General features: G+C 39.2%; 1 protein-coding gene across 1 annotated transcript; it reads right to left on the reverse strand.

Annotated features, from left to right (window-relative positions):
- Positions 1-8,764: 8,764 nt before the first annotated feature.
- LOC140244511 (sodium/potassium-transporting ATPase subunit beta-1-like) lies at positions 8,765-51,613 on the reverse strand. The gene is made up of 6 exons (XM_072324141.1): positions 51,415-51,613; positions 17,698-17,826; positions 15,294-15,398; positions 14,424-14,602; positions 11,735-11,827; positions 8,765-10,287 (listed from the first exon to the last, which is right to left on the reverse strand). Exons 1-6 carry the CDS (start codon positions 51,533-51,535, stop codon positions 9,982-9,984), a joined length of 933 nt encoding a protein of 310 aa, XP_072180242.1. The 5' UTR covers positions 51,536-51,613; the 3' UTR covers positions 8,765-9,981.
- Between the last annotated feature and the right edge of the window lie 11,194 nt (positions 51,614-62,807).

The following is a 62,807-nucleotide window of genomic DNA, read 5'->3' on the forward strand; positions in this document are numbered from 1 at the left end:
GACGATGCTAAACGCAGAGATTTGATTTGATTTGATTTGATTTATTCTCTGTATGGCATTATTTAAAATATTCTTTCTTTTGTTAGCAATATAATCAAACATAATATAATTATGCATGATACTCACTATAGCAAGTTTCTACAAATTTAACAAGATAGATTGAGAAACAGACAGAGAGAGAGAGAGAGAAGAGATATGAATCTACGGCCTACAGTGGAAATTCGGTATAGGGTGGTCCTCGTTTTATCGAATACATTGATTTGTCAAAAGCCACAAAAGTCGAAAAGAATTAACATAGGAATTTGTCCCACATGCAGGGGCAAAATAAAAAAGTTTATCATACCTTCTTGTATCACTGTTAGAGTAATACATTGTATCATACAGAATAGATCTTGCCAAAAACGAGTGTTCACTGAACTTTGATGTCGGAGGTTTTACTGTACAGTCTAGTACTACGCTGACATCATGAATAAGATGTGTGTACCTAGTGTGTGATGATTGAACGCTCCAATTCTCTCTTGGACGTTCAAGTAACTTGTTTTTTTCTTCTTCTTCTTGCAGTCCTGTTTCGTTTTGAGTATATTGTATAGTTTAGCTAATTGGTATTTGCATTATGTGTCTCCCATTTTCACAGACTCGCAGAATTCCCTACACTCCGAGAGAGTGACCCGCATGTGAACCGCAAAACGTCGTTAGAAACTAATGAGATAATCATGAATCAGCTTCCTCCTGACACGCATTTGGGTATGAACAGACCTCAGAGCTGTGCGCCTGCCAAAAAAGGTATATACAGATATAGCCCCCCAGAACTGACTGTAACTTCACGTGTTCACAGATCGAGATTCTTTTTGGCATCGAGTCTCAGCAACTTAAAGGGGAAAGAATGAAATCCAAAGTATACAATCATGTGGATTGAGTGAATACAGCAATATTATATATAGACCATGTCAGCTCAGTTTGAGGAAATGAAGTTTTACCGTAGCAAACACTGAATGAGAAGACTACTACAGTTCCTGACATCATTAGGCCTATGTACTACTTTATTAAAGACCACGGAAACGCAAATTAAAAGTCTCTTGCCTTTTTGTTGTCTTGGAGTGGGAATAAAGGAAATATAAAGAAAACTCGACAAAATGTAATTTTTAATGAAAAGTGCACATTCCGTCGACTTGGTACTGACATATGCAAAGGGTTATCATTCCCCCTGCTTTCTGAAAGTGGCATGTCAAGTACTCTTTCATTATGCTATAGAGAAATGAAACGAATTTTGAATTTTCTATATATTTTCTTTATATTCATGTACATACTTGACGTCACATACTGCTGTAGTCTTCTCATCCAGCGGTGACTGCACCAAAACTTTAAACATTCATAACTTTTGAATGGATAATCAGTGTTCATTTTTCCTCAAAATATTGCTGCAACCAATCAATCCGCACGTACAATGTACATTAGAGTTTCATGTCCATTTAAAATATAGGTCTTGGATACTTATTGATTTACACTGTGTATTATATCACCACCTCTTTTAATGGAACAGTCAATAATGTCTCAAGTGTCTAAAACTCAAAAGTGGCTGCAAAATTGGGATATGTAGAACACCATCTTACTGATAAATTGTCAAACTTTTCATCAAATTATCGTGGTTTATGAGTATAACATGTTCATCGGAGAGAGACGGGATAACAGTTCCAAGATGCACAACATGCTCGACTTTGATTTAAAGGAGACCTCCAAATGATTTTAGACTTTTGCACATGAACATCTGTTAATAGGTTTTCACTGTGTACAACGTTTCAGAATTTATAGTGATTGGCATAAGGAATAAGAATATTTTCAAAATTCATAACAAATCACAATGAACGAGGATGATGACATAGCAGCTTCGCATAAGAATGCAAGATTGAGTGCTAAAGGAAGCAGAACAAAAGAAGAAAGCACGCATAAATTCTACACAGGTGAACAGGTTGCTACATTACTGAAACATGAGTGAGCCTCTATGTCATCATCCTCGTTCAGTGTATTATGCTTTGGGGTTTTCAAACAGTGTCAGAGTATATGTTTTATCCTCTCAAGGACCACAATGATTTCCAAAATGGCACTATCGATTTATGTAGGGCTTACTTTACACGACGTGAAATTATATAAATCATCCAGAATCCCCCTTCAATGCATGTAAGTATAAAGTCAGACAAATAGAGTGGTAGAGGTTACAGTGTGGTTGGAACTACGTAATTTTTTTTTTTCACCTCTTATACAGTGATATTAGGAGATTATCAAAATGATGTGGACTCGAAGACGATGCTGTAATCGATCACCTCTCAAGTCTCTCCCTTTATCTTTGCACAAACCTTCTTGGACGAGTGTGTTCTCACTCGGAGCATGATTAAAATATCATTTGCAAGCCGAACATGTTGGTAGATTATAGGCAAAAAGAAAAAAAGAATGGCAGAAAGCAAAAATGATTGTCGCGATGAATCTAAATATAGCTTCCAATTTGAATGGTAAATAAGGGGACATTTATATTTGCGTCACAAATTATTTTAAGCTGATGACGTCATTTGATTTAATTGTAGACGTCATGGCAAACCTAGCTGATATATACAACTCGTATAGCCTCTCCAAATACTGCACTAATCACAGGATGGGAGTTATACTGAAAGACAATTATGTATGTCCTTATACCCTTTGAAGTGAATGAAAGAAAGCGCAAACAGAGCGCTATTAAAACTTCAGTCCCGATGCGTTCAATTTTACATCGGTACATGAAATAATGAAAAATTAACAGCATTATGGTAAATTTCATTAAATTCAGTCAAATAAAAAAAAAAAAATATCAATGAAAATTCAATGCACCACTAGACATCTTGACGCAGCAATATAAGTAGCAATCACGGAGGCTTGTACAGGCCTTCACAATACACGGGTGATCTTAGTCAAGAGTTGCATACAGATATTATGCATATTATGTTGCATACAGATTTTATGTTTACTTAGATGTATGCTTATATTGTTTATACTATTCGTTTGCATACAGGTATTATGTGAATCTCCTGTTATACTGGGTACAAGGAAATAAAATTAACACCGGCCTGTATCAAAATAAATGCATAAAATACATCGGAGTTGTGATGATTCAGTAATGTTGTTTTTGCAAGGATTATAGTGTATCATAGTCTGTATAGTCGATAGTGTATCATTGGCCACATGAGAAAAAAAAGTATTATGATACTTTAATGTTTAAACAAAATATTGTGAGGCGACAACAGCAACGCGCCGTCAAAAGTGCATAGCAGCCGCAGCATGTAACGTTTTGTCATACACGCAACAACAACAAAAGTAACCTCTCCCAATCAAAATGGCGTAACTTTTCAACGAAAAGTTCTTCAGCAAAATAATTTCGAAGGGGGTATTTCTGCACTTGTTGACTATCTTTCGAGTGAAAATAAGAGTGATCTGTCGAGTCATAAATGAGTGAGGACACACAAAAGACAAAATGGTAACTTGTCAAAAATCACAAAAATGATGGAGGAGGGGAGTTTGTGAAACATTCTGCTTCTGGCAGTTGTCTGGTGAATGTTTAAAGCGCTGTTGTTCAAGTTGTTTTATCATCCATTGTTTGACGTCCTTAAGCTTTCATTACTTCTTCATCTTTTAAGTGTGTTCACTCAACCATGTAACAACAACTTCCTTTTAAAATGTTCATACAACACGCGCTGTATGTTGGTAACAGCATCTGGTGTAACTCTTTCAATACACTGCATGGAATTTGCAGTTCTGAGAGGGTTGAACACAGCCATTTTGCTCACCCAACAGTAAAAAAACAAAAACAAAAACAAAAAACAAAAAACAACAAAAAACAAAAAACAAAAAACAAAAACATGAAAGTGTCAGACTAGGTGTTAAAGGGTCAAACAAAGGATGATAAAACAGAAACAGAATGTTTCATAGATGACTTGTGGCTTTCGAAAGGTGGCCATTTTGCGTGTTTTTGTCTTTAATTTGTGCTCACTCGCGCATTAACTCAATAGAAATCATTCTCATGATTCCCGCAGAAAATAGCCAATAGTTTAGGAATATCCCTGCCAAATCATTTCGCTCAAAACTGTTTTTCATTACAAAGTTACGCTGTTTTGATTAAGTGGGAATTATTTTTCTTGTCACATGCTTGTTGCTAATGTGTAGATTAAGGGAGGGAATAAGAGCAAAGAATACTCTTTTTGTCATCTCATCACAAATAGGGTTCGTTTGCCCGTGTCGGGTCCTCCCCGACTGTCTTCTGTATCGCTCGTACTTCGAAATTAAAAGGAACCGTTTACCGAACTTGTATGAACAGGTGCGCGTTTTCCGAAAAGAGTATACGGGGATATCCGATAGTACCCGAATCGTTATCTTTGGTTCCTTTAGACATGTCAGTCTCATCTCCAAATTTAGAGAAATGCTTATTCTGCTTGTTTGCTTTTACTCAACTTTTCCTACACAAGAGGGAGGGAGAAACCACGAGATTGTCAACCAACAAACAGAACGTGATTTCAATTTGTATTATATATATATATATATATATATATATATATATATATATATATATATATATATATATATATATATATATATATACAAAACCTCTTGTCTTTTCATCAAGCGGTTATGACGTATGTGTGGACTATAAAGGAAATCCCACAAAAATTAATTTTTCATGAAAATTACACATTCAACCATGTTGATACTGACATGTTAAGGGTAGCAATTACTCCCCCTGCTTTCTGAAAGTGGTTAGTCAAGTGCTCTTTCATAATGCTAGAAAAGTGAATTTTTGTGGAATTTTCTTTATATTTTTATATTGTTGTCCACACATACGTCATAACCTCTTGTAGTCTCTTCATCCAGCAGTTCCAACACCAAAACTTTAAAAAATTCATGATTTTTTCATTGACTGTCTGATTTTCCTCAAGCTTTCTATGATGTGCTCTACTAATGTTATTGCTTCCACTCAATCCACATTGCTCTTTGGGTTTGGGTTCCTTTAAAGGTTCATCTCGAGGTGCACAAATCCTGTCAGACAGCCAAGCCATACTCAAAGTAGCCTGATAAATACTAAAGCACGGATTAAGTTGCCGTGTAAAGTGTGGTATGAATTTCGTAACACTGACCTATCAACGTACATATTTGAAATCTCGACACAAGTAGGCTAGGAATACAGTGTAATATTTTGCATACTTTCTCCACCTATGCTGTGCAGAAACAAAAGTAGCAAAGTCACCGAGACCTTTTAACTTTGGACCTCACATAGAACTTGTTCTTTGCCAATCCCCTAAACATAGAAACACAAATGACAAGAGACTCGCAATACTTTTGGGGAAAATTCAAACGTTTTTATTAATCTTTCGTATCAGAACACACAGTCGTACAAGTACAATACACTGCCTAGAGCTACTGTTCTACGCAATATGCATTGTCATGTTCACAACACATCTTGTTTTTAAGAAAATGTGTCTTCCAGGCCTGTTCTATACACTTTTCATCTGAATATTACAGTTTTTAAAATGTCAAAGAAGGGTTGCTTAAAATCCAATCACAGATCCAGAGCAATTGCTTGGGTTCACATCAATAAAGAGAAAAATACTATTTGATTTTTTTTTTTCAATCTTAAAAAGACAAACCAACTTCCAACTTTATTATTTAAATCATAAGACAATTATTGTTTCCCATTAATCAGAGACCTACTGTTTTACACAGCACTGAAACGTACAGAGTATAGTAAATTATGTCATATGTATATAGACTGCCACAATCCATATTATAGGACTGCTCCCGACAATTGGTACATTGCATAGTTATACACAAGATAGGTACGGTAAGCATGAAATGAGGATTGGGCAAGCCTGTTATCACTCGCTACACTCCCAGCCGTCAGCCGGATGCGCACGTTGCCGACCAAATCAAATCTGGGTGGAAAGTCCGCCTGGTTTTTTTTGCACTTCCCGCTGTGACGCGGGGCTTGCAGCGAACAAGTCACGGTATCGTCGACGGCTGGTAACGAGCACGTTATCGTTGCCAATAACCACACCAATCTAAAAAATACCAGATCATGGCAGTACGTGGCTGCTCATGATCCTTCAAAGAGTTCCTTTCTTAAAAGAAAAATAATTCTTCAAAGTGATGAATACAGTACCATTCACATAAGATTTTTTTTTCTTTTTTTTTTTCCATGGGCCTTTATCACAACATCCAAATTTCTCTGCACAAAGTCAGATTTCTTGGCCCACTACCTCGGGGCACAGTAGGATTCCATCATGCTGATATTTTTGGGCATTCAAGAAACAAGTGGAATGAACTTTTTTTTTTCTTTTTTTTTTGTGTATAGCATTTTTTTTCCTTTTTCAAATCTATAATACTACAAACACATTAAAACATTGTATCCTGCTACAAGAATAAACTCTTTTAATATAGTTTGCAATGTACCTTTCAAACAAACTGCTGGTGCTACATTATAAGATGGTTCTGACTGCACCAAGAGTGTATGTGCAAAGTAGTCAATCATGTTGAATTGCTGAAGTACAAATAAAAACACATAAAAATACCTAGAATGCACTTACCAAGTTTGTTTCATCAGTATCAAAATGCTAGTTAAATCACAACCCATCACCATTACCTACAAGCCAAAGGCTCTTCTTTTTGACTCTGTGTGTTTTTTTTTTTTTGTGGACAACTGAAAGTAATCAATTTCTAGTTTTCTGTTGTTTTTTCTTCCTTTTTTTTTCTTGATTTCTGCATTCTGGTTATTTGGCACCAAACTCAAGACATGAAAGGCTACGTATTCTACAGAGTCTGTACAAAGCTGTATTGCATAATGCATAAGACATAGATGAAAACGTGTCCAATAAAACTATTCCACCTGAAATGCCGCAAGAGTCGGGGGTGGCATTGAGGTCGAGACCCCTCTGAACGGACAGGTTGCTGCCGCTCCCGCTCTGCGGCTCAGGAAGGTAACATGCACAGACGCGCGCAAGCCCGTGCTCTCGCTGTGCCCCGAACAAGTGTCGAGACCTATTCCAAGCCGAGCCGAGCGCTGGACAGCACAAACCCCCTTTCCTGCCTGTAGTTTGATAAGACTGTTGCCTGACACTCCCAAATGGTCGAAACTGGACGAGACATTTCACCCCATCCGTCCAACCGAAGCAAAGAAAAATTTGGGAAGTTTCCTCAAGTTTTCAAATTCTTGCCTCATTTACAAAACTGGATGAAAGTGACATGTCATATCATTCTGCAAACATCAATCAATATAGACAATATATATAGATATATTCATTATACATATTTATATCTACCTATCACACGAGAGTAGACAATTATTGTACCATATTCTACAATTGAAGTTGCAATAATGACATTCCTCAAAATTTATGATTTTCTTTCACTTTTCTTTTTTTTGGTGAACTTACAAGTTGTGTAAATATATCAATGGAACAAAACAGCAACATCAACACATGTTTTTTTGAAACATACTTTGACATTATAGTGGTGCATTCTTATGGGGAGAGAAAAAAAGGAAAGGCCTTTACTGTTTGTGCGATTTATAACTGAAAAAAGAGCAATAAAAGAAATAACTACAGCAAAGTCATCCACTGATAAATCATAAATTTCACTTATTGTTTACAGTAACACAATCCACACACAAGTATGTTTGTATTTAGTATTGCTACCATTCCCTTTTGTGGACAATAAAACCCTTTTCTGACATCAATGATGTATTATCATGAACACAATGATCCAAATATATGGATAAATGATTAAATAATAATAAAAAAAATTGTCCTAATCACTACAGAATGTGGTCCAAGTACCATGCACTCCGTAGTACTCAAGAAACCACCAACGGTTTGTACACACATGTATAATTATAAATGTGTCAAGTGCGAAAACTGAAGTATTGTTCACAAACACCTGTTATCAGTTACCTGAATAGATTCTGCATTTTATATGTATCTGCTGCAACAACTACCAAAATATGATATAAATAACGAAACCTCGTCATATACTGTCAGAAGAGTGCTACTCACTTGTTGCCAACTAGTAAACAAAAAAAAAAAAAAAAAAAGAACAAGAAAGAAATAAAAACACAAAAACTTCAAAAACGTGAAAATGAAAAGACTTATATAAACACAGCTTTATGAACAAGTCCCCTTCAAGTGAATGAGAGTACAGTATTGTTTCAAGCATACACTCCGTCTATGGACAGGGATACTCAAAAGTCTCCTGAGCTTCACTCACTTCCACACTTTCGTTCTCATTGCATACCCCGCCATGTTTTGCTCAGAGGCGGAATGGGGGCGGGGGCTAGTGTGGAAGCGCAGATAGCCATAGCAATGCTGAAGAAATAAACCAACACAATTCTTGGACAGGGTTGGTCGGCCCAGTTTCAGCCTGCCTCAAAGTGTGCAAGATCAACAGTAGCTTAATTTCCTCATTTGTCTACTTTTTTTTTTTTAAAAACCATTTCTTTCTTTCTTTCTTCTTTTTTTTTCCCAAAGGAGGCACAGCCAGATATGACTGTAATTGAGATATCCATGGATCACACGCACCAAAAACAAACCATATCACAGATGGGATGGGAGCTTACTGAGCAGATGCACACGTAGCCAGATAATCGACTTTGCTGGCAAACTCACCAATTGATACATCTTGAGGGTTTCAGATATCCATTCCCCTAACAACCCTCCTGATCACAAAAAAAAAAAAAAAAAAAAAAAAAGGAGCAGAAATTTTGTAGACGAAACGAACCAACTTCCTGAATATCTCTAACATACTATCAGCAACACTGGACAGTTTGTAGTAACATTTGATGGAAATAACGAGAGAGGAACGATTCTGCTGCTACAGTATCCCCATTATATACAAGGCTACATATACAGAACAGTTACAATCAAGGATTTGCGAATTAGATGTTAAAAATCACGGCTCGAGGTCACACACTCGTGCAACTAGAAAACACTGTCTCTCCGTCTCTCACTCGATCTCTCTCTCTCTCTCGCTCGCTCTCATCTAACTATCTATTTCTACGTTCATCTCTTGCGCCCTATTCGTCCCACTCAAATCACACTGGTTAGAGAGCACCAAGAAAGCTACACGGAGCAAACGATTCTACTAAAACTTGACACGCTTCCACCGGTTTTTGCAGCACAGCGAGGTCTTGGCTAACACTCTTCACCTTGCGCGAGCATCAGCTGCCTTCACTCAAATCGCTTTTAAAAGGCCCTAGCAAGAACCCGGGCACAATACAAGAAGGCCTGCCCTGATGCTGCGGTGTGCCAAAAAAAAAATATCAAAAAATAAAATAAAATGAAAAAAAAAAATATACACACACACATAAAAAAAAAATCCAAACAAAATTCAAACTCCAAGCTAATCTTTGCAACACTTTGAATGACTGGCTTTCCTGAATACGTTTTGTGTTCATCCCATGTCATTGCCACTGCACACATGAGAGAAGAAGCAAGTACTGCTCTCGTACACTCACCCTTCAACGCTTAGGGGGTGGGGGAGGGAGGGGGAAGGGTGCTGGTTTCCATGCGGCAGTACTGGACGCGGGCATCAAGACAGTTTACGTGCCTTTCAGACATAATAATAAGTCGGCCAAATCGGGCAAAGGATACAAAGGGGAACAAAAAAGAACCTTCTAGACTAAAAAGAAAAGTTTACATAGAGGCTTTGGGCTGCAAACTCTGAAAATGGGGGCAAAATTCTGACAAGCTTTGCTCTGTATGCCTACGAAAACCACTCCTAAAACGATTATCAAAACATGCCGACAGTGAAAGGGGTACGTATTTCATGCTTTTTCTTTTCTTTCCTTTTGAGGAAGGGAGGTTCATTGGCAGTGACTTGATTCTTCTCTCATGGCGACCCTTTACCTACAAATGATATCTGGAAAGAAACAAAGACTATGGCTCATATATAGTTGGGGAACTCATGCGTTAGCTTGTGTTACATCTCGTCTTTGGGTGCTTCTGATTTACCCAATTTGAAAATGACTGTAAACTGTGACCTCTCTTTGGTATCGAAGAGGCCACCCCTCGGGTCTAGATTTCCCGCAAACGCCTCGCACTGAACTTTCACGTCCCTGTCCACGGCCTCCTCCTCGTTGAGGGTGACACGCACAGCCACGTAGGGGGTGATGTAGCGCGCCTGGTCTTTCTTGTTGGTGCCGGTCACGTAGGGGAAGTACGCGAAAGGAATTCCAGTGGACGGGTATACCTTGGTGGCATTCACGGCCGCAACATCTTTGTCTTTCTGAAATGTGGTATGTGCAACAGGAGAAAACACGATGGCATGAAAGTCATGATAAACAAGTCTGTACACTCATAACGGTACCCCTAATGAATCCCTGAAAACATACTGTAAACGTGGAAAAATTTTTGTGGGATATTTGATTAGCTGTTTCACGCAACTTTTGGCTGGTGTAACTTATAGAACTCGCAAAAAACTTCTTCCCAATTTTCTCTGCACATTTTGAATGGGTTGACAACAGAGCAGCACGAATTCAAGAACCAGTGTATACATGTGTTTTTGAGCCGCACAGTGAGGGAAAATGAATTGAGCGAAAACAGAATATGACTTTTCTCTTCTCAACACCAGTTAGGTGATTAAATACATGAACATGCACCAGTAAACAACATTGATACTCATTTTAATATGTGAATGAATGGGTCTAAAGAAGCAGAAGTATGGTCAATATCACTGCATGAGTTTACTTGAGCTACAAAAAGGGAATATTCCCGCGGTGGTACTAACCTTTGTCACAATTTGAAGCTATTATCTACACTTTAACAATTCTTAATATTTATCACGACATGCATTTGCTGGGCAATTTCATCTCACTGACCTTCCAACTACAGACTTTGAATGCCCACACATCACAACACAACACTGTCAGCAACAGCACAGCAGGGGCAATGTTACAAGCCAGTCTGCTGGTAAGACTCACCGCTAAACACACCCCGAGTCTAAACTGAGCACAGTACTATAAAACCAAAAATATTAGCGGCATGAAACTATTCCCAATTGCCACTGCCATTTATCTGCATTGAGCAGACACACACTGTTGAGTGCATTCTACTTTTGCGAATCCCGGCTCCTCGTGAAATTTGTGAAAGTTTCATGCTCTTGAAAAATTTCTGGTTTCACAATAACCTCTGCCTTATTTTCATCTCCCATCTTTAGTTCTCAGATTGAAGATCTTACTAAGGGGAAGTACCACTCTCGAGTCTTCCTGATCTAGCAAATAAGCCAGTTCGGAGTTAGCTCATGGGCACATTGGTACGAATGACCTTTCTTTTTTCTCAGTTGGTTGGGGCACGTCACTTGTTTTCAGAGCGACATAATGCATAAGCTTTACGTAACAATTTATGGGATTCATCAATCCCGTTCAAACAAAGAATAAACTTGCGTAGACTAGATGAGCAGAATGATCTGTCAATTCACACTTGGGAAAGCATCCATTTCGTTATTTTGCATTGAATGTATTGACGATCTCTTTCTATTGATATTGCCAAATACCACTTTTGCTGTCAGGTGGATGTGCTGGCAAGCGGCATTTATAAGGATTACATGAATAATCATTACATGACAGATGCTTATCCCAGTAAATTTAAAAACCAACATGCCTGTTGGTCCGAATGACCTTGTTTCTGCTCATGCGCAAAGTGGAACTCCGAACTGGCTTATTGTTAACACTCACGTATGGTTTGCACTTGATCAGAACGTGGCCGTTTACGAATCCCTTCTCAGCGTCATCCCCCTCAGCATAATTTTCAGGGATCCATCCCCACACCTGCAAAGGAGAGAAGACAAACATAAATCTTCACTACGTTTATTTTTGTTCTTTTTTTTTTGGGGGGGGGGGGGTGGGGGTAGGAGCAGGAATTCATGAGGTAGAAACAATATCCTAGCACTGGTGACATTCAATGAAAGTAAGTTAACAGAAGGGGTTGTTAACAAATAAAAAAAAATTTGATACACATCTTTACAAACATATTGTGAATCAATGACATCAATGTAACCAATTTGTCAGTGTACTAAAAAAGATCTCAATGTACATGTAATGGTAATAAACCTGATTTTCTGTTCACACATAACAGAAAGCTTTCACACTACGTTTCATATGAAGCTGTATTTCTTTCACATCTTCAGCAAGTTATAATCCTGCCATGAACAGTTCATATCATACCATAGCCAGAAAACTGCTTCCCGGGTGGCAGATTAAACGGCTGGTACAGTTTTGGTCAACAGATCTGCAATATTTCTTTATGATTTCTTGAATTAATCAGAAACCTCTCATAAAGAATGAAAGATGAAAGAGCATATAATTTTACAAGGAATTTAAAGGTTACTTGATGAAAATTGGTTTTGAAATGAGAGAGATATCCAAAATAATCATATTATCCAAAATTATCCAAAATATCCATGAAAGGTGGGACCCACCTTTTATTAGGATCAGTTTGCTTTACTTTATTTTTGGATATCTCAGCCATTTCAAAAGCGATTTTCATCAAATGAACTTTGGATTCCACTTAGAGCTGGATGCTCTTTGGTATTTTGTACTGTGGTTTTTTAAGTATTTTGCAAAAAGTTAAAGGCTGAATCCTCACCTCCACCAATACTATAATATTCCTTTAAGCTTTGTGAACACAAACCTGTGTGAGCAGACACCCACACAGGCAGAAAGATGCTAAACACTGCGAGGCATTCGTGGACATGGAGGAAGAGCCAGTCATAGGGCGTACTGAAACTGTATTGCCGCCACATTAGGAAGCTGTAGATTTTCGCGACGCGGACGTTCAGAGGAAAAAAACGTGTCCTAAGCATGCGCAGAATCGCGTGTCAAGTCAATGTATTTATAGCTTGCGTCGTCTGAGATTTTCACTACACATTCTAGGCTATTTTTACGTCCGCTCAATTCACAACGTAGAGAGCTTTTTCATGTACCAATCATATGGGGGCGCCATTTTATTTTTTATATGTTGCATCCAAGCATAATCTAAAGCTACTTTTCAACACAACGCATGAGGGAGAGGAGAACGTCCAATGCACTCTTCGTATCAAACGTCCGCGCTCCAAATCTAAAGCTCCCTATTAAAACTGGCTGAGGAAACATAATTTGGCCTGATCGATTACACACAATCCATGCATCATGCTGGAGAATTAAGTTGTGGGCCACCCCTAGCACACGTATGAATACAAAACCAACTTGGCAGCACAACGTTTAAATGTTTTGTGTATCGCCACCACAGCAAGCGTCTCGTTACACGATGTTCTCGCTCAGCCATGAGCCGCCCTAAGCACACTCACATGCCTGCTGGGCTGTGCCACATGAGAGCTGCATGCATGCAGGACGTGAGCGGGTCAACTCTGGGACAGACCTTGGCAGCTGGGCTAAATGAGACCTAAACTTGAGCAGCGACAAGCAGGCAATTAACATAATTGACCTGTAGGGCAATTGCACGATGTGGGTTTCAATCCCTCGTTCAATCCGTTTGGTTGGCATGACAGGACAACAACAAATGAAACTTCTGGGTGGCAGCAGTGCCTGGGACAGATATTATGCATTACGGAACGCTATCTGACACAACTGTGCAGCATATTGCTTGCTATACACCACATTCAACGCCCCACAACCTCACTACTTTGCAGGGCTGCCAACGGGCATGGGACAAAAATCGGGGAGGTTCAAAATGGAAACCGAGGAAGATTTGTGCGTGCTATCATGCATCTCAGTAATTTTCACATCAGGTCGGCTCTTATTTTCTCTTGCCAGGACACGAGGAGAAATTCAAGTTTATATTAACATAGGGTCGTCTTACAGAATCGGGGAGACTTCACAATTTGTGAAAATGTGGCACTTCCCTTGAACCGCATGAGGAGAGATTCCATGGAAATGTAACTTTTATTCTGTTGTTTTTTGTTTTCTTATCTACAACGTGGGGGGGGGGGGGGAACCTTTCTCAGCTCCACACTTGCACGTTGAACTCCATAAACTAGCTTTTGGACAGGCAAGCCTAAGTAATGAATGGAATTGATTCCACTTTGAGGAAGCGGCGCACAACTTGAAAACCAAGAGACCGTATAGACTTCAACTGCACATGCACATGCAGCTATAAAGTTGTTGAGATGATGTAGAAGTTCATAGCCATGCAGGAATACCAGTCTTGCAAACGACATTGCAGTAATTTGAGGGTTGAAAAGGCTCATTTTTGGTAGAACAAATGTATTTTCCATGAAGCCTGCTGTATTTTTGCCCCACCCCCCCAAAAAAAAAAACCACCTAAAAAACAAAGACACACAAAAATCCCAGTAAAGGACAGTGCAAACAAGTCAGTTGGCAGAGATGCTAATGGATATAATTATGATACAAGAGGTTCCTTCCTTACCCTGTTCAGGTTGACCAGCACACACGGCTCTGTGGACGTGTAGCCGAAGTAGTTGTCGGGAGTGCAATAACGTCCGAGATTGGCGAGGTCAAAAGTGCAGTACCTCTGCTCTGACTTGTCTCCAGGTATTGTTGCATTACATGGCCTTGCCTCTTCGTCAAAATTACTTTCGTTAATCTCTGCGGACAGATGGTTTATGGAGAGGAAAGATCACACAATCAGAATGTGGGCAGTGCAGTACCACATAAGCATGTACTCCATTGCAAAAGGCTTTCAAGCACAATTTCATAATTAGTGTCAACTGTGTGTCTTTGTATCTTATTTAAAATCACTCATGAATGTGTATTTCACATAAATCAAACAAAGAATAAACACCTTCCTTTTACCCCCTTTTGCACAGATAGAATCATCTATATATACTGTAAAAGTGGATATTTTTGCGCGACTAATTTTTCGCGCTCGGCCGGGTACGAGGAGTTTCATGTGTTTTTAATTCAGCGGAATCAAGACATCAATTACAGGAACGTATGGCAAGCAAAAATATTCGCGTGCTTTTATCTTCGCGCTAGTCTCTGGTTGCGCGAAATGCGCGAAAATTTCAACACCGCGAAAATTTCCACTTTTACAGGATATAAATGATAAGCCCAGCTTTCATATCTTAGATACTTTAGATTTGGTCCAGTGTATGAAGGAAAACAATCTCTCTATCAAAGCAAATAAAGTCACCATGGTTATTCTATTTACCCCATCCCCTGCCCTCCCCCCCCCCCAAAAAAAAGAAAATATATATATATCATGAACACAAGAAAAGCCACAATCACAAATGAGATTTCTCATCAGCATAATCATTCTATGCTATGCCATACTCACTCTTCCACAGGTCGTTAAGCTTCTTCACTGTTTTACTGAAAGTCGCCTCATTTGTTGGAGTGTAGCTTATCCTTTCTTCAATCTCGCTTGGGGTAACTACTAGACCTGAAGAAACAATGACAAAAGATAGAGAAGTAAAAATAAACAAAATAAACAGAAAGTAAAACAAGAGAAGTCAACAAACACACACCAAAAAAAAAAAAAAAAATGAGACAGCAACGGAAAAACAAATTTAGGACTGATGTATCTTGATACTACTTGTTTATTTTCGTCTTGTTTCGAGTTTAAAGGGGATGGCTAGTTACTAGCCATCCCCTTTTAATACTCATTTTCAGAGCCAATCAGGAATATGTCATCCAAAATCTTTGCAAGTCTTTGCCAAAAATTGTGAAGCGCATCCAAGCAGCATCCATGGCTATGATAATACGCCCAATAAATCCCATTGCTGCCAATTTAATATCTGATTACATGAAACATGTTGTGTTCATGTCATGGTGAAGCCTATGCTATAAGCCAGTTCGTAATTACCTCATATCGATATGCACATTTTCCCATATAATCTTGCCTTTTTTTTTTTTCATCAGTTAGGTACTTCACTCATTTTCTCAGCTTCAGCTTGTCCCAAATTGCAATTTATGGAATTCAGAATCAAACATTTCACTGCCTTGAAAGGTTTCAAAGACAACTTGATCACCTAATCCAAACTTACGTATAATATACCTCACGACAACAAGCAACTGACAGTTTTTACACATTACATTGTTTCTGCTTGTTACTGTATAACTTTGGTTATGATTGCTCACTGCTTTTGAACATATTAGTGATAAGATTTTTTCAACCTTGCATTTAATAATTTCTTACTGCTTTTAACTTTTGTGCATCACTTTTAATCTATATAGATGTCACATCTTGTTTATTTTACTATGATCCTCCTTTTCTGCTTTGTTGCTGTTGTACTGTGATGTTTATTTGCAATATTTGATATTTGAAACAGGGCTCACTTGAAAAGCTGGCCCTAGGGCCCTGAATGTGACTCCCCTTTTCACTTCTCAAATCAAACTGAATAAACAAAAAACAAAGAATTAACCTGCATAGACCAAGTGACCATTATGAAGCAGCCATTTCATTATTGTGCATCAAATACGAGAACAAGCATTATCTATCATTGCTAAATACTTGGCTTTAATGAACTTTTTTTTTTTTTTTGCAGTCAGTTTAATGTGCTGGCAAGCACCATTTTTAAGGATGACATGAACAATCACTACATCGCAGATGCTTATCTCAGTGAATTTAAAAACTAGCATGCCTGTTATCACACATAACGACCTTTTTCTGCTCATGCGCAACACGGAGTTGCAAACTGACTTATACCTTCGCAGCAAGCCATGAAATATATACGGGTCTTGATTAACCTGCCACAGCAAATAGAGTTAAACCACCTGGCTTGTGATAAGTCATCACTGATTTCTGTCACTCGAGTCAGAAAGCTACATTAGAGTAGTTACTGGTGGCGAGCATACAATGTACCTTCCATCCACGTTCTGAATTTAAAAGAAATATTTACCATTTGCAGATGAAACAAAAACCCAGCTTTAAAGGGACTGTACAGTACTGGTTGAGGTGGGGATTCATGTTTTGAACATTCCTAAGTGAGATAATGAAAAGCCTCTTATGAAATATGAAAGAGCATGTCATTTTAAGAAGGATTCAACGTTTCTTTGATGAAAATTGGTTTTCAAATGGCTGAGATATCCAAAAAAGTGCTAATAATATAAGGCGACATGCCACAACTTTATTAGGATCTCTTTGTTTCACCTTGTTTTTGGATATCTCAGCCATTTCAAAACTGAATTTCATCAAATAAACGTTTGATACCCCTTAGAACTGCATGCTCTTTGACATCTCATTGAGTGGTTTCTGAATATCTTGCAAAACGTTACAAGCTAAATCCTCACCTCCACCAGAACTGTACACACCCTTTAATTGTACAGTGAAAGAGTCTTTCTATTGCTTTCTCTCTAACTCTTTCTCATTATCCTCCATTTTCACTATAACTTTCATGTTTATTATTGTTTTGCTTTGTGAAATAGTTTGTTCTTTCATAGTAACTACATTGTAAGTTTATTGAGAGCTTCTTAAAACTATCTGTTTCTCTGTACATCTAGTGAGGCCCCACACTTTTAAAGCTTTGCTTACTGGGGACTGTCCTGCATGGTACTTTGATTTTCTTTGTATATCTCTATATTCTCTCACAATGACTTTTTTTTGGTACATTCATTAAATGCATTAGTCATAACCATGATAGATGAATGTATATGTTTTCTAAGTGGTTTGTTGATTTGCACCATGCAGAAACAATAAATGAAACTTTAAAATGAAAAAAAGAATTCAAATTGGTGCTTACTCGGCGTGCTGACATAGGAGACCCACTTTGGCCGGCTGTAGTCCACAGTTTGCATGAAGATCAGCAACATACAGGCCCAGAATGCAGCAAGGCATGTGTAGAAGCAGAAGTAGAATAGCGAGATTTGACCTGCGAAGTAAACAAGAAAATGCCAAAATTGAATGTTAGATAAAGAACCAGACACAAAATTATATAAAAATCAGGAAAAATTGATACTTCATTGGGTACAATAATAATAATAATAATAATAAACCGTATTGATATAGCGCATATCACAAAAATAGATTAATGTCTCTATGCACATTGAAGGAAAAAACTAACAGAAATTAGAAACCATAGAAACTAACAAGGCATTGTGGCTTCTCTAATCCTTATATACTGTATAAGCTGTAATTTTCGCGAGGGTTTTATTTTTGCGAATTTCGTGATTCACAGTTGGATGGTGAATTTAACACGCGAAAATGTCGCCAGACGCTAGAGTAATAGTACATTTCAACCGAGGTAGGTGTCAATTCACGAAAACAACATCTCGCGAAAAAGCCTGTGACCTCCTCATTCGCGGAAATATCTGTACGCGAAAATAACAGTGTATACAGTAACAGTATGGGCTACCTGATACCTTGCACACAATATCAAACTCTGAACGGTAACTAACAAAAATGCCTAAATTTTCAACAAAACGTGCTTGATGCTCAAACTCACGGTCAATCCTTGTATTGGTACACACTCTCCTGTCATCAAAGAATTATTTGACTTATTTCTGCGCGCGCATAATTCAAAATTTCATGAGAAAGGGTACTTTTGTTCTTATTTCAATAAATGGCCATGCATTCCTACATACCAGGTACATGTTTGACGGCTACAGAATGGCTACATAATATCTGAAATGGATATCGTAAATTATGTGCAAGTGGCACTTTCGGAATGAAGTCATCAATCGCACATCGATCTATAGTGGCACTGCAAATGAACATTGCACAACAGGAACAACCACTTCCCCTTGTCACCCTACAAAGGAGGATGTGGCAAAATGTTTGATACACACACTGGCGTGCAGTAGTACAGTGTGCACTGCTCTGTCAAGCAGCTCTTCACATTATGCCCAACACTGTACGCTACTTGTAAAAAGTAAACACTTAAAAGACCTGGGGAAGAACAGTGCGGACACTGAGTGAAACACAGCTGGCCAGATGTGTGGCCCAAATATGAAAAATCCATACCCTGCCCCCCCCCAAAAAAAAAAAAAAACAACAACCAAAAAAAACAAAAAAACAAATCAAAACAAAAAACACACATAACAAAGCCAACAACACAAAAGTCAAATGAACACTTTTAAGTGTCCACTTGAAACAACCACTCTCCACATACATAAAGCAAAACAGCACCTAATTTGGATTGACGATAAAAGAAACAAAAATCACATGAAGAACAGCGGAAGAAAGACGATCATCGTAGGAAATCTGATGACACAGAATACAATGGAAGAATAGTAATGTATATGCAGCAGGGAACACTTGAACTTCCCAAGCAAGTTGTGCTAGAAAGTCCCCTGTGAGGTTGGTTTCTCTTTCAGAATTCCTTTCAGGAAAACGAGTTGAAAGCTAGGAAAAAGGGCTAAAAGCTAGGAATGCACATAGTTGGGCCTGTAATATGTATTACTGATGTGACTAAAGCAGCTTTTAATCTTGAATATCACATTCCTTTTCAATCTATTTGTCTTGTGTTACCCATACCTCAATTTCATGCTCATGTTTTATGTGCACAAATATATTGTATGGGTTCCCCATGTACACTGTACGTATACTTCCACAAGTTTAACAGCATAATAATACCAAAGTTTTCATAAATCATTGTACATAAGTTTTTCCTTTTTTTTCCCCCTGGAGTATAAGTAATGGACATGATCTCACTTGCAAGGAGCTATCATTCCTTTTTAGCACAACTTTAAGCTGAGGAAATGCTTAATAGGATGACAAGCCCGTGTTAATAGCCGCAATCCTCGGGCAGAAGTCACCCTGCACTTGATCTTGCCTGGTGTACAAAGCGAAGGAGGATATATGGGCTGCTGCAGAGTGGCTGTGGTGATGTAACCACTCATTCAGGGGCAAATTCCAAAGAGAAATCATTGATTTGTAGCGTGTCTAGCAAATAGTGTCATTCAGGGGACAATCTGAGCCATTCATGGCTGGGATCTGTCCATATAGTGTAGTTTATAGTTGACATACAAACATATACTTTTATGCAGTTCTCCCCTCCCTGCTCTTAGCACCCATCTGTCCACAGTGAAGCTATAAATTCATCATTAAGACTATTTAAAGCACCCAAGTACCCCTTGCTGCTACAATACCTTCATAAAATTAGAAACAACTTGTACGTGAGGCAGGTTTTCATGTAGTCCTGTACACTCGTACAATGTAATGGTAGTTTTTATGTCCATTGATGTTTGATATAACACTCTTTAAACACACTGAAAAAAAGATAACATGTATAATGATTCAAAAGATTACAGAAACACAACAATTTGAGATGTCTAAATGTTGGTTTGTGAGGAAAAAGAAAGGAGTGACGTGTTTGGGAGTATTAAAGTTATCTCAACATGTACTTCATCATATTCATCAGATGTCATTACCTAGAAGGCTTTGACTGGTATTGACACTGACAAAGACATATAAACTTGTTTACTGCACACAAACTCGACTTAACAATTGGAATTGTTAATAAAAAAAAAAAAAAAAATCAGGCACAACTGCAAGCAAGTGTCCAAAGTCCAAGAAAAAAAGAGGAGAAAACTAATGAAAGCCTTATTTATATGTTTCTTCCTGCCCTCCCTCCCCCCCCCCCCCCATCATGCTGATATGCACTGCCTATCGGAATCATATGCACTCAGTTTTATGAGATACTCCCCTTTGTACCCATCTTAAATATTCATGAGGATAATTATTTGTAAACTCTTATCAGCACCTACCCTAAACAGGGGAAGTGGGACACTCACTGGCCCTACCAAAAAGAAAGAAAGAAAAAAATGAATGAAGAGTAAACTTTGGGCTGTTTTACATCAAATATTTGCATTCGCTATTAGAGTGCTATACCCCTTTCTGTAACCCTCCTGGCTTGGGCTAGGCCCGAGCCAAGTCGTAAAATTTTGAGTTTATGAATGGGTCCGGCAAAAGTGGCCCGCGCCAGGCATGGACTATTTTGGCACTGCTGCTGCCTAGCACCAGGCAGCAGCAGTTATGGGTGCTCATGGAAGCAGAACAAATGAAGCGAGTATGTACAAATTCTACACAGGTGAAGTTGTTAAGCAAGTATTGTTGTAATGGAATGTTATTGCTTTAATATTGAAAAACGTGAAGCCCCCTATGTCATCATCCTTGCTTAATATATATTTTCTGTTTTCCACGGTACTAATCTGCTCTGGGACTACAATAATCCCACAAATCTATATGTACACATAGCATAATAGACTTATGTACTACATGATTTGAAATTATAAAAATCATCTGGAATGCCCCTTTAAGCATATAATTTGTCAACTGACAAGATTCGAGACGAGGAAAAATTTTACTGTGACACGTCTCTCGATCGACAAACTTGTAGTGAAAGTACATTTATTCAGTAATTTGTTACCTCTCACAATCATTTCATCATTTTGGTGGACAGCATACTGCATCACAGCACTTTAAATCACTGATGAGGCATTACATGCAAAGTTGCAGGTACTACAGCCAGGCGAGTGCTGACAGTAGTTTAAACCACGTTACAATTGAAACTGGGGATATATCATGTGGTGAAAAACTGAAAGTGTCACCTATGTAATGGTCTTTACGATTACCTGACATCAAAGTGTCAGAGCATTTACTGTGGTTCTGAACAGCTCAGTAGTTTTTGATTACACGACGTGCACATGGCGGCACATGCACACTGCCGAGAATGAACCAATTTTCCGCTTGCTGATGTTACTATCACCTCTTCCCCATGCCCTGTGCGGTCATCAACACCAGCAGAAGAGCGGATGGAGTGTAACGAAGAATCTTCTCTAGTACAAAATGATGAAACCTGAAATGTGTGAGTGTGTGTATTGTGCATCTCTAGTGCATGACTTTGTCCGGCTTTTGATTCTAATCATTACAATGATCAATAAGTTTTGTTATGTACATGAACCATGTAGGCCCTACACTTTCAATGCCTACCCCTTTCCCTGAAAAATAATATTTGTTGAAAATGATGTTCAAGGACATGCGACAATGCTGATTTGTATTTCAAAACCACAAGCAAAATGCACACTGAACTTGTACTGGAATTAAGCCTTTTTATATAGTAGGCAGTGGATCAGAGAGTGACCTTGTGTAACAGTGACCTCACCACTGAGCCACACAGGCAGAGGTAACATTTCCCCATATTTTGAGCTGATTTATATCACTTTCCAGTTATGACTGATCTTTGAGGTCAAACACAGCTTTTTTACGCCCTTCTTCCCTACCCCATCCCTCATGATAAATCATGAAATCCCTGCACGCTGCATTACAGAACAAAAGTAAATATTAGCTTTTATCACTAGTAGACCCTTCTGCTGTAGAAAGGGGAGGGGGTGGAACTCAACTATTAAACATTGACATTCTTTAGTCTTTTTTTTTTCTTGAGGTATGAATTCAGGAAAGTTGATAGGGCAGCTATGAAAGAAAGTTACAAAAGAAAAAACAGAAATATGCCCATCCAGGACTGAAAACTGTAGTGGCATCAGACACTGCCTGTTGATAGCCTAACTGCCCTGTTTATTCTTTGCTCCTCAACAGCTGACCCTTGTCTGCCTCACGGACTTCTAAAAAAAAAACGTTCGATAACCTGAAGCCCACCCTCCCCCCCCCCCCCCCGAAGTAAATGCAGTTGCTTTGCTTGAATACCAAACACAAAACATATGACTTTAAAAAAAAATGAATGACATGATACTTCAAAATAAACATGACAATGACACAAACATAAAAGGGAAATGATTTACAGGTGTGAAAACTCTATTTGTGAAGTAACCCTGCTATTCTACAGATTTGGCCAGAGGGATATAGGCCTATACCAGGGAGGTGGCCACCTCCCTGCCTATACCCTACATCCCTAAAATATGCATGCAACTTGCTCAGATGTACAGTGCTGAGTACACACAATCTACTCTGTTGTCACCTAAGCATGTTTATTCAGCAGTACAGCTCAATGCAAGCCCATCTACAATGGAGCTAGCCTATCCTTTCCATAAGCAGGGTATTGAATGATACAGCCCATGAATATTCATGTCCTGCTGACACCTCCATCTTGCCTAAAACTGTAGTAGGTACATTAACATTTGAATTACTGTGGTATAAAATACCACAGTAATTTGTTGGCACCACTCTCAGTGGTGAAATATCAAGGCGGAAGATACTGCAGCATTTTACTTGGTACCACTCTCAATAGGACATACATGTACATGTATCATGGTATTTCTGGTAAGCACTGCATCTGCCAATTTTAATACTACAGGCCTACCTCCGATGGGGAAAAAGACAGGATGTGTGCTGGGTCACATGAGAAATATACTGTTGTACAATTGGTGGTACAGCTTTTCTTGATTCACAGTCAAATCATATTTCGTGCAAAGTTTGAATTACCGCCTAAATGCCATACTATTCCATGATGTATTTGGTGGTGTATTTGCATTCATGTTATGAATAACTGTGCAAAATACAGCAGTATTTTAAGTATCAGGGTGTATTCTAATATTCTGTGAAGAGTACAAGTTCCCCATTACGCAAATGTGATGATGCAGCAACTTGTGTACAAAACACTGGAGCCTGTACGTATTCAGTATAAAGGGACCAACACTACTTACTACAGTTGAACCTCTCTTTAATATCCGGCCTCCCTTTATCTGGATCTCTCTATTATACGGACGCAATCTTGCCGTGATTTTTTTATTTTTTTTTTTTTATAATTACGGGAGGAAAGGGGGATTCCCAACTCCTTGAGAACTCCTACACAAACACACATGAATTACATATTACTTCCAACATTAACATACACCTCTATTTTGGGGTCTGTTACTGAGTGTAACAATGAAAAGGTTGCAGTATACACATTACTACATGTGGTACTACAATGGGCTACATCAGTACATGTGTATATGTGGTAAAGCATCGAGTCTCCCGTATCCGGCCAAATCCCTTATCCGGATGAGCCCCGGTCCCGACTTGTCCGGATACGAGAGGTTCAACTGTACCTCATACTAGGTACTGTACTCTGTTCGAGAGCTTTCATAGGATAGAAATGAAGAAAAATAACCCATATCTAACATATGTCACAGGTAATATCATTCCCCTGCCTTTGAGAGGAGGGAAGTAAACTGGTCTTTCAGTATGCAAGAAAATCAGAATATGTGGAACTCTTTTCATATTCTATCAATATTGTTCCAGTAGAATACACAGAGATATTACAGGGGTGAATTTCAGGTACTATAAGGTTGGGGGGGGGGGGGGGGGTGTGCTTTGGCACACATATGAATGCCTAAACATGAACAAGCAAGTCATTTGTCATTAGATGGCTGGTGTGCCGAATAAACAGCCATTCTTTCACCTATCCGACAAACTAGGCATCAGTCTTCTGGTCCATGTACAGACAGGGACTGAAAACTTATGGCTTAATGGCTTTGTGATGTATGCAATCCCAGTGTCACTGCCATCCCAAGTATCAATGAAATGGTCGGGGCAATTCGGCACTTTGACTGTGGGCCCATGATCGACGCCGTTTGCGTTCAAAGTTCATTGGGTGACACGTTCAGGTTCATTGTAGCGGGGGAGGCAAGCAGTCAGGTCGGTCCCTAGAAAGCCATTGTGGAGGGCAGACTTTGGCCACGGTTCGCAGAGTCGACTGAGCATGAGGAATGAATCTGGATATCTGAGGATTGAAAATTCTGCGGGTGGCAGTGACGACCCCTAATAATCATAAATACAGTTACATGTTGTTCACGTGAAACACACAATCACAAACTCTACGGAGGAACGCATCCAGAAAGAATGAATCCTCTCCACTATAAGGCAATGACACAAATGCACAAGTTCTGTGAAAACATGAGTGCAGTCAGACGCACAAATCTTGTCAATGCCAAGAATTAGACATGTCTTCTTCTAGGCATGTTTCTATGTGATACACATCATCTGCCTATCCCTGTACCATAGACAGACAAAGGAAAACAACAACAAACAAAATAATGAACATGAGTCTCAATGACGAGTGTATCGGACAATATAAAGGTGCTGTACATAGACAAAAGGCACCTTTCTCAGAGAAATGTCAGTGTTGTTTCACAAGGTAAATCTGTGGAAATCAACATCACAGTTACGTCACAATGAAAGCCATTTCACAGTCCAAACACACATCTTAAAAGGCTCGTACAGTTTTGGTTGAAACGTAACTTCAGATTTTTAACATTTTTGAGTGAGATAATGAGAAACCTCCTATGAAATATGAAAGAGCATGTAATTCCAAGAGGAATTCAATGTTTATTTGATGAAAATTGGTCATGAAATGGCTGAGATATCCAAAAAAGAGCGATTTTGATAAATTGTGGGACCCCCACTTTTTCACAATCGCTTTGTTTTACTTTGTTTTTGGATGTCTCAGCAATTCCAAAACCAATTTTCATCAAATAAACTTTAAATTGCTCTTATAATGGCATGCTCTGTACTATTTCATAGGTGGTTTCTTGGTATCTTGCAAAAAGTTAAAAGCCAAATCCTCAGCTCCACCAATACTGTACTATCTCTTTAAGATTGTATTCCAATTTGTCAAAATTTACTTTTGTTTTTTATCTCTTTTTGTTCATTTCTTGATTTTCATCACCATTGGAAAGTACACATTCACTGAGGAAGTGCTGTTGAAATTCTGCCTGTTCGCTGCCACTGGTCTACATACCTACACCACTATTCCCGAGTGAAGTGCACGCACTGAAATTTGAGGGCAGCTCAGGCACAATGGCAATGTTCCCCACATGCCACGCACAGAAAAAGCTTCACGTCAGACAATCCCAGCTATCAGCATGACGAAACATAACAATGGCTCAATGAGGGATCGTGGTTCAGTCATGGGGTATAGGGGCGGAGTTTAAGGAGATGCATGACATAGCGAGGGGGGCTTTAAACTCAAGAAAGTATTCAAACCACGGCTTCTATTCAAGTCTCACATGACCAGTCCAGGCTAGGGCAGTTAGTTGCAGTGATGTAATTGTATGACAAAGGGCTCTGTAGTCTATTATATCACAGCCACACGCAGCGGATGGAATTATACCCCGGCAATCAGACCAACCATAGTAAAAGACGTTCATTGTGTTCAAAAACAGGTATAAGATAGCAAGAGGAAACAAAATTTTGCAGCCTCACAATGTAAGGTTATATGCCTTCATTACAGCGGGTACATACTGATCAAGTTCAGAGCATTCTGTCCACGAAATTCTGCATTATGAATAGATGAGCAATATGAAACCACAAAGGTTATGATAGAAACTGGCACCTCCACATTTTCCCTCCAAATTGCTCAAAGCTGTACTAGGAAATCACTCGAGAGCAGTTCCACTTCAGTCGTGGTGTAGTGTTATATACTTTCATCTAAGAACCGACATCAGAGAAAATTTTTTTGTTGTGACCTTGAACTTTTGACTTCATGACAACTCTATGTTTAACCCGCTGAAGACTAGTCGCAACGTATACTTGGGCAGGCGTCAATGAGAATGTGTGTTATAACAAAATTAGATCATCGTCAACGGGTTACACTGCTGCTTTGTAGTGTATTTAGGATGTATATATTTCTGATTGGTGGATGTTTTTGGCAACTACATGGTTTGTGGCATAGCAGAATTCTACAGGAAAAGTTTTCTCGAAGCAACCCAATCTACAGACAATTGCAAGAAATCTATCTTCACACGTCATAATAGGGACACTTCCATTGGTCATTTAATCACATACTCTTCTGACAACACAGTGCATATTTCAGACGACCAACAACCGGTTTGGAGAAACTAAAATTTCTTATTATAGATTGAATAATGCTTCTTTCAGAAATATCACTTTCAAGACATCAGGTTGAGGTTACTGTGACAACTGAATATGACATCATACCGGCACTGCTACTCTGCCTGCAGCAGCATCGCCAGCCATGGAAAAGTACCCGCAGAGGACAGCTGGCACAGTGAACTAGTGTACACGTGGTGATAGTCACCTCTTTACAAACTTTGGCAAACATCCAATGTACAGTGACTTCAGCCCACACTGGCTGCTAGTCTGTGAACCAGACCCTATTTCCTTCACACTACCCTACCATACATAAACTGAGATTACTGCAAAAAGGGGAATGTTCGCGTGCATTTTAATTTCGTGAATTTCGCGAGAGCCAAGATTCGCCAAACTAAAATGCACGCAAAAGTTCTTCTCTACACTATTATGTATTGAATGTTAAAGGCAACTTGCGAAAATTTCATGCCACAAAAAAGGACATTGGCTCCAATTCGCAAAAATTTCATGCCACAAAAATATCATGTTTTACAGTATCCTGAGCTTTGCCTCCTTGGTACTGTATGGTACATGTAATTCAGTACTTTTCCATGTCGAGTGCACTGGATACTCCACCTTACACTATCAAAAAGCACAGCATAGTTTTGAAACACAGTACCAAGAAAATGCATTTGTTACGATGAAACCAATGTGCGTCTGCTTGTAAACCAGAAGAGCATCTGATTGTTCTGAAGCTGCATGCTTCATTAGAAGCCTAGATCCTATTTTGTACACCCAAGCTATTAGCAAGTAGTTCAAACGATTGCTTTATGTTTACTTTATCACCCTAATGCGACCCTAATCTGCTTTATAGAAAAAAGAGAGATTTTAAAACAAAAATGCACAACAGATCTTTAAATATAACAGCCAATGTAAAATCCTCAGCAACCAACTAAACTATGAAATGAATAGCTATCCTTGTGTCCCTGAGAAATGGTCCCCTCATTTTCATTTGACTACATCTAAAAATGTTTGAGGCTCACTATCCATAATTCTGCCATGGGACGAGGAAACATCTCAAGACAGATGAAAAAAAAAATTGTTTTTGATATTGACTTAAAGATGAAAAGGTCTATGATAAATGAAAACCTAACATTTTCACATGGATATTATGCATTTGTAGCAGCTGCACGTATGTTACAGTTGAATACAGAAATATATCATACCGTTTTTTGTTTTTTTTTGTTCTACGGTTGATTGCCATGTGAAACCACAAAATGATTACGCAAAAATACCACTGCAACTCTGGAACAGGATGTCAGATAGGGGAATTTTACAGCCAAGGCATTATCGCCGTATCGAATGCAGCATTCATTTTTGGTAAACCAACAATTGACATTGCATCACATTAACATGAGGATCTAACAAAATACATGTACTGTAGTTACTTTCACTAGTGATTGTTTTTCCACATGGATACACATTGTCAGAGGAACTACACAGATTTTGGAAGGCATCTACACACGGCACAGAAGGTTAATCTTCATATCAAACAGCCCCTTTACATTGTTCACTTTCTTATGAAACATATTTTCAGGGTATGCAGCAGTTGTTCAGGTTTTCTCTGCAGTTTCACATAGGAGTGACATAAAATCAGGCCAAAAAGCATCCACTAGCACGAAATGTCCCGATTCCTGCAACATTAACCTGAATTCTGTTCTTATATGAAACTCTAAAAACAAGGCAAAATACTTCAGAGTGAGTGAAGTAAACAGAAAAACATGTCACTAAAACTGACAACCCTTCTGCTAGCACAATGATATACTGAACTTTATTTGACAAAAGTTGCCTTTTCACTAGCAGGAAAAAAAAAAAAACATGCAAATTTAAATCTCCCTCACGCTTTCATCTTGCTTTCTTCCTTTTGCACACTTGAGCCAAGGCTAACCTAGAAGCATAGAGGATAACATTCTGACTAGACAGAAAGTTCATGAATGGAATCATCCAGAGACAATGCAGCAGCTAATTGAGGTTGAGGCCATGAACAATGGCATGAGGATAGACAGGGGGGAATGTTCATTGACCCGGTCTGGGTCTGGATTTGGGCTTCAGGGATTAGGACCTGGCCAGACAAGAGGGGTCAAGAGACAGGGGGCAATCAAGGGTGACCAAACTTGGCCTTGTCTGCTGGACTTCATCTCAAGATCCTATTGTAGGTTCTTGTTTTGTTTGTTTTGCTTGATCAATTCAATGGCTACTTCAAACAGATACAGGTAGGCAGAATGGCTACAGACAAGGACTATCAACTAGTGTGTAGAATCATTTCAGTGGGGTTCATATAGGCCCTACATCCTTCTGGCATGAGCCCTGGGGGGCGTTTCATGAAGGAACTTGTCGGATAAAATATCTGACAAGTCAATTATATCCAACAAGTTCAGAGAAATCAGCCAATCAGACTACAGAATTTCTCAAAACTTGTCGGATATAATTGACTTGTCAGACATTTTATCCGACAAGTTCTTTCATGAAATGCCCCCCTGATTTTACATTATTTTTTGTTTTCTTTCCTTTTCTGTTAAACTAATATGAAATGTTTGGTCATGATACAGCTTTTATTACAGATCCTATCCTAGAACCAAACTGTAGTAATATGGAAACATGCTCACACTTTTAGGGGGAATTTTGGGAATATTGCAGTACATGTACTGGAGTACACTGTACTGTTCACACAGAAGACCTATGCACTTCTACAACTTTTCTACCAATAATATTCGAGTGCAAATTTGTAGGACAGTTGTTTAATGTGCAAACTTTGCACATATTGTCAGTGTGGAAAGACAAATAACGTTTCTTGACCTTTGCCGGTATAACGCCTCTAGAATTTACACTTGGACATAGTGCAAAGACATACATGCTTTCATAACAGATGCTTTGCTTTTATAGTATACCTGCAACAGCATCCTTGACTGATCACACTCATACTGTAAACTTTAGAACTTTCAACAACTGCCCACTGCTGCGATGCAAATGCTTTGATGCACATTGAAGAGTTGTTGTGGCCCAGTGGTTAGGACCATGGACCATCAATCTATCGATCACAAAGGTCCCTGGTTCCAGTCCCCTGGCTACAGTGGGTGTGCCGCATGGCAAGGCACCTTCATATCTTCATTGCCTGGTCTTTTGAAGGGGACTTCAAGCCCTTGGGGCCCCTGGTTGCTTGCTTCCATGCCTTTAAAGTTGCTTCCTTAGCAGTCACGTAAAACCAATCACACAACACAGTCTTCTACTCCACGTTTTTCAATAACCCGTTGAAGACTGCAATGTAGTCCCCGACTATACTCCGGCAGGTGTCTATGAATAACATGTGTCACTGGTATAGCAAAACCAGCTCATCTTCAATGCTTTAATACAAGACATACCAGTCATAAAGATCACAAAGTCTCGGCCATTCTCCATGCCAGTGTCTATCTGATTAGCTTGCTTAACTTCAATTATACCAGCATAAAAGGCAATGAGAAAATCTTGGGCTGCTTGTTCAGCTGAAAAGCTGTACTCTGTTGGAGTTCTACTGCAATATTCATCATCATTTCTAAAATACCATAGATCGTATCGACTGCTACCTGGAGTAGATATGTCAGTTGCTGTTACTGCTTCAGTTCCCTTGACTTATCTTCGCTCTCAATTCACTTGATGGGGGATGCATTTGTTTACTGAGCTAAAACGGCAGTTGCCATGGCGACCGGCTGCTCCATGCACAGGAGCAGCTGACTCATGTCACTTTGATGAAGGAGCTGCGCATAACATCTTGCACCACATCAAATGCCCTTGTGTATGGATGTTGAGAAATTGTTCATCCTCGGCACACAACTCGATCTCAGCTCCACATCTTTTATTTTCCCCCTCTCCTCCCCCCTCCCTTCCCTTCCCCCTTCCCCTCCTCTCCCTCGCCATGTAACACAGACACCAATGATGTAATTATCATTTCTAACTACATCACAAATACACAAGACCACAGACGTGATGGTAAATACCAGTTAATTTGAACTTCCATGGGAGAGGAAACCATATTATTCAAGAAGGAAAAAAGAAATAGTGGTTTATTAGGGATGTTAAGGTTAATCTTAGGGAGAATCTCATGGTGAGGTGATAATCTGGTGACTCGTTCAGCCAAAATGGGCTGAAATGCTTCTTTGCAAAAGACATGAACAACTACAAAAGCACTCGGAGACTGCAGACCTCTGCCAAGCAGTTCATTTCCACCTATATTGTGATTTCCATCCTATTTCACAGTAACAATGATAACAAATCCTTAAAAAAAAACCTTTAAGAAATCCTGTATCCAGACGATAATTTGGATCAGCACCACAATTTCATGTGTTCCTAGTGCTATCATCATCTTTACCTAAAATTTTTTTATCCACATCCATAAATAACCTTTGGAGTTATTTTGCATACAAACAAACGGACACACAAACTAACGCTGGCAAAAATGTAACTCCCTGAAGGAGGTAAGAAGCTAAAGCTTGTGTCCCAAATTAATGTTTGAAGAGTACAACTGACTAGCCCAGTTCATGTCCAGTTCAGTGATACTTCAGTTGACAATCAATCAGTTGAGTTTCACTGCTAGGAGCTGAGTTGTGTGAAACTATGAGTTTCACTCAATTCATTATGGCGAACTCAAACTTGGAGTAGCATTCCACTTCGCAGCCCCTTCGTGGGGTTTAATTCACTATTAAAAGGATGTCCTTCATGGCTCGGTGCGCATCTTTTGCTCACACTTTGCACACTCCTCCTCTACAACCGACGCCCCCCCCCCCCCCCCAATGTGCATGTGCGTTACATGAGCTGAGGTCACTGATCGGTCGAACTTCATCAATTCCATTCCAGGCATAACTCATTGTCATGTCTATTTCAATGAATGAAATGGTTCCACGACATTTGCTCCAACAATTGCTCCCATGAAATATCTGCCGGCTAGGCCAAATATATACTCTACCCACAAGCATAAACCTAATCCTTATTCTTCACATCAATCTAAACCTAAAACCCTATCACACCCCTGACCCTACATTTTAAACAAGGAATTTGTGATACTTGGCAAATACATTGTATCTAACATCTAAGCAGCTGAGGTCAAAAGAAGCACAGATCTCCCTAGCTGTATACCAGTCAGTTCTAATAAACACCGTGCTGGCAGACTTACAATTGTATCTGCATTTGAATAGCCCTGAAAATTCCTTTTACCTTTGTCCAACTTTACCGTAAGTATCCCCTAAAATGAGTACTATGGCTTTTTCAACTTCACGTAACTATTGCTACAATTGTATAAAGATGAATGCTTAAGCTCCACTACTTTCAGTTTGCATACCATTCTACAGGGGTGAATTCCTACGGATGTTAACTCCTCTTTAATTGCAAAGAGACGCAAAATATTTGTGAGATCGGCGGCAGTTCCCCCCAGTTGTGTGCAGGTATCATTTTGATCAACAAACATCCAATCACTTTTCCTATGCTATCCCTTCAAACTTTGGCTAAACTTTTTTCTTTACCTGTCAAAATATTGATGTTGCTCACAGCCTGAACTTACAACATTGGAAGCTTACAAAACATAACACTACCAATGGGATAAGCGTGGCAAGTGCACATCACAGGTTCATCACATGTTCATTTTACTACTTGTTCATTTGAAAAAGAAATATCAATCCTCAATGCAAGTAAGTGATTGTAATATAATGTCTATTTAAAGTACCACAAGTTCTCTAGCTATAGCATTTCGTTTGTACTGTTAGCCAAATTTATCATAGTAAGCACTTTCCTTATCACAGTCTGAATGTGAAAATGCACAAACAAGCACAAGCATAGAACAGTATCAATAGGCGGATAACTGTATTAGCCTACAAGCCATCAACTAACTGCAAATTCCACGAACATTGTAGGTGTCTGCTTCCTTAGATAGCTATGCATTCTTGCCATTAAAAAAAAAGTAGATCAGTGAGCTGAAGTTTGTTTTTTCTTTCTTTCTTTCTCAAACAAACTTGACAGGCACTGCACATTCTCTGACAATACCCGACATGTGTGGAAATGTACACACGCGAAATTAGTGCCGTTTAGCTTCCGAATCCATCTAATATCCTTCTGGCTTGCTCTGAACAACATCCTTCAGCCAATTTCTCACGGGAAAGGGGACAAACTTACATCGATTGGGAATGTTACCAGGTCTTATCTCGGGTCGATTACTCTATTTTGCTTTTCCCACAGGAAGGTACAGGGTTTGTGGAACCGAAAAGTTTTGCAAGCCCTGTAAATTCAATTACGTCAATTTCCTTTTGCGCTTCCACTGATTCACCCCAAAATTTTCCACAAGGAGCCAAACAGCCTATCGATGACTAAGGAAACACCTGAAATGTGCGAGCCAAGAGTGAGGAGCCCCTACCACAAACATGAACAGATGGTAAGCCCCAATATGTATGCACATCCAGAAGACCAGAAATCTAATCTTCTAGTATTGTATAATAAAGAAAGTCCACATTAGCAAGCTTAAAGCATACAGATACCACATGTCTAGCTCAAAACTGCACTGATGTACTAGGCACATTAAACATTGATTCTACACATGCACTCTTCAAACAGACATGTTCTGTATATTTGAAGCAATATCAAGAAACCATGGGTGTGTGATAAATGCATGGGTCTCAGCAGGCTCCTGGCTAAACTACTCGAACGTTGGAAATTTCATGCGGGAAGTTTTCACACACCTTTTGTTTCTACTATAGGTGAGCATGTTTTTCATTTAGACATAATCAGGACATATTATAAAGTACAACCACTTTCTTCATAAATATTGAAGAAACTGCTTGTTCTGACTTCAGTGCATTCTCCAGGACAGTCATCCTGTACTTGGTAATAACTTTTTTGCAGCTCGCATGGAAATTCAAACTCCTAACTGGCTTTATATTTATAGTAGGTTGATCAGTTTTTTGAGCTTAGTGCTAGATCATAAACAGTGTGGGATCATAATGTCACGATCTGGCTCTTCCTACATATCATATCTGCCACACATATAGGGTATCTTCATGAGGTATTGAAATCACTCCCAACATATTTCCCCGGCCACCAAAAATCTCCCCGTCAGTTATCAATAACCACACTGAAGGGGCTCAGGAGAAGATAAAGCTGGCAAGGCACACTGCCTCCTTCTAAATATATCTCAACGTAAATGTCAATCTTAAACCAAATCAAATGGCAAGTCTCCTTGGGGGGGGGGGGGGGGGGAGGGGCACCCACCAAAAAACTTACTACTCCAAACAGGTCACTTAATGTTTGCAACTGAGGCCCTACAAATAGTTCACATGCAAAGCTTATCGCATCCTTTGGTTCAGTAACAGAAGGAATTGGTTTCGTTGTTTCATAATTTAATGAAAATTAAAACGTAGCCAGGTCACCATATAACGTCAATGCAATAGCATGCAATGCTTGCTTTAACATGTTCCATCTATCACTACCAACCACTCTATGAACTGCACTGCATTTCCAATGGATCAGCACAATTAGAGATCTCCACTATCCTCACTATAGAGATTATATTATGTAATTGGCCAAATGGAAATGGAAGTCCCCCCAAAAGGCTATTAATAGATAATAATCAATAAAAATATGGATCTGCCTTTTTCATTTCCAGCTGTACAAAGCTCTCTGGAGACATTTTCCACCGAGACACTGTACATACACCTGTACAGCACAACAGCATGAGAATACACCCGACGGTGGCCTATACTTATTTATAGTAAAGAAGGTGGCTTCCCCCCCCCCCCCCCAGGATAAACTGGATAGTATGGGTCTGAGTTAAAGGACAAGTTCACCTTCATAGACATGTGGATTGAGTGAATGCAGCAATATTTTTGTAGAACACATGATTGAGAGTTTGGGGAAAATCAGAGAATCTGTTCAAAAGTTATGAATTTTTGAAGTTTCTGCGCAGTCACTGCCGGATGAGAAGACTACTACAGCTTGTGATGTCATATGTGTACAACAATATAACGAAAATTCAACATATTTTCACTTGTCTCGCTTAATAAAAGGTCACTTGACTTCCCTCTTTCAGAAGGTAAGGGGAATAACATTACCCTAAACATATGTCAGAGACAAGTCAAGGAATTTCAGAAAGTAAAATTATGTGAAATTCCCTTTATATTTTCCTTGTAAATATCGTTGTATGCATGTGACATCATACACTGAAGTAGTCTTCTCATCCAGCAGTAAATGTGCAGATACTTTAAAAATTCAAAACTTTTGGACGGACTGTCAGATTTGCCCCAAATGTCCACCGATGTGCTCTACGAATATTGATGCATTCACTCAATCCACATCCATGAAGGTGAACTTGTCCTTTAAAGAGCCACTGAGCATAAACCTTAGTACAAGCTAAATAAGCACACAAACCTAACAACAGCATCTTGCCTTTTCCATAGGATTACACTTTTGTGTGTGTTCCATCACTACCCTATAGTACACTTTGCATTCAAGACTGGTGTGCACATAGCGTGTCAAGCCAAGGTGCAGGGAGCACAATGGGCCCACTGGTTTTATATAAAGCTGTACCAGTGAAGGAAATGTGGGCATAATGGGGGAGTTAATCTCATCAAGAGGTTCAATACAAACAGTACTGTTTGTTCTTACAATGGATGCTGGTTTCCACACTGGGTCACAGTCAAAGATTTCTCTCTCTCTCCCTCTTTTCCCCAGGCCTCAAGGCAGAGGTAGAGCACACTGTACTGTTCAGGGCATTCCAAAATATGTTAGTCTTTCATTTTTGTGACAATAAGTATCAGTTACCTCAGGTGAGCAGTAACTGCCCCATGCATGTGCACATTGACAGGTGGAATTATATTGAAAATTCTGTCATTATAAGAAGGAACTGCACATCATACATTGTACATGCACAAAAGTTTGTACAGTCTTTTTGGGTGATAAAAATTCTTGTAAAACAGGCTGCATCCCCCTCCTAAATTAATGATAAAACAACAGTTCTAACAAGAATTCATGACCACAATTTGGAAAAAGCAAATGGTAATAAGATGTTAGGTAGCTTCACATGCTGAATACTGTCATATATATCATAAATCAAACTCACATGGCAGGCCCTATCATTTCATTACACTATCATTGTATGCAAAGAACAAAGAACAGTATGTATGATTTACTAGTGAATTTACTAGTAAATAGTTATGACGCTACTTTTGCTATCCACCTTTATATTTATTTGTTTGTTAATGGGGTAGTACAGTATTGGTGGAGATGAGAATTGGGCTTTTAACTTTCTGCGAGATACCAAGAAAACACTTATGATATAGTACAGAGCATACCATTTTAAGAGGAATTCAAAGTTTATATGATGAAAATCGGGTTTGGAATGACTGAAACATCCAAAAACAAAGTAAAACAAAGCGATCGTAATAAAGTGTGGGTCCCACACTTTATTAGAATCAATCTTTTTGGATATCTCAGCCATTTCAAAACCATTTTTCATCGAATAAACGTTGAATTCCTCATAGAATTACATACTCTTTCATATTTTTTATGAGGGTTTTTAATTATCTCACCAAAAAATGTTAGAAACCTGAAATTAGGTCTCAACCAAAACTGTAAAATCCCTATAAGGCTGCTATCAGTATTAAAGAGATTTATGTAACCTCAAGGTCATTGCATTCTTGTGACCCCAAAATGGCTGAGAAGACATGGATACAAGGTCCCAAGTGACGGACACTGGGACCTATTTAGCAGCAGAGCCTCTACACAATGCCAGTATATCACCATCTAAAGTAGATCATCACATCGATCAACCATGGGCTACTCCAAGTCTCAGAATGGACGCTACATCATAAAGCTTACTCTCTCCCCCCATCCCACACCCCCTCCTCCAAAAGGCTCATCTATCACAAATCTAAATATGCTACAGACATGACATCATCATCAACAACTGAGCAGGGAAGATGGGATGCATTCCTCCACACTACACATCTGTACAGAACCGTGTAAAGGCCGCCAAAATTGATTGTTTATCATTTCTTTCGCATCAATGCACATTTCAAAACTGAGCGCATCTGTCTTGCGCAAATCCTATTGCCTGCGGCATTCCACCAGGCATACACATAGATTATCAAATCAACTTCTCCCACATCGACCAATCTCTCCTCGCAGCGTTACGAGAACAACTGAAACGCTACACCGACGTATAGACACCGTGCACTCTTCCCTGCACAGAACAATGCTGTCAGCCTAGCTCGTGTGTTGACAGTCGTATGCACCCTCATGTGCGTAGACAGGGGGCCTTCCACAGCAATCTGCATTGGCAGAATCCCTGTTGACCTTCATTAGATATGCGCACAGTCGATGCATCGATACTAGTCTACTCGCCAAGACTGTCCTGGGGGAAATCCGATCGTTGCACAGCCTCGGCGCCCTCACCACGGGCAAGAGACACCGAGACACGCTGCAGAGATATCTAGACAGGCTTCGGGGGGGATAACGAATTGTAGAGCGTACCAATTTGCTCAGCGCTGAGTGGTTTTTATGAGAACTCACTCTCGGCACATCTGAATTGAAAACTGTTTGTGTTGATTATCAATGCATCCCTCTTCTAGGGCAGTCCATCTCACTGCTCACGACCTGATCTGGTATCACAGATGTTATCTCGCCATAGGAAAGATGCATGACATTCCCACAATGCATCTCTCTGCAAACATGAGTGTGAACAGCCAAGGCTACACCGATGCTCTCAAATGTTACACACTTGGACACTCGCTGAGTGTTGCTGCCTGGGCAGCCTGTTCTAGTCAATCTTGGTGTATGAAAGTAGTAGTAACAGGTTTCAATCACTCGGATTAAATACAATGCTGCAACCATCACAACCTTATATACAATGTTTGACCTCATTTCCAATGCTTTGCAACCTGACAATTAAATGGCTTTACATTGTAGTTGTAACTGTGGCTCAATAATTCTAACATTCTAGTTGTGTAAGCCTGACTTTAACAACAAAACAGGAGTATGAGCTACAGCAACAACAACAAAAACAAGAAAACTGTATATCATTATATAAACTGGGAAGGGTAGCTTCCTCTCTATTCCTGAGGCACTATGAGAGAATACTGCACATTACATCTCTGTTTTCTATGCGATCTCATGACAGATTAAAGTGAAAACAAAGTTCTGGTAAGGGCCTGAGAACCCGTCTGGCACCATTTCATATTTGCTTGCAATATATCGAAAGAGTCTACAAAGAAACTTACCTGGCTGACGCGGTTTGCCAGAATGATGAGTCGTTTTGGAGTATTTTGAGAAAAATAATAACTTTTATTCCAGAAGGCTCCAGACTAATTCGGTGTCAGGGAAAACTCGACCCAATTTCAGACAATTTACACACAGTTCGTGATCGCCATGTTCATCAGTACTCTATACTACGGGTACCAAACGAGGCCTTGATGAGCAGACAGGAAAGTGCGTGCTAATCCTGTACAAAACAAATGGACAGCGCGCGGTCCTCAAGCCTATTTTGCTATACTAGTATACGCACATCACCTCAGTTGCTGAGACGCGCGGTCTTTGAAGTTTTTGTTGTTGTTTATCAAGCGTCTTTGATTGTTTTTAGAGGTGCTTGAGAGGCGCACACTAATTTTGCATGCGCGCCAAAGAGGTTTTTGATGCGCGCGTTGTAACAACTCGGACCATTACTGCGAGTAGCCAGAACGCTACAATGTAGTTTATACAGGCCGCTCCCATATGCGTAGTACAACGCTGTACAATCCAGAGGGACAACCAATTTACAACTCATCCCGCCGTCAAGCAAAGCGAGGCCGAGTTATCCCCGAGTCCGAGTCTAGCCTGACCCCGTTCGGGTAAGTTCTGGGAATGAACGTTTTTGGTTAATATTTCCCATTTTCGTCGTTACCCATCGAATATCTTGTTATTACAGCGTTATTCTGCACATTTCCTAGGCATACGTTCACATTTTGGAGCAAAATTTGACAACTTTTGCAGGCGTACCAGAACTTTCTTTGGGCTTTAAGGCACTGTTCTTGTATGACGTGCATGATCTTGCATGCACTACACCAGATTATCCGCATGGCAAATGCATGATTGGCCCTAATACAACTTTGTATCACCATGGGTGCAGGCTATGGTGAAAAAGAAGTGCACAAGAGCTAATTGTGCATTTAGAGTGTGTATAGTCTAGAAGGATAGTGAGCAACAGAGTATTTATAGTAAAGCTAGTTCATTAATAAAACTGCATGCAAGATGCAATAAGCCATCACAGTATATAACCATACACTACAAAAGGTTAATGGTGAGTCAGACATGTGGTGTCACTTGCAAATTAAAATTCATGTTCTCGATACACAATTTATGAAAGATATTTCCAAAAGATCACAGCTTCACGAAATGATGAAACATATTTTCTCAGTAAGTTTTTTGTTCTTGTTTTTTTCTGTGCACTGGATTTCAGTATCGGTTGATATCTTTCTGAGTATGGAGGCTTTGATGTGTAAAGTCCAAACTTCTCAATGACTGCACGCTGGCATTCCTGGTTGATAACTATGATGAAAAGTAGGTGAGCAAAGTTAATCAGTATTTGATTTATTACTACTGCTGGTGATAATTCCCTGCAGATCTGCACTGACAATGGTAGCTACGGTGATAGCAAACACCCACTTATCTTTGAAAATGCTGTGAACAGGCCCAGATGGACGAGTGACTGAAGGAACAGTTGTTTCTGGACCTTGCATAGTTCAAGGGTTCAAAAAAAACAACCCTGACTCTGGACACGTATTGTACACTATACAGGCTCACTGTTCAAAAGAATGACCAACATTAATTGAAATCAATGATCAATTTTGTCCCCCACTCTTAAAAAAAGATACACCCTCGTCCCCCCACCCCTTACTCTGATGTTTTAGAGAATGTGTTTTCTGAACACCTGTGCATCTTGAAATGAAACTGTGCACCTTACACGATGGCTATAATTGCTTCATTTTCCAACATTCTTCATCTGTACGAGTAGCACAAAACAGCCGAACTAGAATAGCTAACAAGCTTGCTGCATTAGCATGAACTATCATGCTCCACACACACGCTGGCAATGTGCTGACACTCGGACAGAGACTGTGCACACTCATGTGTGATCGCTCTGCTTCACTAGTGTAACAGTAGGGAACATGACACTCTTTACACTGTGTGCTACCCACAGCCATACTATGTCGATCTATTAAAGTCAATTATAGAATGGGAGGATGGTATACTCCGCTTAAAGCTAAACTTTGTAGAAACAGAACATCAGGTTTGAGTGTTGCATCCCAAACTAATGTAGGGAGACACCTTTTCAACTAATTCTAGGTCTGTGACAATACAGGGTGCCAATCTCTTGATATGGGGGCAGGAGCTTATAAGTCCATCAAAGACAATTTGCTTTCAAATGCATGTTACGTGCATCCTGATAATGTCTTTTTTTTTTTTAAATTTTCCCACGGATACACGAGAAAAAAAGGTAATCCATTTACGCAATAAATCACAGCCCTTATGAAAGATGTGAATATGAAATTGAAGTTTGAAACTCAATGCACAAACACAAGAAATTACAAATGCATATCAAACTTTGGCAATAGACATTCACACAGATGTGATTTTGATTTCAGCTCTGTTTATAAATTTGTCATATTTGGTTTGCGATGTAGTTGACAAAAAATAAAGGCCTGGCATTGTTTTCAGAATCTCACCAGCCAGATCTACATGGAAAGGCACTTTTTTTTTTTTTTTTTTTTTTTGGGGGGGGGGGGAAGGTAATAAAATATTAACATTGAACCACTGCAGAAAAGTAATTAATCTTGACGAAAATGTCACATACGAGTAGTTGTTGAAGCGACACATCACAAGCGTTTGTGTCAATAGTCTGCATCTAAGACGCATCGGCTTTACAAGTATGGTGATAACACAGTTTAATTGCGTGGCTGCCTTCATGCCCTGTACAAGAGATACATGTACGCACACCTACACTAGTAGAAAGGCATCTGTACAGGAGACTCTGGATCTAATTAATGAAGAGTCTCTATTCACAGGAACACTCATAAGGGAGTACGCTTTCACAACGACATTGGATGCTGTGAGCTTTTTTTTTTTTTTGTTTCATCTCCTTGGTGATGAAACCTATCAAGGCTGATGACAAAGCATCTCTCGTTCTCATTCTCTAGTCTTTTAAAACTGTCTGTCATATTCCATACGAGTCACAAACACACACACACAAACACTGATGCAACTCGCAACACTACCAAATACAGTGCACAAGTCTGGCTTGTCTGTTGATCCAACATGGCCGCCGAGTCGCCTGAAGGACCCGCACAGTAGCAGATACTCATAGACATCTCTTCAACAACTCCAGCCGTTGTTACAGGTGGCTACAAAAATTAATGCTGGTATTTCATTTACACTAATTAGCTAAAACAGCTTGTTATACCAACACGAAGACTGTTGTGACATTTTACTGCATGCCCTAATATGCATTTTCAAAAACAGGAAATTTGTTTTCATATTTCACATCCACAGCCCTGTGTCAATGAAATCCACATACCGTATATTTTCGCATCTATGCTCCAAAAAGCTCTTTCTTTGGGACAACTTGCGTTTGAATAATACTTCTCAATCATTTCCGCATGAGTCAAGCATACAGCCACATCCCTTCATGATTAGGCTACTTTCTGATTTCCTGTTCACACATTTCCAGGATGTAAATTGCATACCTCACAGATACTGAAATGCACAATCATATGATTGAAAGAAAGATAGAGTTGGCCTCAAATATGTACAGTTCTCTTTGTTAAAGTTTAAAATCAATCACCCTTATAATCTGTCTAGAATCTGTCATCGGAAGCGTGAGCCGCAGTTTGCTTTCTCACCCTGCATTACATGTAATCAATATAGTAACTGAAAACGACACACCATCTTTCTGCCTTTTAAACTAGAGAAGCACTCTGAGAGCGTAGACCTCCGCCAAGTATGCAGCTCATTTCCACTGTCCCACTGATCTTATGTTCCATAGAGATATAGTGATTTCCACCCATACGCACTTACAGCATTGTGTGCGGAGAGTCGCCTGATTTCCCAATATAGAAGCCTTTGTTACGTCATAAACCCTCAGCTGCGCGGCGCGCCTCGCCCAGCAGAAACTAGAGTACGCACTTTAGTGCACGCATGCAAACCTCAAGTACGCGCAGCCTGAACTCCCAAGCTCATTGACCCTACCTGCCAAAATATCAAAATCCTTCATAGATTCCCCAAATATTCTTGGATCACTACCAAAAGTTAATCGTTTGTTACTCGTGTCATTCTCAACCTTTCCTGCAAGTTTCATTCCAATCCATTACCTACTTTTTGAGTTATTTTGCACACGGACAAACGAACTAACAAACCAACCAACCAACCAACGGTAACGAAAACATAACCTCCCCCCTTGGCGGAGGTAATAAAGGGTTGCTACAATGTACAGAATCAATTAGTTTGAGAGCAGATTGTAATCCCCATTATACTACAACAGTAACTTTCCATGAATTAATCATATGAAAAGCAAAAGCTTGGTGGAAATCCCAGCCTAATATAGCAACCGAGTGCCTTTACCCCTTCCATGCCAAAATGTACCTGCATGGTCAAATTTTGCTAGTATACATTGTAAAATAACTGGCACTAGTAGGTGTGCTTCTCTTTGCTTTTTCTCCTTTTATCATAAAGTTTAATTATCCAAAAATAAATATAGTTCTCCCCCTACCTGACTATGCTTTATGTTCCGCGAACACAGAAATATATCTTGCAGGGTTGAATCTTTCTTGCACTCAATTAATCTACATGATACATAAGACAAAAATGTTTCATGAAATCTTGAATTTTATGCCAAAATTCTAATCCTTGCAATTATAAACAAATGGAGTATCCTGAAATCAGCCAATTGAGCTAAATTTAAACAAATTTTCACTGTTACAACAGATGTAATAGTATATTGAGGCCATCTATATTTAAAGGAAGGTAAAACACAGTATACATTGTACATTTGTGTGTGTGTGTGTGCAAATGTAAGAAAGGTCATATTTCTGTGATTGAAGTTTATTGTTTGTGTGAGATATTGTCCACAATTAAGAATGGCCTACAGGTTGGTATCAATGTTACAGTGACAATTATGTGATATTAAGATCATCATGATTTTCTAACACTTGATTTTCTTAAAATTTTCATCAGTTTGCAGCATTTATGACTGACTTAGCATGCAAATAAGCCTTTTCTTGTTTTTTGATTGTGCAGTGATTACTATCACATTGTAATACAACTTGTAAGTAATTGCATTATTGATCAGAGGTGGAACAATTCATTCGTACTAAATCTAATCTAGATCTTATAGAAATATCATCTATGCCAATTTCAACAGAGGACCTGGTTTGATGAATATAGCATTTTACCGGGCTGATCGAGGTGAGTCCACTCAATACATTACTTCGTTTTCCTACTTTGTCATGATCGTGCCAAGTACAATGTATGTCAATCTTGGTAGAACTGACGGCATTCTTGCATTCTGTCATAATTCTCATAAAAATGTCGCCTGTGTAATCCTACTGATAATCTACTACATCTGTAACTCTAGTTGGGCCAACACAACATTAGAGCAAGGCAGCATTTATAAAACCATTTCAGTCATTTTCCTATTAAAAATGGACATATGGACAACTGGGCAAGGGAATAAAACATTTTTTATATGCAGGCAGGTAACCAATAATTTTACACATCAAACAATAAGTACAAATTGCCCTGAGCAAGCAATTTTGTGGGAACCTGGTGTGTACACAGGGCACTGTGTGTATAAAACATACTACATGATGTAGTTTGCACACTGTACACCACTAGTATACACTATCAGTGCGTAGTTCACGGCACTTCTTCGCTGTGCGACATGCACACACGGTTTAGAAACTGCATTGTGGCCATGCATTACATAATGATTCCTCACTGCCGCCGCCGTGTGCAAATGCCTTGCGCTGCATGTTACAGCGAGTGGTACATGTAAACGCAACGCAGGGTAGCCTACCACGTAAAGCCTGCATGAGAGTATGTTGGGAAAGCTGGCATTTGGAGGAACCCATACTTCGCAGTTCACCATGTACTGGCACCGCTGTCATTTCAAGCGAACACAGATAGGCACACACACTACACACACACACACATACAAATGCATGCATGCAGCTATATACAGGTCAGCAGGTAATATTAGGAGGCATGCAGATGCATGCGTTGCTACATTTCATACACTCTCACACACCGGCATGCCCCATGCCCTATAAATTACACTTGTCTCACGGTATACTCTCGGGTCTGAACCACTTAACAGCTCAAATGCCAGGCAATTAGTGTGGCATATTCATTATAGGGCTAAAATATATATACCGATGATTGGACCTAGCAATACATGTGTATGCCCAAGGGAATACATTTGCAAAGTACCTATTAATTGAAGCTGTAATTTATACAAACTGTGAGCTGTTGCTGCAACTGTGATATGATCAGAATTGTTTCAATGCATGAATCAAATTGGCACTACAAGATTGACTGTTCAAAAGGCTTCTCATGTTCAACATCTTCATGTAACTCTAAATTTTTGACGTGTCAACTGCATGATCACAATTTGTTCAATTCAGATACAATGAGGGCAGCAAAGCTGACTCGTGAACAAATTTTGCAAGGCACTGCGGGATACATGGGAGTCTATGCGAAAGAAAAAAAAAAGTCTGAATGTGATCAATGTAATATAATGAAAGCACTAAAAGCCTATTTGTAAATGGCAATGAACAAGATTATGCTCAAATAACATTCGGACTGCACGCCTGTTGTAAGATCATATTGGGGGGCTAGACACTACAAAGTATGTATTGTACGTTCGGGTCACTAAAACCACTGAATGTGAAATTTGGGTGGCCCGAAGAAGATAATGTAGTGGTCCAAAATAAAAGGAAATGTGAAAATTCATTTGAATTTCAGCTGCCTGATCAGGTCACCAAAATATGGCCTTTTTGGAAATTTGGTGGCCTGATAATGACATCAAATTTCAGTGGCATCTGAATCATTAAATTAGAATTGATGTAAACTGCGATTATTTGATATGTCCTTGGCATGATGAAAAATATCAGAACATTCATATATGTACATGTAGTAAGGTTTAGTGATTTTTTTTTTTTTTTTTTTTTGGGGGGGGGGGCTTATAAATTGTTTTTTTTTTTTGTCAGATGGAACCAACTCTCCAAAATGAAGATGTAAAGACCAATTATCACAACATACTCACTCCCCTGCAATATGAGGGCTATTACTTTTTAATTGCAATGTTTCATGTGGAAATCAAGTTGAGTGGTGCTTGACATGCTGTAGCCAATAGCTAATCAATCAACAGGTATTTACAGGAACACTATTAAAGTCTACACCCAGCATTGGTATCAGATACTCTAATCTCTTCACTTACAATTGAAACAACTGATGGTCCCATATTACCTCGCACCCCCCCCCCCAAACACACACAAACAGTGTAGAGGTGTACCTATTATCCATGCAATACCTGAAGCCATGGTTCAATAGGCTGCTCTCTCCTTTGAACCCATGGATTCTACAACAAGGCATGCTATCTATCCTGTGTCAATATATGGATTAGCCTTTGGTCTCTTGATACTTTGCTTTTTACCTGCAAAATCCACATGTGTCCCTATGTCCTTCTGAACTTCAAATCACCAGCACTCTGTATAACAAAGGGTGACTTTATATAGATTTTAAGATCACCTATCTGCAAACGAGTCGAGTGGGTGGATGCCAGTGGCCCTATTAAGCTTTATGGCTCTGGAGGAATTCTATTCAAATTGCACTGACCAAGGGTTCTAATTGATGATCACTTGTACCTCAATCAATTCCAAGTGTGCAATCATAGCCCAATCTAGGCAGGCTTCTACTAGGGTAGTGCCCCCCAATTCGCATTCTAAAACATGAGCAAGCCAGCAGTTTGTCTCGACTGCACCAAGACTATACCTAACGGCCGCAGAAATATGAGGAAAGCAATAAACCTAGCAGAAGGTGGATACACAAGGCACTGATGTAAGCATGTTCGGATCACATGCACACTTTCCCCACACATGTACAGTATCTTGTGGGCATCTTGTATGCACAAGCTCAAGTTAATTCTCGCGATGCCACATTATTGACCACTGCCTCATTCTCATGCGGGGGGAGGCTCAAGAAGGCCCGGGTGCAATATTCAAAGATGACGTGAAAAATGTCATAGGTGACTGCTGCATTGCACAACATCTTTATGATTGGTCTGAAATGTGGAATCACTCCATGGAAATGTATATACATTCTGCACAATTGGTCTATTAAATTTGCATACCGTCTCTTTAGTTAAGGCAGTATTTAGCAGTCTTTGGCACAGAAGTATGCATCAGGCCATAATATCACTGCATTCACGTATTTTACAGCTTGTAGTGCTTTCTTCAGGGATGCCAGTCAGAGTGAAAGAGAGTACATGAAAAACATCTACAATTTCAAGAAGCTGGTTTGCACATGAAAGAGCCTGAAATTTGATTCAACCAGGGCCCAAATTCAGGCTTTTGCCTGAAGTCTGGTATCCCTGTCTCTTATAGTCATAATTCTCACAAAATAGTATGGAATAACCCTGCAGAAATCCTCCCTTAACCCCATGGCCACCCCCCCCCCCAATACATACATTGTACATGTATGATAATTTTTAAATGATGATGTGGCCTATGACTTTGATAGAAACAGCTCTAAGAAGGAAAGGTTGTCCAGTTGTCACCATTCCATCTAAAATAGCATCCCACACAATTATTCCGAAGACAGATGTGCCTGTGAGACACGATGCTTTCATCTGGATGGCCTGGTGAACACTATCCCCTGCTCAGCTCATCTTGACCCTCCAAAGTGCATTCAGACACGCCTCCTGCTCTCAAGAGAACAACCTGGGACATTTTCACTCTTCCTTTTATTCATGGGAGAGATAGTAAAACTAATGATGCTAGTATAAACCCACCTGCCAGTGGCAACTAGAACTCAGTGTTGGGGCAAATACATGTAAAATGAATGGACACCTGCCTATTCTAATATGAAGTTTAGGGCCCTTACCCCAAAATATTTCCAGAGTGCTTGAAGCGTCAGTGGTTCAATTTTCTCATATCCAGCATTACCGACCACAGATTGCAAGGTTCATAGAAACCACTGACAGTAATATTTCTTCAACTTAATTGTGCACTGAAGTGTGAGGAACAAAATATATTGCGCATGCCATTGAAAAACATGCACCATATAGAGAAAAGAAAATTCCATCCATGAGATAGCAGACATTTTCTCATGATATGCTATAACTAATGTCTGTTGTTAAAAGCAGTTGATGTTTTACAGTGCAATGCCATTTATACACTACCTTTAAAGGGGCATTCCAGATGATTTTTAAAATTTCACATCATGTAGTATATAAATCAATAGCTCCATGTATAGATTCGCGGAATTTATTGTGGTCCTCGAGCAGAGAAATCAATAAATTCAAAATCTTTAACAAATTACACTGAACAGTGTTGATGACAGCATAGCCTCACATATTTTAGAAATGCAGTAGTGTTATTCCATTACAATACTGCTTGCTCAACAAGTTCACCTGTGTAGAATCCTTGCATGCCTTCTTCTTTTGTTCTGCTTCCTGGAGCCCCGACTCATGCATTCCAATGGTGAGGCTGCCATGTCATCATCCTTGCTCATTGCAATTTGTTATAAATTTTGAAAACATTCCCATTCCTCATCCCAAACACTATAAATTCTGCAACTCTGTACTCAGTTCAACTAATTTATAGTTGTTCAAATGTAAAAGTCTGAAAATCACGTGGAGGTCCCCTTTAATATTCAATGAAGACTTATCCCCTTCCCATCACTTGCCTACTGCTTCATCCATTTACAAGTACTGCACTCATTCTAAACTTTCACACAGCCTTCTTCAAACAAGACTTTCTAAGAGTGCTACACTGAATGTATCTATTTCATTGCAAGGTCGTTTGCATCAGGCCCTATAAATGACAAAAACCAAAACAAAAAAAAAAACAAAAAACAAAAAACAAAAAACTTCATGAAGCAGAACAAAATGATATAAATGTAATTGATGCAATACACATGTTTAAATGTAAAGCAAAAATTCAATTGAAAAGTCATCTCATCTGAAGCCTTTGGGCATGTTCTAAGACAGCGCCACATTCCCAATGACAAGGTCGACATTTATTAGATCTATGGGTTTAGTCTTGGTCTCCTGATGTGAAACTCATTCATCAATTTTCTGCGGTTCATTCTCATTAAAACCCCAAACCAAATATGAACACAAGGACAACTTCAAAGGGGTCTTGGCACAACTTAAAAAAAAAAAACATCAAAAAACAAAAAACGAACTATAACTGACATCATCTGGTTAGCTATTGGCTCACCTGCTGTTCAGTTTACTACTACTAGCATCAGACAGGGAACATGAATTTAGATCTCATTATGCAATTTTGTTTCTTCACTTGACATTTAATTTGCCCTCATATTCTCTCTTATTCAGTATTTGTGGGCCCTTGTGTTCTTGCCCTGGTTTGTGTAGCAAATGAGAGAGCCACTGAAACTGTGCTGCCAACTTTCATTATCATCCAACACGACCTCTCATAATCTAAATCCTTCAACGGAAAAACACAAAAAAAACAGCAATGAGCAAGCATCTTAAAGGGACTGTGCAGTATCGGTTGAGGTGGGGATTCGTGTTTTGAACATTCCTAAGTGAGATAATGAAAAGCCTCTTATGAAATATGAAAGAGCGTGTAATTTTAAGAAGAATTCAATGTTTATTTGATGAAAATTGGTTTTCAAATGGCTGAGATATCCAAATAAGTGCTAATAATAAAAGGTGACATGCCACAACTTTATTAGGATCTCTTTGTTTCACCTTGTTTTTGGATATCTCAGCCATTTCAAAACCGATTTTCATCAAATAAACTTTTGATACCATTTAAAATTGCATGCTCTTTGACATTTCATAGAGTGGTTTCTGAATTTCTCGCAAAACATTAAAAGCTACATCTTCATCTCGACCAAAACTGTACACACCCTTTAAGCTGAAAGTACAAAACTTTCATATTCAACCATCCTTGCAAAGGTAGCAAATTACAGTTGTAAGAGGTTTAGTGGCTTGCATTTCATAGAAATGTAGCAAAGCAAGAAACAGGATTGTAAACCACTATCTTTTAAAGTGTGTAACAACTCATCACATGACATTCGCTAATTAATATTACACACATACAGGTAACTCTTGGCATTTCTAGACGAACAATAACCTCAAGATTGGTATTGGCATTGAATAGCTATAGATCTCTTTCCACATCACATTCATGCAAATTGCAGACACACAGCATATATCCACACTATACTGTTTTAAATGCTTGATCGTTTTCTCTGCAGCAAGATGATACCAAGATCTGATCTCTTATACAGTTTAAATGCAAACACAGTCGAACTTGGGCCAACACAAGCCACTGTTTCCTTCCAGGACGAGAATAGTTTCCTGGATTGGCATCGAAGTGGGTGTGCTCGTTTAGCCAATACATTATGATCTAGGTGCTGTCTGCTACAATCAAATGATAAGGCTATGGTTTCAGTGCATATGAAGTAAATTTTATGAGAAAATTGCACTTTTCAAAGTGACAATGCAAGAGACCTCTACGATTTTAACAACTAAATGACTACATGACAATAAAACTCCCAACACCAGATGTGTACAACATGGAAAAAGAAACAGTAAGCCACAATACAGGGAATAATTTTGAACTCAAATTTGATGATAAATGTCAGCTGATGAATAATACTTCAAACACTATCCTGTGCATTTCTATAGAAGAAAACTGCTACACAACAGAAAGTTTGTGCAACAGTTGTATTATGCATAGCAAATTGCAATGCGATACCAGGAAAATTATTCCCCGCTATAATCTATGATTTGTCTGAAAACAAAGTGTAAGACTTTTACATTCATTGAAGACAGCACCTCACAACTCAAAACTATTTAATGACATTTATGCTCCACAGAAATAATGGTCAGTTCTTAGTTTCAGTATTGCTCTGATGATCCATATTATATGCAGCACTGACACTGTTACTTTGATTCAAGGCCTCCACAATGCAAATGTGAGAGATCCATACGTACATTCCACCATCATTAAAAACAATCAAAATCAAAACATAAATCAAAGACTTTACTGATTATAAGCATACAATATGTACTGTACTTTGCAGAGTTTTTATTTTTGTGTATTTTGCAAGTTTGGTGCTACATGTATTCACAAATTGACAACATGCAAAAGTATTCACTCTGATCCAGACATGAATGTAACATGAATGCGTACATTCATCCATCAAATTGCTGTATCCATCCAATTTGCTGATCGCAAATCTAACCACTTGCAAAGTTGTCAGGAAATATCAAATGATTTCCATACAATTTGACTCGCTGCATACAGTACTGTACAATGTATTTACAGTGGTGGAGGGCCAGCCCAAGGCCCGCCTACGTTGTGGTACTCGGCTATGTATTTTTCCACATTTACACTGCCTTGTTCAGCCACACCCAGGAATCAAGTTTCCTTTAGCATGTTCTTTTTTTTTCCTGTCTTACCGTTAGTGGTGCTCTACATCGTTTATGTACATGCACATTTAAACTCCCCCCCCCCCCCCCCCCCCCCCGGCAATCGCTACTTGACAGCCAAGTGGGTTTAACCGTAAAAAAAAAAAGAAAAGGCGGGACTTGGGCCATCCCCCGCTTTTGGTATACCAAAAGAAAGTCATTGGGCCCGCATGCATTTATCATGCCAAAAATTTGTGATACATGTACCGCGGCCGGCCTTGTACTGCAATTGGTTTGATGATAACGGGGTCTATGGCGTATACACTGAACAGTACGGCAAGTATGCACACACTCTTGGGAGACCCAGCCGAAGTTCGGAACAAATGAAAGACTTAAAATATGTTTGTAACATTAGGAGAGCAGAGGCAACCAAGTTCGTTCCAGAGTTATAACACTAAACTACTGTATGATAGACCAAACGTCAGGCCATCAAATATCTTCTCAACTACACTTTGCACTGACCAGTAACACAAGACTAAAATTCTAACGTTTAATACTTGTGATGGTTGTACTAGACAGCTAGAAACTCTAAACGTTAGACCTAACGGTTAGCAAGAGTTGGACCGTGTAATACGCCGCGCCTAGGCAAAAAAAAGCTCTATCGACATTCCCTGAAAAGAACAAGCGCGAGCGACCTGGCAGTCAGATCTTGCGATGACAAAACTAGGGCCTATATATTCTGGACAGCTACTGGATAAATAAAACACTCACATATCCTTTAAGAATCTGCATTGTTGCTATGCAAATAATCAGTTCAATGTACCGTAAATTCATAGCATCGTTTCACGTTTGATAGTGGAAAATGACACATTTTAAAGTTGTACGAATGAACGTCGCCGCCGAATCCGGCCGGCATTATGCACAGCATGCAAGAAGCAGACATGTGGACTGAGTAAAGACTAAAAAGGCGCAAGCGCAAGTGTACAATACATGATTGCGGAAAATTACCCCAGCTCTTTCCTCCTCTGCCGAGAAATTCCTTCGTTTCTGAGTTCCAAAGGAATTTAAGGAATCCATTCCACCTTGCTGACATACGCTGCCCAAAAGTTGTTTCGTCTTCGTTGCCCATTTTGATGTAGAAGGATGAGGTTTTGTTTTAACCTAATTCGAGAGAAGAATTAAAAGATATTCGCCTCTCCGAACGTCTAAATTGTGAGCGGAGTAGTGGTAAAAAGAGAGCGCCGGTTGCGTGCACACTCACTGATGCTGTACAGAACACGCGCTCTCCGACAACATGCGTGTGTTGTGCGTCCTTAGAGCCTCGACACGAGAGTGTGCATTATCAAGGAGAGTAGCTTTGAATAGGTGGTGGCACTCTGTACTATAGTGTGCATTCAAAAGGCGCCGAGCGCTGCAGCTAGCATACCCACGTACGACTACAGCGCGGTACCATCCCTTCCCAATCTCGGTCTTTTTTTTTCTTCTTTGCACACGATCCGCCAATGCCCGCTAATGGAATAGTCTGTGTACACAGACATAATGCATTTACAAAAAAGGAAGGTAATGATATCTATATGGTTACAACGATCAGTATAATCAAACTAAAGTAGTGCGTCATTTCGATTACATTTTTAATGTCAATTTCAACTGAAGAAATAATATTTTTAAAGCAAAAATCTATAGAGCTGTGATATATATCTCTTAGCGTCTGCATACTTATACTAGGAAAGAGTTCCTCAGCTTCTCTCTACTGTCACTGACGTCATATCCGAACGTGTGAAGTTTACTAGTAGTCTGTTATTCAAGACATCTCTGTTCAGTAATAGCTTTATCCGCTTGTATCATGTTTGGACAGCCATGACATACCAATTTCCACCACCTTGATAAAAATAATGTTTCATTAGCACAAATATTCACCCGCAATTTTTAGTATGCTCAATCAATACATCACACGATTACATCATTGAGAGCCATTATACTAGTAGGTCCTACATGAATACAACGCATATCCAAATAGTGTATATCGATAGTAGGCCTATTACATAATTATCACCAAGTTGTCCTACCACAGTATTTGACCCCCCCAAAAAAAAAGAAAAGAAAAGAAAACGGACAGAAACACACAGTTATATGACAAGCTTAGTCTTAAAGTGCCTCAGGAGAGAAACTGATGAAATTTGCACTGAATTGTTGATAATGCTTAGGTTGGGATTAGGTTTCAGTCATCTCACACACACACACACACAAAAATGTAAACAAAATGTCAAATTTATGTAGGGTCATCACTAAAGGCTACACTTTGTCAGATATTGATTTGTGAGCAAAGCCGAAGTGGTGATATTTCTATATGATTCTTTGTCATATTGATTATTGTTCAACTGTGTGGGGTTCACCATCAAAGAAAAAAAAATAATGAACTTTACAGAGGAGTCAAAATAAATAATGTCGTTTTTTGATGCAGCTTATTACATGCCAATTCAAGTTATGCTTAGTTCTATAAAGTTATACAATCCATTCAACACAGAGTGGAATATTACCACGTAATTAGCATACATACACAATTTTGAATGGTCCTGCTCCTGGTTACCGTATAAGAAGACGAGCGTCCACATCCTAAAAAAAAATCAGCCTCAGTGCATCAACTGTGCCTAGCTAAACCCAAGACTGAGTACAAGAAGCAGTCTCTTTCAGAATCAAAGCAGCAAATTAAAGCTATTCAACTCATTATACCCGTATATACAGTTAGCAAACTCTCCGCCTCACTCTATCGCTTTTTAAACTTAACGGTTCAATCCAAGCGGTTGATTGATTTCTCATTTCTTTGCAAGTTGTATGCGCATGTATAGGACTATTCTTCATATCCACTCCCCAGACTTCCTCTCTCTCCTTTGTCTGTCTATACGTAAATTTCCCACTTTTCCGAAATGTATTATTGTATGATATGCTTGTAAAGTATATTGTATTATATGACATTGGAATGTGATTTGTTATAGCAAGTTCTCTTGGAAAGCAGGCCTTGCGGCTTGAATGGGACTACCCTGCTTTTATAAAGAAGACTTGAAAAATAAATAAATAAACAAATAAACAAATAAATAAATAAATAAATAAAGTACACATAATAGTATGACACCATGCATCCTATTTGTATCGAAATTGTTCTTTGAGCATGTATTGCCATATTCGTGAGAAACTTTAATCTAGATCACTAAATGGTTCGATGGACTTATCGTCAATGGGTTCGTGCATTATTTCCCTGATAGTTTTTTTTTTTTAATAAGGTGATTCACTGTTCTAGACGAACTCTGCAAAGACTTTGAAAACAAAAATATTGCATTACTACAACGGCTGGAAGTTAAGCTAGAAGTGGCGCTTAAAAGGAAGATGGCGCTGTTCATGTTAGCGTCGCTGCGCAACAATGATGGTTACTAGCGAGTATTTTGTAGGGTGTGAATGAAAAGACAAGACAACGGACACATGCAGCGTATCTTACAAAACATCATTAATACATGTATTTTGACGACAAGAATTTCAGGTTTGAAGTCTGCAGAAATTATTCGCTAACTGACAAGCTGAAGAACTAAGAAAATATAGAAAAACAAGGTTCCTCTTAACAAGCTTTGAGTGGCTGTTGGTGCATTATTTACAATGTCCGGGAAATCAAATATGTATCATAAAAGTCTTACGTTGTTGTTTTCTTGCTATTTGATTGTATGTATGAACCACCATTGGAGGCACTAAAGATAAATAGATAGAAAAAAATGGAAATAAGCATAATATTTCCTAAGAACACGACAATTCTTTATTTCTTATACTTTTTTTTTCAAGTACATTTCAACATGTGTGCTTGTATTTAGAACCACAGCCTTGGTTAAATATAATCAAGATTTTTCTAGGAAGGATGATAAAATGATATATTGTTATTAATTTTCATCACCTTATGATATTGACATATCTTTGTGATTTTCATCAATTCATTCCTCATCTGCACGACAACGGGCTGAAGTTCCCAAGAGGGTTTGAAGAGTAAGTTTTAATGAAAAACAGATCAAAGTTTTGTAAGGTCCATTAATCTTTCCAATACTGCACTGCTTACTGTACTTTTTTTTTTAAGATGTCATCAAAGTGATCACAAAAATTCTAAGTGTTTTTTTTCACTAAAGAGCAACTTCAATATCAAATAATTCAAATTGATTAAAAAATGGATATACAGTGTATTGGCTTTTGCAATTAAACTCTTTACATCATGGTAATTACTCAGTATTGTATAGTACTATGCCAATGACGTTGGTCAAACCAAGCCATATTTCCCCTAACGACCTTCTTGCCTCAGTGATATGGTTTGAAGATTTTCTCAGAGTTCAAACAGCAAGCATGCCATTTATAAAACATTCGCCACACGATGAGATGTCACAGCAACAGAAAGACAAAGTAAGAATTCACTTCCTTCAATCAAAGTCCATATCAACACTTGTATATGCTAAAAGGCATATTCATAAAAAAGTAAAGAAATGCGGTGCATCGCAAAACCAAACTAACTGCACTGCCATCGCTCATTCTGCATCTGGAATTTTCATTCGACATCAAGCACGTCCACTGGATATACGGTTAGTACGCCCTCTTGCAGGGAAAATTGGGGGGTGGGGGGGGGGGGGGGGGGCGGTGGAGCGTCAGATTATCGGAACTATACAATTAGCTGTTAACCGGTACTTGAGCTATAACTCATCTTTCCAATGATCAAACACCGAAGAAATTAATTTTTGAACACCATGAGGACATTTCTAATGTTGAGAGAGATCTGCACAGTGTTTAAAGACACCATAAAATGGTCATGAAAAGAGAACTGTAACAGTATACAGGGCGAAGTAGGCCTAAACTATGAACTGCGTGTCAAATTGGGCCTTCTCATCAATAAGGAAGATGAATTTATATACAGGTCCTGTGGTTTATGCTCCTTTCTATATTCATCCTTCCATTTGCTGAATCTTCAGATGAATTTCTTGTATTTCTATGCCGTTGTTTTGGGGGTTTTTTTGTCATAAAGATGTTATGACTGCTATCACTGATCAGTGACCCAAAGAGCAGCGTTGAGACTATTGCCTACATAGATTTCGATTTAAGATCTTAACGTGCCCTATGTGCACACTGATAATCTTATTGCACTATTAACACACACACACACACACACAAAAATGTCGCACACACGGATATCAATGCACGTTTGTACACGTTCAACCCACACAAACACACTTATTATACACACAAAATGCACACAACAGCATCGACTACGACGGAGTACTTATTCGACAAATCTGTATGTTCCCTTCTATGTCTGTTCATTTATTATGTCTATGATACTATGACATAATAATCATGGCCAGGGCACACAAATTTTGGCACGAAAGTGCTGTGACATGAAGCATCTGTAGAAAATATGTACATTCTCTTCACTTCTGTCTATATTATACTTTAATACTAGTCCCATAGATGTCTATATCTTTATCTATAGCAGTATCTCATATCATGGTGGTGACACACACACACACACACACACACACACACACACACACACACACACACACACACAATATTTAAAGGAATTTTAATGTAAGAATTGACAACAAAAATCCGTTTATGGTGCAATATACCTCAGTAATGATAATAATACCCCGAATAACTGACATTGATTTAAAAGCGAAACCCACTGGAAAAAAAAGAAGAAAAAATAGAAAGAAGTAGAACGAAAATATTCCATGTTGAAAACAGGAAATATTTTCTATTCTTTGCGGTATTCCATGCCTAACCAGGCGACAAGCCACGACAAACACATGGTATAATACACCGGAATGTAAGGACTTGATGGGAACTGTGCGTGGTCCTGATCTCTGTACGTTCACAAGTTCACATCATGGGCATGATGGAAAGGGCGCGGAAGGGAACACAATCAATACAGTCACGGCTGTGAGGAAAAAACGAAGCTCAGGCTCAAACACAGTAACCTGAAGAGCACCCATGACGTATACAGTGTCCGTTTTGGAAACCCACAACAAGCCAAGTTTAGAATGCGTGACTTCATATCTGTCGCCCGAACAGTTGATGACAAGCAAGGCCCAAAATTCCCCACAACAACCTGCCATTTGCATCACCACCAAACTCGAGTGGTTCCCGACAAGTTGCCACCACCCTTCTACGATAAGAGTATGTTGCAATGTACAAGTTGACTGACCGAATGACGTCACAACGCGGTGAACGAATACAATATTCCATTGTTCAGTAACTTATTTCGTTTCGTGCTGAAAATTAAAGGACCCCAGCCATAATAAACAGCATGGTTTATTAACGTTCTGTTATTACCTGCAGGTATCTGTAATAAGCATTTTTATAACAGTGGAACGTATGGAAGACGTCTCGTTATACCAGAACACATATCAAAACATTACATCAGTGCATATTGTTACTTACAAACGAAACTTTGAGTGCACTTTATCATCTGACACTTCTTACATTGATTTGAAATCCCCGCTTTATGTAGGCCTTCATACTTTGTGCAAACCATTTTTTTTTTTCAATTCTTTTCTATCTTACCTGGAGAAAACACACAGAAATAAAACCTGCTATGACAAGCATGATTAGCAAGCTCCTGCAATCTGATACAAGAATCTTCATATGACTATTAAAGTCATTGTTCATGACTCTAACAAAGTCTTAGGGTACGTAAATGAAATAAACTCGAGGTTATCTGAAACGTTGTGGCATGTGTCATTGCACTGGCGCAGCCAGGGGGGGGGGGGGGGGCGATGGGGGCGGTCGCCCCCCCTAAGATTTGGACCGAGGATTTGGGAGGCGGAAAAAAAATGCGTGTATACTGTATGCATGCACATGAAGCGGGTCTCCTTTGCAACCTTTCATCAAATAAGATATTTTTTTTTTTAATATTTCACTCAAAGTGTGCACCAGATCGTTGAATTTCAATTCAAAATATGCAAAATCTCTCGTGCTTGGGAGGGGGTATCCCCCTCCCAAACCCTCCCCCTCTAACGTTATGCCTCTTTCCCTATAGCTAAGTACACTTTTTAGATTTACAAAAAAATCTGAATAATTCTGAGTGCACAAGACTTTTCACTAATATTCCGAAAACTGAAGGTTCCCTCATGTATAAGGGGAATTTCCCCTTTTAATCGACCCTTTCCTCCCTCAGCCCCCCCCCCATCAGTTGTTGTTTCTTTTTTTGATTACCCAAATGTTGATTCCATCAAATATGCGTATTATGCGTATACGAGATATCTCAATTTCAACCTTAAAAAGATATAAGCTCCATCGGAAGGGAAGAGTGGAGATAACACTCGCCAGCGCCTTCTCCCTGCTCGCCCCCCCCCCCCCCGCCATGCAAAGAAGTAGACTGTGGCTAGACATACCAAGATCGCTTTATTTCAATTCTAAAAACGCAAAAGCTCCGCGAGAGGGAGGGGGAATCCCCCTTCCCCTAAGTTCTACCTCACTAGACTTAATACATACGCACAGATGGTGCACATTCGGAATAAGAGCTAAATTCCGTGATTTTAACACTTCGATGAAAAAGTGTTGCACCAAAAATTTGCACCAGATCGCTGAATTTCAGGTCTGAAAATGCAAAATCACCTTCGTGTGGGAGGGGATATGCCCCTATCTACACCCTCGTGTGCATGCTTTTTCTGTTTGATTGCTGAACAGACAGCGTTCATGATATTCAGTGTAAGAATTAATACAAGAAGACTAGTGTGTTTGAATTATACTGTTTTATAGGCAAATTGTTCAATAATAATCTACACTAAAATATGCTGCAACCTTAAACAAGTGGGACTGTTTCAACTCGTTAAAACACGCAAAAACATGCATCAAATTGCACCATTTGCAACATCAAAATGCAAAAAGTTCTCACCGTAGGAGGGTTCAGTCGCGTTCATGATATTCAGTGAAAAGAATTAATACAAGAAGTGTATTTGAATTATACCATTTTATAGGCAAATTGTTCAATAATAATCTACACTAAAATATACTGCAATCTTAAACAAGTGGGACTCTTTCACGTCGTTAAAACACGCAAAAACATGCATCAAATTGCACCATTTGCAAAATCAAAATGCAAAAAGTTCTCATCGTGGGAGGGGGTTTCCCCCCTCCCACACCCTCCCCTACCCCCTCGCTCGCTCCGCTCGCTCGGGTTCAGTCGCGTTCATGATATTCAGTGAAAAGAATTAATACAAGAAGTGTATTTATAGGCAAATTGTTCAATAATAATCTACACTAAAATATACTGCAATCTTAAACAAGTGGGACTGTTTCACGTCGTTAAAACACGCAAATACATGCATCAAATTGCACCATTTGCAAAATCAAAATGTAAAAAGTTCTCACCGTGGGAGGGGGAAAACCCCCTCCCACACCCTCCCCTACCCCCTCGCTCGCTCCGCTCGCTCCGCTCGCTCCGCTCGCTCCGCTCGCTCCGCTCGCTCGGGTTCAGTCGCGTTCATGATATTCAGTGAAAAGAATTAATACAAGAAGTGTATTTGAATTATACCATTTTATAGGCAAATTGTTCAATAATAATCTACACTAAAATATACTGCTACCTTAAACAAGTGGGACTGTTTCACGTCGATAAAACGCGCAAAAACATGCATCAAATTGCACCATTTGCAACATCAAAATGCAAAAAGTTGTTACTGTGGGAGGGGGACACCCCCCTCCCACACCCTCCCCTCCCCCCTCGTTCGCTCTGCTCGCCCGGGTCCAGTCGCGTTCATGATGTTCAGTGAAAAGAATTAATACAAGAAGTGTATACTATTTATAGGCAAATTGTTCAATAATAATCTACACTAAAATATACTGCAATCTTAAACAAGTGGGACTGTTTCACGTCGTTAAAACACGCAAATACATGCATCAAATTGCACCATTTGCAAAATCAAAATGTAAAAAGTTCTCACCGTGGGAGGGGGAAAACCCCCTCCCACACCCTCCCCTACCCCCTCGCTCGCTCCGCTCGCTCCGCTCGCTCGGGTTCAGTCGCGTTCATGATATTCAGTGAAAAGAATTAATACAAGAAGTGTATTTGAATTATACCATTTTATAGGCAAATTGTTCAATAATAATCTACACTAAAATATACTGCTACCTTAAACAAGTGGGACTGTTTCACGTCGATAAAACGCGCAAAAACATGCATCACATCGCACCATTTGCAACATCAAAATGCAAAAAGTTCTTATCGTGGGAAGGGGGACACCCCCCTCCCACACCCTCCCCTACCCCCTCGCTCGCTCCGCTCGCTCGGGTTCAGTCGCGTTTATGATATTCAGTGAACAGAATTAATACAAGAAGTGTATTTAAATTATACCATGTTATAGGCAAATTGTTCAATAATAATCTACACTAAAATATACTGCTACCTTAAACAAGTGGGACTGTTTCACGTCGATAAAACGCGCAAAAACATGCATCAAATTGCACCATTTGCAACATCAAAATGCAAAAAGTTGTTACTGTGGGAGGGGACACCCCCCTCCCACACCCTCCCCTCCCCCCTCGTTCGCTCCGCTCGCCCGGGTCCAGTCGCGTTCATGATGTTCAGTGAAAAGAATTAGTACAAGAAGTGTATCTAAATTATACCCTTTTATAGGCAAATTGTTCAATAATAATCTACATCAAAATAAACTGCTACCATAAACAAGTGGGACTGTTTCACGTCAATAAAACGCGCAAAAACATGCATCAAATTGCACCATTTACAACATCCAAATGCAAAAAAGTTCTTACCGTGGGAGGGGGGACACCCCCCTCCCACACCCTCCCCCCCTCGCTCGCTCCGCTCGCTCGGGCTCGGTCGTTCGCTCCCTCGCAGAATAACCGCCCCCCCTAAGATGAAATCCTGGCTACGCCGTTGTGTCATTGCATGTTGAATTTAAGACCTGGAGTTACGGAAAAGAGAGACAAAAATATTCTAGGAATGAACATGAACAAACAAGTAGATAATAAGTTCCCTTTGGCACAGTTTTCTGAACATTTCTTCCAGAAAATATGCATTGTGGAGATGTGATCTCGAAACAAACTTTTATACAAAACATCTTCCCTTTTGTTCTCATTGAGACCACCATAAAAGTTCAGCTCTGATTGTGATGACGATCTCCTGTATCTTCTTCCACCTGCGTAAGAGAGAATTCATATTATAGTACTTAAAAGTACTTGTGTGCTCTTACTTAATGGTTATCATTCTTATCATTCACCTGTAAATAAAAAAAAAATAACACTCAGTAGAAGAAGGTCATGTTATTATATAGGTATCTATCGGAATGAACACATTGTTAAGAATGGATCTTTCCAACTCGTTTACAATCGTATATACTTTATCGTTTGTTTCATACTGCACTTCGAGAATACTTAAAAATGAAATGAACCTATCAATGTAAACATAAACGCTGATAAGGTATACCACATAATCGTGATGTATAGTAACGGGGATTCACCACTCTACTCACACACTCGACTTTTTGCGAGGGGAAAAGGGGGACGAGATGCGAATATAATACGTTACAACGAGGGTATAAACATCTTTTCGTCACCCCAGTTGCGCGTTTAACAACATAAAAGTTGACTACTATTAGTAAGTCTCTGTTGTTGACAGTCGAACCGTTGCACAATCATCTTGATAAGCCGGTGAAATGAAATAACAAAATTATTTATACGTGATTGCTTGTTTGTTGTTTTCTGTTTGTTTTTATTTCCGAAACAGTAAAAGCATAAACTAAAATGAATAGGATCATACTATTCATTTTAGTGTATGCTTTTACAGTTTCGGTAAAACATTATAGAACATGACATGATTCAGTTCAAATTCAGTTCAGTTCAAATTTTATTTCATATTTCCATTTTCTCAATGATAAGATTACAAAATTATTGACAACAAAACAAGAATACAAAATAATACAATCATGTCTTTTGATTGTAGAAGAAAAAGAAAAAAATATACTTGACACAAATGTACATGGTCATATCGTGTGAAAATGTCACTAGTAAGTATAAGAAATATGATGGGGCCTACATAAAAGCTTTAAAGCTTGTAAAACTGTAGGTTCCCAGTACATAGGCATATAATTTTACATGGAGAACGGATATGTTTGTCTTGACCAACTAAAATTACACCAGTACAAAAAAAAAAAAAAATCGTTAAGTAATAAACTAATGAACCACATAGATATATTGAGCAGGACATGAATCAAAGGTGACTTATAAGAAATGAAAATTAATTGACATGGATTATAACAAATAAAGAAATATGTAATGGTGGATCCGATAACCTATAGTTATGATCTACCAGTATATATGATACATTATTGTCCAATGGGGTCCGTGTTGAATGTAAGATTAAGAAGCAGAAGAAGAAGTCAGGACATTCAAGTAGGCCTACAGATGGGAATAGAGATAGGAAAGTAACTGTGTAGCTACACTGTCTCTTTGCTAGGAATGACGCTGGGATATAAAAGCTTGAGTTACACAATGATTGGTTACCTGCAGAGTTTCTAGTATGACGTAGAATAAAGTTGGGATTCTGGCAACATTTTCAAATTTGCCTACATACAACCGGTACTGAGATAACTTAGTCGGTAGCGCGTCTGCCTCACTATCAAAAGGACCCGGGTTCGATTCCCGAATCGCACTGAGCAATGTTGGCTGCAATCACACCGTTCCCTCTTAGCAAGAGGTAAAACACTTTGTCCCTCGGACAGGACATAAAATTGAGGTCCCGTGTGTGAGAGAGTCACAACTCACGCACGTAAAAGAACCCGCTTCATTTATTCATTGCAAAGAGCAGGATGTTTGACCCGGTGAATTAGTGGTCCCTCCCATTCAATTCAATTTCAATTCCAATTTCAATTTTCAACATCAAACGGGACCCCATGGAAGATATTAAACTATTGCAGCTGAATATGGGCTATCCAGCCATCTTCTCAGATGGAAATTAAACAAACAAACAAACAAACAAACAAACAAACAAACAAACAAACAAACAAACAAACAAACAAACAAATAACACACTCGTATCGTGCTTGAAACGAATTCTTTGCTCCCAGCACCCTGTTTCCGGTTTCAATGTTCGTAAGTTTGTTTGCAATGACCGGGAGGGGTTACCTGTGGGGGTGAAGTGTGTGCGATGGGTGTAGGGGACTTACGGGGACAATCAAGTTATACTACCAATGCCCAATGGCAATGTACATGTTCGGAGTAGGAGCCTGTTATTGTTTTTTAGGAGTGGGGTTGCCTGCCTAGATCAATGTTGTTGATGAATGACAATTAGGGGCAATGTTGCTCTTTTAATGAACCTTGATTCCTTTTTTTTTTTTTGTTTGTTTGAGAACGAGCAATAGTCC

The sequence above is a fragment of the Diadema setosum genome, chromosome 21, assembly GCF_964275005.1.
Source record: "Diadema setosum chromosome 21, eeDiaSeto1, whole genome shotgun sequence".
Classification (NCBI taxonomy): Eukaryota; Metazoa; Echinodermata; class Echinoidea; order Diadematoida; family Diadematidae; genus Diadema; species Diadema setosum.

What these genes read in the sequence shown, in the direction of transcription:
- LOC140244511 (XM_072324141.1), bottom strand. Translation starts at nt 51,535, where the DNA reads ATGGGCAACGAAGACGAAACAACTTTTGGGCAGCGTATGTCAGCAAGG. An exon ending in CAGAGGAGGAAAGAGCTGGG is followed by an intron (nt 17,827 to 51,414) that starts GTAATTTTCCGC and finishes TTTACTTCGCAG; the next exon opens with GTCAAATCTCGCTATTCTAC. An exon ending in GCTTAACGACCTGTGGAAGA is followed by an intron (nt 14,603 to 15,293) that starts GTGAGTATGGCA and finishes ATCTGTCCGCAG; the next exon opens with AGATTAACGAAAGTAATTTT.